The 72,089-nt window shown below is 41.2% G+C and overlaps 4 protein-coding genes across 4 annotated transcripts; all 4 read left to right on the top strand.

Annotated features, from left to right (window-relative positions):
• The first annotated feature begins 10,567 nt into the window (after window positions 1-10,567).
• LOC129149711 (olfactory receptor 6C2-like) lies at window positions 10,568-11,551 on the top strand. The gene has a single exon (XM_054718596.1). It carries the CDS (start codon window positions 10,568-10,570, stop codon window positions 11,549-11,551), a length of 984 nt encoding a protein of 327 aa, XP_054574571.1.
• Window positions 11,552-28,636: 17,085 nt separating this feature from the next.
• LOC103292387 (olfactory receptor 6C2-like) lies at window positions 28,637-29,584 on the top strand. The gene has a single exon (XM_008148583.3). The coding sequence runs from the start codon at window positions 28,637-28,639 to the stop codon at window positions 29,582-29,584; it is 948 nt and encodes a 315-aa protein (XP_008146805.3).
• A 14,836-nt stretch (window positions 29,585-44,420) lies between these two features.
• On the top strand, window positions 44,421-45,359 carry LOC103292388 (olfactory receptor 6C2-like). The gene has a single exon (XM_008148584.3). The coding sequence runs from the start codon at window positions 44,421-44,423 to the stop codon at window positions 45,357-45,359; it is 939 nt and encodes a 312-aa protein (XP_008146806.3).
• A 5,506-nt stretch (window positions 45,360-50,865) lies between these two features.
• On the top strand, window positions 50,866-51,810 carry LOC103292389 (olfactory receptor 6C2-like). The gene has a single exon (XM_008148585.2). It carries the CDS (start codon window positions 50,866-50,868, stop codon window positions 51,808-51,810), a length of 945 nt encoding a protein of 314 aa, XP_008146807.2.
• The last annotated feature ends 20,279 nt before the right edge of the window (window positions 51,811-72,089 follow it).

Below are 72,089 nucleotides of genomic sequence, written 5' to 3'. Positions count from 1 at the left end.
TGTCAGCTGATTTCTCAACAGAAACTATGCAGGCCAGAAGGGAGTGGCAAGAAATATTCAAAGTGATGAATAGCAAGAACCTACAACCAAGATTACTCTACACAGAAAAGCTATCATTTAGAATTGAAGGTCAGATAAAGAGCTTCACAGATAAGAACAAACTAAAGGAATTCATTACTGCCAAACCAGTATTATATGAAATGCTGAAGAGTATTCTTTAAGAGGAGGAAGAAGAAGAAAAAGGTAAAGATAATAATTATGAACAACAAAGTGATAACAAATACATATCTATCAATAAGTGAATCAAAAAATCAAGTGAATAAAAAATATGATGAACAGAATAAACTGCTGAATATAATAGAATCAGGGGCATAGAAAGAAAGTGGACTGACAATTCTCAGGGGGAAAAGGATGTGGGGGTGTGGGAAGAGACTGGACAAAAATCAAACACATATGGATAAGGACAGTAGGGGGTGAGGATGAGGACAGAGGTTGGGGTGGGAATTGGGTTGAGGGGATCTATGGGGGGAAAAAGAGGAACAACTGTAATAATCTGAACAATAAAGATTTATTTTTTAAAAATACTAGCAAGAGCTATCTCTATACTATGTATGATTTTACATGTATTTTCTTTTTTATTATCAGATTTATTTTTTTACAACTATGTATTTATAAAAATTGATAAAAAAGGAAAATCACTCCTATTAATTTTAAAAGACTTATGGTGATGTGGTTTGCATAACTTCTGTTTCTGATGCTCATGTCTACATCTGTCCCAAGAACACAGTCCCCACTGCTGCCTTTAGGACATTTCATACACCCACAGTTATTTAGAAACTAAATTTACTGGTGAGTTTTGAATCAGAGTCACCAAGGATATGAGTATTTATTTACTTATTTACAAACTGAGTACATTTTTTTAAAATGTGCTAGTGTGCCAAAGACATCATATCTTCAAGTACTCTAAAAACCAAAAAGAGGTCTTACACACACTACCTTTTTTATCCCGTGTTTCTTTTCATTTTTTATTTAAATTTATTGGGGTGACAGTGATTAATAAAATTTTATATGTTACAAGTGTACATTTCTATAAAACATGATCTGTATGCTGCATTGTGTGCACATCACCCAAAACCAAATCATCTCCCATCACCATATATTTGTCCCTTTATTACCCCACCACCACCTCCTTCCCCGAGTAACCAACATACTATTGTGGTGTCCATGAGTTCTTGTTTGTTTGTCTGGTTTGTTCACTTGTTGCTTTCAGTTTTATAACCCCCATATGAGTGAAATCTTATGGTACTTGACTCTGTCTGATTTATTTTGCTTAGCATGGTATTCTCAAGATCCATTCATGTTGTCACAAATGGCAGTATTTTATCTTTCCCTATGCCTGAGTAGTAATCCATTGTGTATATGTACCACATCATCTTTATCCAATCATCTGTCAAAAAAATACTTTGGTTGTTTCCATGTCTTGGCCATCGTGAATAATGCTGCAATGAACATGGGGGTGCATATGTCTTTGCAAACAAATGCTTTCAAGTTTTTGGAGTAGATATCCAGAAGAAGAAATTCTGGATCATATGGTAACTCTACCCTCAATTTTTTAGAAAATGCACTTTTTTCCATTGTGGCTATACCAGTTTACATTCAGCAATGAACAAAGGTTCCTTTTTCTCCACAACCTCACCAACACTTGTTATTACTTGCCTTGTTGATAATAACCATTCTAACAGATGGCTATTATGTGAGTTGGTATCTCATTGTAGTTTTGATTTGCATTTCTCTTATAACTAGTGAAGTTGAGCATCTTTTCATATATCTGTTGGCCATTTGTATGTCTTCTTAGGAGAAGTGTCTGTCAGCTCTTCTGTCCACTTTATAATTGGACTATTTGTTTGCTTCTTTGTTTAGCATTTTACTTAAAGGGAGTACAAGAAAATATTGCTTTATAAAGTGAGATCAAGATATTATTGATAAAGTCTCCAATTGATTTTAGAGATAGAGAAATCCTGCCTGTATGTTTCAGTAAGGCTTCAAAAAAGTATGTGACTGGCCGTGCACCTACCTATCTCCGCTGACACATTCTGGTCAGTTTTTGTCACCCTGAGGAATTTGGGGATTAAGTGACTATCTGAGACTATAATTGTCAGAAAGGTAAGTATTTTCTTTGTTGTTTATTACCTACATAAATTATACAATGATGTTTTGCTTCTGAAATCTAAGATGATGTTATATTTTGTTTAAAATTCCTTAATAAATTAAGGCAAATAATTGTTGTTATTATTGTTATTAATTCCCTCCTGTGAATATTGCTTTTCAAAGAAATTAGGAGGAAATACAGAAGGTCAAGAGACATATGAAAATATGCTCAAAGTCACTAATCATCTGAGAGATGTAAATCTAAACAACAATGAGGTACCATCTCTCACCTGTCAGAATGGCTATCATCAACAAATGAACAAATGACAAGCGCTGGCGACGATGCGGAGAAAAAGAAACCATCGTGCACAGCTGCTGGGAATGGAGACTGGTGCAGCCACTGTGGAGAACAGTATGGAGTTTCCACAAAAAACTAAAAATGGAACTCCCATTTGACCCAGTGCTCCCAATCCTAGGAATATATCCCAAAAAATCAGAAATATCAATCAGAAAGAATATATGCACCCCTATGTTCATAGCAGCACAATTTACAATAGCTAAGATTTGGAAACAGCCTAAGTGCCCATCAGCAAATGAGTGGATTAGAAAACTATGGTACATCTACACCATGGAATACTACACTGCTATAAAAAGGAAGGAACTCCTGCCATTTGCAACAGCATGGATGGGCCTGGAGAGCATTATGCTAAGCAAAATAAGTCAGTTCGAGAATGTTAATATCACATGATCTCACTCATTTGTGGAATATAATGAACAACATAAACTGATGAACAAAAACAGATCCAGAGACAGAGAAGCACCTTTCAGACCATCAAACCTCAGAGGGAAGGCAGGGGAGGGTGGGGGTAATGGGGAGAGATCAACCAAAGGACTTGTATGCATGCATATAAGCCTAACCAATGGACACAGAAAACAGGGGGGTGAGGGCATGAGTGGGTGGGTTGGGGGCTATAGGGAGATAAGGACACATATGTAATACCTTAATCAATAAAATAAAATGAAAATTTATAGATTTTTTTTAAAAGATGACATATGTAATATTTTAAACAGATAATCAAATAAATAAATAAATAATAAATAAATAAATAAATAAAATGACCATAATACACAAATCAATCTATACATTCAGTGCAATCCCCATTAAAATACTAATGGCATATTTCACAGATCTGGAAGAAATACTCCAAAAATGTATATGGAACCAAAAAAGACCCCAAATAGCTGCAGCCATCTTGAGAAAGAAGGACAAAGTTAGGGGAATCACAATACCAAATATCATGTTATACCACAAAGATATGATACTCAAAATAGCCTGGTATTGGCACAAGAACTGGCATATAGATCAATGGAACAGAGCAGAGAAAACAGAAGTTGACACAAGCCATTATGCTCAATTAATATCTGACAAAGGAGGCAAAAGCATACAATAAAGACAATCTCTTCAATAAATGATATTGGAAAAATTGGGCAGGTACATGCGACTTACACCGTAAACAAGAATAAACTCAAAATGCAAAAAAAACTTAAATAAAAATCTGAAACCATAAAAATCCTGGAAGAAACCATAGCCAGCATAATCTCAGACATCTCTCCTAGCAATAGGTTTCCAGATATATCTCCAAGGCAAGAGAAACAGAGGAAAAATTAAACAGGACTACATCAAAACAAAAAGTTCCGACACAGCAATAGAAACCACAACAAAATGAAAAGGGAGCCCACTGCATAGGAGAATATATTTACAAATTAGATATCTTATAAGGGGTTAATTTCCAAAATATATAAGGAACTCATACAACTTCACATCAGGAAGACAAACATTCCAATTTAAAAATGGGCAAAGAACATAAATAGACACTTCTCCAAAGTAGACATACAGATGGCAAGGAAACATATGAAAAAATGCTCAAAGTCACTAATCATCAGATAGATGCAAATTAAAACTACAACGAGGTACCGCCTCACACGTGTCAGAATGGCTACCATCAACAAGTCAACAAATAACAACTGCTGCCAAGGTTATGGGGAAAAGCAAACCCTAGTACACTGCTGGTGGGAATGCAGACTGGTGCAGCCATTATGGAAAACAGTATGGAGTTTCCTCAAAAAATTAAAAATGCAATTGCCATTTGAGCCAGTGAACCCACTTCTAGGAACATATCCTAAGAAACCCAAAACACCAATCAGAAAGAATATATGCACCCCTATGTTCATAGCAGTACAACCTACAATAGCTAAAATCTAGAAACAGCCCATGTGCCCATTAGTAGACAAGTGGATTAAAAATGGTGTACATATACACCATGGAATATTATGAAGGTGGAAAAAAAGAAGGATCTCTTACACTTTAAGACAGCATGAAGGGACCTGGAGATTATTGTGCTATGTGAAATAAGCCAATCACAGAAAGACAAATGTCACATGATCTCACTCATATGTGGAATCTAATGAACACAATAAACAGATGAAACATATAGATCCAGAGATATAGAAGTACAGAACAGAGGGGAAGGTATATAAGTTCTTTGGTTTAACACTCCTCCCCTCCCCACTGCCTTCAGAGAGAAGTTAGGGGATATTGTGGGGAGGGGAGGAATGATAAACCAAAGAACTTATATGCATACTAGAGGCCCAGTGCAAGAAATTCATGCACCCACTGCACCCACTCCAATCTGGGACCCCTAAAGGGATGTCCGACAGCCTTCTCACAATCCAGGACTGTTGGCTCCCAACTGCTCACCTGCCTGCCTTCCTGATTGCCCCTAATCGTTTCTGCCTGCCATCCTGATCACCTCCTAACCACTCTCCTGCCAGCCTGATTGTTGCCTAACTGCTCCCCTGCCAGCCTGTTTGCCCCTAACTGCCCTCACCTGCAGGCCTGGTCACCCCTAACTGCCCTCCCCTGCAGGGCTGGTTCCCCCCAACTGCTCTCTCCTGCAGGCCTGAGTCCCCCCCAACTTCCCTTCCCTGCAAGCCTGGTCACCCCCAAATTCCCTCCTTTGCCAGCCTAGTCACCCTTAACTGCCCTCCCCTGCAGGCTTAATCACCCACAACAAATCTCCCTTGCAGGCCTGGTCCCTCCCAACTGCCTTCTCCTGCTGGCCATCTTGTGGTGGCCATCTTGTGTCCACATGGGGGCAGGATCTTTTACCACATGGGGGCAGGATCTTGTGTCCACATGGGGGCAGCCATCTTGTGTGTTGGAGTGATGGTCAATCTGCATATTACTCTTTTATTAGATAGGATTGAGGCCTGGTGCTGGGGTGGAGGAAGCTGTTTTGCCCTGAAGGGTGTCCTGGATCAGTGTGGGGGCTCCCTTGGGGCATGGGGAGGCCTGGGCGAGGGGCCTGTGGTGGTTTTTGCAGACCAGCCATGCCCCCTGGAGACCCAAGCAAAAGCCCTGGTATCTGGGATTTAATTATATTCTACAATTGAAACTTCGTAGCCTGGAGCAGAGCCTTCTGCTCGCTCCGTGATGGCAGCCATTTCTGTTGGGATTTATTTATCTTCTATCATTGAAACTTTGTAGTATTGAGTAGAGGCCTGGGCCAGCAAGGGCAGGTGGAAAGCTTGGCTTGCTCCATTGCCGGGAAACCCAAGCCTCCCTCCTGCTCTCTCTGGCCACAGCCATTTTGGTTGGGTTTATTTGCATATTCGCTCCTGATTGGCTGGTGGGTGTGGCTTGTGAGTGTAGCTTAGGTATGGTCAATTTGCATATTACTCTTTTATTAGATAGGTTATGCATAATCCATGGACACAGGCAATAGTGTGATGAAGGCTTGAAGGGTGGGCTGGGCTAGGTAGAGGGGATCAATGGGGAAAAAGAAGGGGACATCGATAACCCTTTCAATAATAAAGATAAATTTTTTAAAATAGAAGCCTGCTGTTCAGTATCTGATAGATATTGAACTGCTTATATCCAATAGTGCCCTAAAACTATGATCTTTAGGGTATGTTTTCTACTGAACACAAACCTTTCTACAGATAGATAGATGTCTGACTATTCAAATTCATGAAACAAGAGTCTGACCCAAGTGGTGGGGTAGAGTTGGGTTTCTATAACTGTCTATCTGAGAGATATAGCTAAGTCAGGAGGTTCTTATCAGGATGTTCAAAGCCACGTTTTAAATATTTCTATCTGTAATGAATTGGTATTTTAATCTCCATTTACTTGCTTACTTTTTGCTCTCTTATTGACTCAAAATTCAAGCAAGGAATAAGTGTGAAATTCCCTCAGATCCCACAGTGCCAATAGTGACAGAGAGAGACCCAAACATGGTGTGTATATCATTCAGAATTATACATTGGAAGCAAAAGGTGGCAATACACTTCAAAATTCTAATATGTAAGTGGGTTTTACATCAGAAATTCTTCTTGTGATGATTGAAACAGAAAAAAAAATGATGTTTATTAAAAATGAGATTTTTAATATATAAATTTTAATAATGAAATTTGGGAAGCTTTATTAGATAATGGCTTACACATAAAAAGAGTACAATACATAAAAATATGATACAAACATACATTTTTACCCTGGGAAACTATGTACAGTTGTTGGATTAGAAATTGTGTCTATATTACTTTCAAGATTTTTTTTTATAGAAAAGGCAGACAAAGCAATTTTGTTGTCTTTTGTTAATACTTTGTTATCTATGGGTTGAAGAGAAGCCAGAAATCTTTTCATCATACAATTATTGTTCTGCACTTGGAATGTGTCTCTTAAAATTGTTGCATCTTATTGTCTCCAAGGACACTATTCCCACTGCTCCCTCTAGGTATTTTGCCAAAATTCAGTGCATATCAAAATCATTAGTCATGTTTGACCTTGGTCACGAAGGGCCCTTTACTTATCCACACAGAGGGCCCCTGTACATCGGTAAGAGTCTGAGATTATAAAAGTCATCACAATCTTTATTCACTGTGTAAAAATCTTTCCCAGAGAAATCAGAAATCATCTCTTTCAAAATCTTCTTTAAAAATTACCTTATATTTCTCAGACATTTAAAATACATGATTTTTGTTTCAGCTTTCCTTTTTAAGAAATTGTTCTCTAGGTTTAAAGTGAAATAAAATCTTTAGTGAGAGTCTTTTGACACTTTCTACCAAAAAACAATTATCGATGAATATGTGTGTCTTCATGAGAGGAACATTTGGGCATGTTAACTGACCCCACTTATACTTTCAGTTTCACCTTCGGGAAAACCAGGATTACACAGTCAACTGAAGCCAGGATTACCTTCCATAAGAGTAAGTATGTTCTTGTTTGGCAATTTCAGTTTCTTTGGTCATTCAAAGCTCTAGTTCCTTAGTCCTAGAAAATATGACTAATCTGCTTAAAAATTAGATATGGCAATATTGGGTATTTCTGAAATATAAAATTTATTTCTAATGTTAATTTTTATTATAAAAAAGAAATCTAAAGGGATTATGCTTATTTGAAATATTTATTACATGCATCACAAGAGAGCGGTCAGTACCTGCTCACTCTTTACCTTTAATATCTGTAGCACTACCTGTCATATCATAGATTCTCAATAAATACCTTCTGAATGAATGCCTGAGTATTCATAGCAACATTATACACATTATTATCAGAAATGTTGTTATTAGAGATCAATGATTTCATCATATTTGAAAATATTCATTTAAATATAATAAATAGAAAATTCACCTGAATGAAAGTCATCTACTAGAACATTCACTTAAATATTGGTATCACATGAGGTAAGTATTGGTTATTGGAAAGGGAGGAGAGTTTAGGAATGTGGAACAACGCTCTGAGTTAAAATGCCACAATGAAGTATTGAGAGCTTAAGAATTTTCTCTGTTTGGTTCAAAAGGTCAATTCCTATATGACCATATCTAAAAGGTACCTGATTAACAGCTAATTATGTCTCCCCCTCAGCCTAGATTATTGCTCCTTTTCTGCAGAGATGCCTGTAAACCCTAGGTAATTATCTGTCTCCAATACTCTAATGCTGTTATTTGTTACTGCCTTGATTGAAACAACTTGCCTCAATTCACCAGACCTCAGGAAAACACACCTGTAGCTTTCTTATGGGGTAGAGATTGCTAGAAATAAGGGAAGCCATTAATATACCAAACTAATTGAATTTCTCAAGGAAAATTCTTTTCTCTTTGAAATGCAGAGAAAACAATAGAAATAGACACTTTACAGCTATTTACAAACGGAAATAGCTGCCCATGTGATTAAGTGTTAATGGGGGTTGAGAAAGAAATGTGAAGTACCTATTGCCTCATGTTCAAAATTGCAGTCTCTAAGCTCTGCCCTTAGTATTTCTTCACAGGGCATTGAACAGGTATAAGAGGCACCAAAATTCACAAGCTTTATAAAGATTGCAGGAACTCTCATAGTCGTTGTTGCTCAGCTGATAGAGTGAAGGGTCTGGGGTTTGATTCCTGGTGAAGGGGTGGTATCTGGGTTGCAGGTTCTTCCCAGGCTTTAGACAGGGCACATGACAGAGGCAACCAATGCATGTGTCTCTCTCACTCACTTCCCACCCGTCCCTCACTTCCACTCTCTCTACAAATCAATGGAAAACATAGTCTATGGTGAGGATTAACAAACAAACAAAAGGATGCAGAAAAAACAATAGTGTGGTGGCCACTGATTAGTGAATTCACACATTAGCATAAATATTACAGCAGGTTTTGGGGGAGGAAGGGGAGGAGGAGGAAGTGACAGGAGAAGAGCTTTAACTTACTATCTGCCAGGGACTTTGCCTGGACTATAGCAATCACAATCACAAGGGTTCCATGAACTAAATGTTATGGAGGAAACTGAACCCGAAGAGGAAAAGGGAAATGAGAACTCCACAGTCTTGTTCCAGAGACTAAAATACCATTAAAACACATTTTAAAAATATTAAGGCAAATATGATAGTCATTCTTTCTTTGTTTCCGCAAACTTTTAAGGAACTCTTACTTTGCCCCTAGAGATAAGCTGGCAACTTGGGACGAAACAATGTCAAAATAAAATTTGTTTATACAGTTTGACAATTTAGTCATCAGAGAATAATAAATAATAATCATAGGCTACAATGGCAAGAGTAGGAAGAAAAGATACATCTATCTTAAAAAGTTATAGATTCCTGGTGGAATTAATGCCTAAACCAAAACTTAAAATAGGGATAGAGCAGTTAGATACTACAAGTGCAGAGATCTTTAAAAACACAAGGACCAGCATCTGAGAATCTCCACAGGTAATTTTAAGCATCACCTTTAATGGAAACCACTAGTAGATAAGTCTAGGGAAGCAAATTGAATCAGGAGAGATGACACCAGCAGCCCGACTCTATAGGTCATACTCTTAATCACTATGATATAGTGTCTCTTGCTGGTATATGGTATGAGCCAATGCAAATACCCTAGTAGGAAAAAATAAGAAATGAGGGAAATTTTGTGGACTGATAGCAGAAATATTAGAAAGCTCTCCATATGCTAACTAAGAAGCTTAATTTTTATAATGAGGACAAAAAAAGTGATTGAAAGAATTAAAATTAATGTTTCAGTTACAAAACTCCATTTCACTCTAAAAAATGTATTTTTTTTATTAACATAATATCAGTCTTCCCTTCCTACCAAACTACACCACCTCACTCTAGGGAATCATCTTCATGCCTCCCTCAACCCAGGTTCAGCTTGGTTCTGGAGCAATTACATCATTTCAATGTGATAAGAAGCAAAGGTGTCAGTATCCATCCTCAGTTCTGGTCCTCAAACATCTATTCATGTGCATCACAGCCTGGGACCTTTTGTTTCCCTTGCCCATATTACTCTTAAGACCTAGTAGTTCTCTGTATAAGATATCAGACACCGATAGTATTACTGTGGCAAATTGCAGTGCAGGAAATTTGTCAAGTATCTAAGGTTTGTCTTTAGTTTCACGTCACACTAGACAGGAGAACACCCTTTTGCTAATTCCATACCAATCTTTGGAATGGGAAGACTGTGTGACTTTCTAAGGCTTTTTTGCCTGAGTTCAAGGAGCAACTTAATTATTGATCCCCTTAGATCTCTAAAAAAAGAAGAAATTGTAGAAAGCAACTTCTAGGAAGTAGGGAGAAGTAAGAATAGTAGATACAAAAGCCATTTTTAGGACTTGCTTTCATTGATGTTTATAATATAATATGTCAAACGAAAACCAATTACAGTTAAATTGTAATTAAAAGCCATAGTGCGAATATGTGATTTAAATATGAACAGTCAGTTTATGTAACAAAAAGAGATAATCAAACATTGGAATGTATGATATGCTTACTTTCCCACTGATCTAGTAATCACTCACTGATTTACTTCTTTTGAGATTAGAAGATGACCAGGACTCTTGAGTTCCTCATATAGAGTCTTATTTGAAGCAGAATGGGCAAAATAATCAAGGATGAAAAACCAAACTACACTAACAACCTTCATCTTGCTGGGACTGACCGATGACACTCCACTGAAAATATTGCTTTTTATCTTTCTGTTTCTTTCCTACATGTTGAGTCTATCTGGAAACCTAACCATCATCACCCTCACTCTGATTGATTCCCACCTAAAAACACCTATGTATCTGTTCCTTCAAAATTTCTCCTTCTTAGAAATTTCTTTCACTACTGCCTGTGTTCCCAGATTCCTATATAGCCTATTATCTGGGGACAAGTCCATTACCTATAATGCTTGTTTCAGTCAACTCTTGTTTACAGACCTCTTTGCAGTAACGGAATTTTTTCTTCTGGCTGCCATGTCCTATGATCGCTACGTGGCCATCTGCAAACCCCTGCATTACACCACCATCATGAACAGCAGAGTCTGCAAGAACATCATTTTCTCCTGTTGGGTAGCAGCACTGATGATCGTTCTCCCACCACTCAGTCTGGGTTTGGGCCTGGAATTCTGCGATTCAAACGTCATTGATCATTTTTGCTGTGATGCATCTCCTATGCTGAAGATCTCTTGCTCAGACACCTGGTTGATAGAACAGATGGTTGTCGTGTGTGCCGTGTTGACATTCATCATGACCCTCATATGTGTGGTTCTTTCCTACATTTATATCATCAGGACTATTCTAAGGTTTCCCTCTGCCCAGCAAAGGAAAAAGGCCTTTTCCACGTGTTCTTCCCACATGATTGTGGTTTCCATTACTTATGGAAGCTGCATCTTCATTTATGTCAAACCTTCAGCCAAGGACGAGGTAGCTATAAATAAAGGGATTTCACTCCTTATTACTTCCATTTCACCCATGTTGAACCCCTTTATTTACACACTGAGAAACAAGCAAGTAAAACAAGCTTTCCATGACTCAATTAAAAAGATGGCATTCCTCTTAAAGATGCAGAGGAAAAAGGAGTCAGTGAATCCAATTAAAAGGAAGGATAAATAGGCTGAAAATCCCAAGCTTCTAATAATATTTGTCTCTGCATGACTTATTCTATAGTCATATCGGCATTCTCACTTTGTTGTTAGACTTGTTTACTGTGAATCCTGACTATTCAAATTTTTACTCCCCATTAAAACTAAATTCTAAGGTATTTATGCTTACTATCTGGCAGAAATTTCTCTTTTTGCCAACCATTTTGGTTGCTATCCCTGGAAACACAGTAGAACACATTTTTCTGCCATATCTGTACATTGTAAGATGTGACTATGTAGCCTATATTATAGCTAACAGGATGGGTGTGGAAGCGATGTGCACTGTTACTAGACCTGCGCTATGCCAATATTCAATAGGTGATCCCACACCCCTTTTCCCCACCTACTGGCCATTGTAAGCTTCATGTTGGTAATGAATGAGCTTGATCTTCTCTCTCTGGTATAGTTTTCACCCAAAGGACAGGCTATCACAGCAAGTTTGATAAAGCTTCTCCTCTACTTCAACTCCAGTCAGCTACCATCTGATTTGACAGGTAAAGTATCACAGAGCTATGCTTACCATTACTAAGGGAGAAATATTCAGAATTAGTTCTAGTACGATTATAACCCACCCTCAAGTATTGTTAGAAATACATTCTGTTAACATTTTTTAATATGCTTTTATTTTTATTTTTTAATTTTATTGATTTCAGAAATAGGAAAGAATTGCAGAGATAAACGTCAATGATGAGAGAGAATCATTGATCAGGTGCCTCTTGTATACCTCCCACTAGGGATGGAGCCCATAACCCAGGCATGTGCCCTGACCAGGAATGAAACTGTGACCTCCTGACTCATGGGTCAATGCTCAACCACTTAGCAATTCTGCCAAGGACATACTGTTAAATTTTATGGTATAGACATTATGTCTTGACTATTGACATACTCCTACTCTGTCAGCCATAAAAAACTGTCCCAGGACAATCATATAAGGGAAATTTGCATTAAAAAATAATATATACAAGTTTGTAATACCACCCACCCTTCTTCAAATCCCCTGTCTTATAAACCTTTCCAGTGAAGTTCCTCTGTTACTTCCTCCCATATCCACTGAGGTAGAAATTAGCTAAATAAAATTTTAGCTATTTAATATTTCTTAAATATATATATATATAAATATATATATATATATATATATATATATATTTTAGTGAGGAAGGGAGAAGGAGAGAGAGATAGAAACATCAATGATGAGAAAGAATCATTGATAGGCTGCCTCCTACACTCCCCCTACTGGGGATCGAACCCACAACCAGGCATGTGCCCTCGAACAGAATCAAACCCGGGATCCATCTGTCAGCAGGCCAATGCTCTATCAACTGAGCCAAACCAGCTAGGGCTAGCTATTTAATATTTTTCAATCACTATTAAAAATAACCCGTGTTTACATTACCCTATTCACTTTCTGATGAGTCTATCGCTTCGAGAACATTATGGGGAGGAAATGGCTATATAATATTTTGTTTTTCTTGACATTTTATGTACATTGGTAAAAGTAAAGTATGGGACTTTATCAGAAGAAGTATATTCAAGATACCCCACAAAGGTTTGTTCATAAAATATTTTTCCCTCTGTCAATCTCTTTCAGATTCCATGAGCTTAACTGAAGGAGTATTTTTAGCCCCCGTGTACAAATATTTGCTATTTTATATCGCAATACCCAATACATCTGAATCCTTACAGGCTAAGATAAATGGAATAAATCTGAAAATGTGTATGTGGAGCTAAAGTAGCTTTCTCACACCCAACAATTGATATTTCACTATTAATTCTTTGGTAACATCCTAATAAATAATTTATTTTCATATTATTCTGAACAAGTGTGTTTCTGTGGAGGTCTTTCAAATACAAAAGTTCAAATAAATACTTTGCAGCCATTTTAATGAAGAGTTTTTATAAAATAAAAAAACATAAATTATTTTAAAAAGTAATGAATCATTCATAAATTAAGAGCTATACCCAGGAATTTTTATGCTAAAGCTTATGTTTAGTTCCCTGTGTTTATAAAGCTATAATATAGAATTTTATGTTTTACTTTATAAATTGCTCCTAGATTTTAAATATGCTTAATAAATGCGTTCATGGATATACAAAATGTGTGGATGTACATATTCAAAATACTAGCAAGAGCTATCTCTATATTATGTATGATTTTACATGTATTTCCTTTTTATTATCAGATTTATTTTTTTACAACTAAAACTATGTATTTATAAAAATTGATAAATAAGGAAAATCACTCCCTATTAATTTTAAAAGACCTATGGTGATGTGGTTTGCATACCTTCTGTTTCTGATGCTCAAGTTTACATCTGTCCCAAGATCACAGTCCCACTGCTGCCTTTAGGACATTTCTTACGCCCACAGTTATTTACAAACTAGATTTATTGGTGAGTTTTGAATCAGAGTCACCAAGGATATGAGTATTTATTTACTTATTTACATACTGAGTACTTTTTTATTTAATGTGCTAGTGTGCCAAGGGCATCATATCTTCAAATTCTCTAAAAACCAAAAAGAGGTCCTACACACACTACCTTTCTTATCCCTTTTTTCTTTTCATTTTTTAATTAAATTTATTGTGGTGACATTAGTTAATAAGATTGTATAGGTTTCAAATGTATATTTCTATAAAACGTGATCTGTATGCTGCATTGTGTGCCTACCACCCAAAACCAAATCATCTTCCATCACCATATATTTGTCCCTTTATTACCCCACCACCACCTCCTTCCCCTGGTAACCACCGTCTATGAGTTTTGTTTGTTTGTCCGGTTTGTACACTTGTTGCTTTCAGTTTTATATCCCACATATGAGTGAAATCTTTTGGTACTTGACTCTGTCTGACTTATTTTGCTTAGCATGATGTTCTCAAGGTCCATTCATGTTGTCACAAATGGCAGTATTTTATCTTCCCCTATGCCTGAGTAGTAATCCATTGTGTATATGTACCACACCATCTTTATCCAATCATCTGTCAAAAAATACTTTGGTTGTTTCCATGTCTTGGCCATCGTGAATAATGCTGCAATGAACATGGGGGTGCATATGTCTTTGCAAACAAATGCTTTCAAGTTTTTGGAGTAGATATCCAGAAAAAGAAATTCTGGATCATATGGTAACTCTACCCTTAATTTTTTTTAGAAAATGCACTGTTTTTCCATTGTGGTTATACCAGTTTACATTCAGCAATGAGCAAAGGTTCCTTTTTCTCCACAACCTCACCACTTGTTATTACTTGCCTTGTTGATAATAACCATTTTAACAGATGGCTCTTATGTGAGCTGGTATCTCATTGTAGTTTTGATTTGCATTTCTCTGATAATTAGTGAAGTTGAAAATCTTTTCATATATCTGTTGGCCATTTGTATGTCTTCTTAGGAGAAGTGTCTGTCAGGTTCTCTGCCCATGTTATAATTGGATTATTTGTTTGCTTGTTTGTTTAGCCTTTTACTTAAAGGGAGTACAAGAAAATATTGCTTTATAAAGTGAGATCAAGATCTTATTGATAAAGTCTCTAAAAGATTTTAGAGATAGAGAAATCCTGCCTGTCAGGTTCAGTAAGGCTTCAAAAAAATACATGACTGGCCATGCACCTATACCTATCTCCGCTAACACATTCTGGTCAGTTTTTGTCACCCTGAGGAATTTGGGGATTAAGTGACTATCTGAGACTATGATTATCAGAAGAGTATTTTCTTTGTTGTTTATTATCTACATAAATTATACAATGATGTTTTGCCTCTGAAATCTAAGGTGATGTGATATTTTGTTTAAAATTCCTTAATAAATTAAGACAAGTAATTGTTGTTGTTATTGTTGTTAATTCCATCCTGTGACATTCCTTTTCAAAGAGATTATAAGGAGGACATACAGGAGAAACCAAGATGGCGCCATAGGTTAAACACCTAACCCGCAGCCGGGCACAACAATTTCAAAAATACAACTAGAGGTCAGAACGGTCATTGTCCAGAACCACAGGAAAGCTGGCGGACTGAAATGCCCACAGCTGGGGAGAAGGAGAAGGCCACGGGGACAGTCGGGGGAGCCGCAAAAGCCTGAGGTATGGAGAAACTGGCGGAGACACGAGCACGCACGCCTGCGGGGAGGATGGAGCCGGAGAGGAAGGGGCGGCTGACGGCCTGGCCGGCGTTCACTGGCAGGAAGGAGATAAAGGCTCCGGATTGCGCTGAGCGCCGGCTCCGACTGCACTGAACCCCGTTCCGGGCGAAACCCTGGGAAGCCAGGCGCAGGCTGGGGGAATGAATCTGGGCTGTGGGGCGCAGGCACAGAGGAGCGGCGGAAGGCAGAGCTCCAGAGGCGCGCGCAGGAAGGGGCGCAAAGGACGGACTGTTGCCTGCGCCACTGAACTGCCCTAGCGGGAAGGAGACAAGGGCCCCGGACCGCGCTGAACCCCAGTTCCGACTGCACTGAACCCCAGTTCCGGGAGAAACCCTGGGAAGCCAGGCACATGCTGGGGGAATGAATTTGGCCTGTGGGGCAGAGGCACAGAGGAGCGGCGGCTCCAGAGGCGCACACGGGAGGGCGCGCAGAGGAGGGACTGTTGCCTGCGCCACTGAATGGCCCTGCTGGGAAGGAGACAAAGGCGCCAGACTGCGCTGAGACCCAGTTCCAACTGCACTGAAACCCAGTTCCAGGCAGCGGGCGAAACTCCAGGGCGCGTTTCTCTCAGAGGTGTTTGCAAGGAATACAGAGGGACACAGACACAGGAGCCTCATGTCTCCTGCACAGCAACTCTTCCTATATAGACAAAGAGGGTCCTCATGGACAATTGGCCTGGAGGACAATTCCTCCTAGTGACACCAACAACAATCAAGACTTAACTGTAGATACTCAATCAGTTTCGCAACTGCGCCGCCCCCGCAGGCCGCCCGGCCCGGGGCACTGGGGACGCCGCGGCGGCAGCGGCGCCCGGAGCCCGGCGGCCGCCCAGCGCCCATCCCCGCCGCGAGGCCCCCGCGCGCCTGGTTCCGCGGGCCGCGCGCCCCGCACACCGGACGGAGGCCCAGGCGCCCTCTCCGTGCACCTCACGGCGCCACTAGACCTCAGTAGAGTTGACTGAATTCAAGGGATTAAGAAGAACAAATTGGGGAATTCGAAAAAGATGACGGCGGAGGTGAAGGCTGATGTGTTGCCTCACATGACAGTTTCGGAAATACAACTGGAACATGGACTAGTGAGGGTGGCGACTGCTGCTCGCGTCTCCCCAGACCGGGTGGCTGCTCCTCTCAGTCAGCACCGCAGCCGGGGCCATGGGCTCGTGGGCGCCGCAGCAGCTGCTGTGGCGGCGGCCGCGGACTCAGCGCAGCGGCTCTCTGTGAAGGAAGAGACCATCTTTCTGCAGGAGGGGCGCATCCGCGCCACCGACCTGGCCGAACTGCGCAGTGAGATCCTCGAGGCCCCGGAGGCCACCAACACCGATTTGGAGGATTCTTAGGAGTTCTCATCTTACATTCAAGCCCTTTAAGCCATTTTGACAGAGGAGAATCAAGAAGGCGGCTAAGTTAAACAAAGGAACTGCGAACTCCACCGCGCACAGCAATTTCAGGGGCACGAATGGAGGACAGAGCCTCTGCCATCCAGAACTACAGGAGAGATGGCTGAATGGTAGATTTATAGCTAAGAGGGAAGAGGAAACCAGCGAAATCGGAGGGGATGAGGTGTGGAGGCGCATGGGTCTGGTTGGTGGCGGGGGAAAGGGGCTTTTGTTCCAAACCTAGGGGAGATTAGCTCTCCATCACACTGAAATCCAGCTTCTGGGGACCCGTGGGAGACCCAGATGCCTGCGGGGAGAGGCGGGACTCTTGCGGAGGTGCCAAGCGCCCCTGGGTCTGGGGGGGGCCGCGCTCCCCTGGGTCCGAGTGAGGCCAGGGGTCCATAGATCCAGGTGAGGCCTCGCGCATCTAGGCCCGGGTGAGCCCAAGTGGCCCTGGGTCTGGGAGAGGCCAAACATCCCTGGGTCCAGGTGAGACCATGTGTCCCTGGATCGGGTGAGGCCTCGTGAACCTAGGCCCGGGTGAGCCCAAGTGGCCCTGGGTCTGGGAGAGGCCAAGCGTCCCTGGGTCCGGGTGAGACCATGTGTCCCTGGATCCGGGTGAGGCCTCGTGCACCTAGGCCCGGGTGAGCCCAAGTGGCCCTGGGTCTGGGAGAGGCCAAGCGTCCCTGGGTCCGGGTGAGACCATGTGTCCCTGGATCCGGGTGAGGCCTCGAGCACCTAGGCCCGGGTGAGGCCACGTGCCCCTGGGTCTGGAAAATACCAAGCGCCCCTGGGTCCAGGTGAGACCATGTGTCCCTGGATCCGGGTGAGGCCTCGTGCACCTAGGCCCGGGTGAGCCCAAGTGGCCCTGGGTCTGGGAGAGGCCAAGCGTCCCTGGGTCCGGGTGAGACCATGCGTCCCTGGATCCGGATGAGGCCTCGTGCACCTAGGCCCGGGTGAGCCCAAGTGGCCCTGGGTCTGGGAGAGGCCAAGCGTCCCTGGGTCCGGGTGAGACCATGTGTCCCTGGATCCAGATGAGGCCTCGTGCACCTAGGCCCGGGTGAGCCCAAGTGGCCCTGGGTCTGGGAGAGGCCAAGCGTCCCTGGGTCCGGGTGCGACCATGTGTCCCTGGATCCGGATGAGGCCTCGTGCACCTAGGTCCGGGTGAGCCCAAGTGGCCCTGGGTCTGGGAGAGGCCAAGCGTCCCTGGGTCCGGGTGCGACCATGTGTCCCTGGATCCAGATGAGGCCTCGTGCACCTAGGTCCGGGTGAGCCCAAGTGGCCCTGGGTCTGGGAGAGGCCAAGCGTCCCTGTGTCCGGGTGAGACCATGTGTCCCTGGATCCGGGTGAGGCATCGTGCACCTAGGCCCGGGTGAGCCCAAGTGGCCCTGGGTCTGGGAGAGGCCAAGCGTCCCTGGGTCCGGGTGCGACCATGTGTCCCTGGATCCAGATGAGGCCTCGTGCACCTAGGTCCGGGTGAGCCCAAGTGGCCCTGGGTCTGGGAGAGGCCAAGCGTCCCTGGGTCCGGGTGAGACCATGTGTTCCTGGATCCAGATGAGGCCTCGTGCACCTAGGCCCGGGTGAGCCCAAGTGGCCCTGGGTCTGGGAGAGGCCAAGCGTCCCTGGGTCCGGGTGCGACCATGTGTCCCTGGATCCGGATGAGGCCTCGTGCACCTAGGCCCGGGTGAGCCCAAGTGGCCCTGGGTCTGGGAGAGGCCAAGCGTCCCTGGGTCCGGGTGAGACCATGTGTTCCTGGATCCAGATGAGGCCTCGTGCACCTAGGCCCGGGTGAGCCCAAGTGGCCCTGGGTCTGGGAGAGGCCAAGCGTCCCTGGGTCCGGGTGCGACCATGTGTCCCTGGATCCGGATGAGGCCTCGTGCACCTAGGCCCGGGTGAGCCCAAGTGGCCCTGGGTCTGGGAGAGGCCAAGCGTCCCTGTGTCCGGGTGAGACCATGTGTCCCTGGATCCGGGTGAGGCCTCGTGCACCTAGGCCCGGGTGAGCCCAAGTGGCCCTGGGTCTGGGAGAGGCCAAGCGTCCCTGGGTCCGAGTGCGACCATGTGTCCCTGGATCCAGATGAGGCCTCGTGCACCTAGGTCCGGGTGAGCCCAAGTGGCCCTGGGTCTGGGAGAGGCCAAGCGTCCCTGTGTCCGGGTGCGACCATGTGTCCCTGGATCCAGATGAGGCCTAATGCACCTAGGCCCGGGTGAGCCCAAGTGGCCCTGGGTCTGGGAGAGGCCAAGTGTCCCTGGGTCCGGGTGAAGCCAGAGCCTGGGTCCGGGTGAGGCCGTGTGCCCCTGGATCCATCCGGGTGAGGCTGGGTCCCAGGCCCGGGTGAGACCACGCGCCCCTTGGGTATGGGTGAGGCCACGTGCCCCTTAGTCCGGGTGACGCCGTGCCCCTGGGTTCGGCCGAGACCAAACCAGAGGGAGTCGGACCTCCGTTACCGCCATTTGTCCACCATCCAGAGCTGGGGGGTCAGTGCTGACATGTACACATAAGGAACTACTGGACATTGAAATTGAGTCTCAAAAGAACTGTTGGTCCAGGGGGAAGCTCGCTACAGACTGATTCATTTGCCTGTCAGCATAACTATTATTGCTCGTCTCACATTCAGTGCTTATTAGTGTATATCTAGTGACATATGATCTCGCTCATCTAGGGGAAATGATGAACAACATAGACTGAGGAACAAGAACAGAACCAGAAGCAAGGAGGCATCGATCGGACTATCGGGCCTCAGAGGGAGGATAGGGGAGGGTAGGGGGAGGGTGGGGGGAGGGGGAGAGTTCAACCAAAGGACCTGTATGCATGCATATAAGCCTATCCAACGGTTAAGTTCAACAGGGGATTGGGGCATCCGTGGGGAGAGGGGTGGGATGGGAATGGGGGGATGAGGACAAATATGTGACACCTTAATCAATAAAGAAATTTAAAAAAAAAAAAAAAAAAGGAGGACATACAGAAGGCCAAGAGACATATGAAAACATGTGCAAAGTCACTAATCATCCAAGAGAAGCAAATCAAAACAACAATGAGGTACCATCTCACACCTTTCAGAATGGCTATTATCAACAAACTAGAGGCCAGGTGCATGATATTCATGCATGGGTGGGGTCCCTAGCGGCTGCTGGCTGCCAGCCAGGGCCTCCCTTCATTCCATGCTGCCCCCTGGTGGTCAGTGCACATCACAGCAAGCAATCAAACTCCCGGTTCACTTAGCGGGGAGAGGGTGTCCCTCAACCCAGCCTGCACTCTCTCGAATCTGGGACATCCCACTTACAATCTGGGACTGCTGGCTCCCAACCACTCACCTCCCTGCCTGCCTGATTGCCCCTCATCTCTTCTGCCTGCCATCCTGATCACACCCTAACTACTTACCTGCCAGCCTGATTGATGCCTAACTGCTCCCCCGCTGGCCTGATCACCCCCTACTGCCCTCCCCTGCCAGCATGGTCCCCCCCAACTGCCTTCCCCTACCTGCCCTGACACCCCCAACTTCCCTCCCCTGCTGGCCTGGTCACCCCTAACTGCCTTCTCCTACAGGCCTGGTCGCCCCCAACTGCCCTCCCCTACCGGCCATCTTGTGCCCACATGGGGGTGGCCATCTTGTGAGTGTGTGACAGTCACTTTGCATATTATCTCTTTATTATATAGAATGACAAGTGCTGGTGAGGATGTGGAGAAAAAGGCACCCTCGTGTGCTGCTGGTGGGAATGCAGACTGGTTCATCCACTGTGGAGAACAGTATGGAGTTTCCTCAAAAAACTAAAAATGGAACTCCCATTTGACCCAGTGCTCCCACTTCTAGAAATATATCCTAAGAAATCAGAAACTCCAATCAGAAAGGACATATGCACCCCTATGTTCATAGCAGCACACTTTACCATAGCTAAGATTTGGAAACAGCCTAAGTGCCCAAAGCAGATGAGTGGATTAGAAAACTGTGGTGAATCTACACTGTGGAATACTACGCTGCTGTAAAAAGGAAGGAACTCCTGCCATTTGCAACAGCATGGATGGGCCTGGAGAGCATTATGCTAAGTGAAATAAGTCAGTTGGAAAAAGATAAATATCACATGATCTCACTCATTTGTGGAATATAATGAACAACATAAACTGATGAACAAAAACAGATCCAGAGACAGAGAAGCACCAATCAGACCATCAAACCTCAGAGGGAAGGCAGGGGAGGGTGGGGGTAAGGGGGAGAGATCAACCAAAGGACTTATATGCATGCATATGAGCATAACCAATGGACACAGATACTAGGGGGGTGAGGGCATGTGCGGGGAGAGGGGGGTAATGGGGAGAAAAGGACACATATGTAATACTTTAATCAATAAAGAAAATAATAAATAAATAAATAAATAAATAAATAAATTAGAAGGGAGGGAAGGAGAGAAATTGGGAGAGAGAGAAAGAGAGAGAAACATCAATGAGAGAGAGAGGCATATAGACTGGTTGCCTCCCACACATACCCTGATCAGGGATGGGGACAGAACCTGAAACCCAGGTAAGTGCCCTTGACCAGGAATGGAACCAGGGACCCTTCGGTGCGGGCCAACATTCTAACCAGTGAGCCACACCATGCTGACAAGTAATATTTAAGTAATTAAATATATATATATTAAAATTTATTGACACCTGCTGATGGATTAGTAAAATTTAAAGATATCTCAATGTAGCATGGTTTTTTAACATCCAGAAGCAACCTGTGTCAAAATGTTATTCATACCTGAAAACATGTATCTAAAAAGGGAAACACATAATTGTAGTTGTGTGTATACATGTGTGTACACAAACATAGACATACACTTTCCTCAATAAAAGGACATATTTGTTCATGTCCCAATAGTTTCTTCCCCTACTCACTTGTAAATTTAACAAGAATCATCTCTGCAAGAGAGATAGGCATGGAGCCCTTACACTTGACTATCAACTAGTTTGTCGAAGTTGGTCTCTTTGTATCTAGGCAAGGAATAAACATGGCTCAAAGACAAAATATTTTTGCAATTAGGAACGCTGTTCAGCAGTGTGCCTATAGAGGAGAGTGAGTTAAGAAGAGATGAACTGAGAAGAGGTTACCAGGCTTCAGATATATTTCATTTCTATAACTCAGTATGAGCTACTGTGGTTGGTTTTTCCCTGTGGTCTTAAAATACTGCCTCTCAGCCGGGCTGGCATGGCTCAGTAGTTGAATGTTGGCCTATGAATCAGGAGGTCATGGGTTCCCAGTCAGCGCACATGCCTGGGTTACAGGCTCCATCCCCAGTATGGGGTGTCAGAGAGGCAGCCTGGTGACTCCCTCTCAAAAAATACTGGCTCTCAGGAATTAACTTGGTTCTGTTTCCTTAACATGGTGTTTTAAATATTAGAGGCTGAACAGTGGAAGCTGGGCACTAAGTGGGGGGAAGTTCCTGCCTTCACTTTAGTAGGTAAAAATAAAAATATGCCCTAGCCAGTTTGGAAGAGTCCCAGGTTCATTTCCAGGCAAGGGCACATACCTTGGTTTCAGGATTCTTCCTGGCCTGGGACCTGGTCAGGGCTCGTGCAAGAGGCAACATCAATGTTTCTCTCTGTCTTCCCTCTCTCTTCCACTCTCTCTAAAATCAATGGAAAAATATACTCAGGTGAGGATTTTAAAAAGTAATAATAAATAAAAGGAACTAAGTGAAACTATTTATAAGGCCTCCACTAGATGCTTTATTAATAAGCAATTTAGGAAAATTACAACCCTTGAGATACATACCAATTGCAGATACAGAATATTTGAGTATTCAAGAGTGAGTGATTAGTTATATGTTAGGATCAAATAGGAAACAGCTAGTAAGGAAAACAGAATTGCAAATCCTTGGCTTCTGCTTTAATATCTCAATGAGGTGTTTTGAGAAGATATGTGGCATCTTGAAAAAGAGAAAAATAAAAAATTAGAAAGAGGAAGGGAGCTATCTCTTTGGTCATCAGAAGGAGCTCTCAGCATCAATGGGTCATTGCATAATATAATTGCTAAAGGTTTAGTGATAACTCCTCCACCAAAGCAAAACTATATCAATAGCTGTCATGTTCAGTCAAGGACATGGAAAACTTTTGCTAAAGATATTTTAAAAAGGTAGTGCCAATTGCATTGAGGGAGAAAGCTAGTGATTTGGAGGTCAGTAGGTTAAACATGCAAGTCACATATTGTAGGGTAAAATTTTTTTGAGTATTTGATTGTAAGTCTGGAATTTTGCTAAGAGTGTGATATAATTTGAATAAATCATAGTCCCAAATCTCAACAAAGTACTTCTTCCTGCTGAATGCTAACAGAGTAATAACCAGTGTTCCAATATGAAGAAAAAGAGGGGTACTTAACCCAGACAAGTGGCTCAAGAGAGTTTTTCAAAGGAAGTGATCCCTAAGTCACTGAAGTATATTATCAGTGTTAGCAGTTGGCGACAGTGATTGAATGTTAGATATTATTGTTACTATTCCCTAAATTGGATATTCTCCCATCTAATTCAGAACTGGATTAACTTAGAGCATGTTTCCCTTTCAGGGAATCTCATCTTTAAAGATGATTTTTCCTTGTCTTCTAGCTTGCATTTATTCTGGTGAGGAATCTGTGATCATTCTATGTCTGTCCCAGTAGCTGCTTTTTGAAGGTTTTTTAATCACTTGTTCTTAGGAATTTCATTTTTATTATCGTTGGTGTGATTCTTTTGTGTTTCTTCTTCTTGATGATTATCAAACTTTTTGTTATCAAATTTGTACAGTTTCATTCATTTTCTTTAATTTCTTTGAATATTTTTGTCATCCCTGCCCAGCCCTGTAGTCTTTCTTTATTCTCACTCCAGTTACATGTGCATTAGATCAGTTAATATTGTCTTACAGGCTTTAAATCTATTTATATTTTCAGTATCTTCCCCTCTCTGTTTCAGTGTATCAGATTTTAGTTGCTCTACGTAAAAGTTCTTTTCTTTTGCATTATCTATAAGACTATTAATATCATCCAGTAAATTCTTCATTTCAGGTATTGTATTTCTGAAAAATAAGTTCTCTCCTAGAATATGTTAACTAGAGTACAAAAATATTTTTAGTAAAACTATAATAGAGAATCTTCTTTAAAACTTATAAAAATGGCCCTAGCTGGTCGGCTCAGTTGATAGAGCATCAGCCTGCGGACTGAAGCGCCCTGGGTTTGATTCCAGTCAAGGGCACATGCCCGTGTTGTGAGCTTGATCCCCAGGAGAGAGTGTGCAGGGGGCAGCTGATCAATGATTCTCTCTCATCACTGATGTTTCTATCTCTCTCTCCCTCTCCCTTCCTCTCTGAAGTAAATAAAATATATATTTTTTTAAAAATTATAAAAGTTGAATACATAATTTTGTTTTATTTGATGAAAATAATTATATTCCTATCTATATATATAATAGACTTATATGCTAAGTGTCCCTCCGACCATCCGACCAGTCGCTATGACAAGCACTGATCACCAGGGGGCAGACGCTCAATGTAGGAGCTGCCATGAAGTGCACTGGCCATTTACAAAGAAATGGCACCACGGACCTGGTGCCCACAAAGCAACACTGGGCTTCCCCTAAGTGGAGCACAGGCCCCACCACCACCCTGGAGTGACAGCCCACCAAATGGCAGCCAATGCTGCTGAGACCCCATGGCACAAATGCGGCACACAGCCCAGTCCCTCCCAAAAACAGTCACTATGGGGATTGGGTAATGATGTCACATAGCAATGCCCAGATTCCTCTTCCTAGTGACAACTGGCCTCCTTGCAATTTCTTCAGCCCAGGAACACGTCTTGCTTTATAGCCAGGTGCAAACATTTCACACTTTAACTAGATGTCTGTGAAGCGTTTTCCCGTGCCTCATCTCATTTGATCCTCATAGAAGTCCTGGAATAAATAGATAGGAGACTCAGTGGAATCCTATTTTCTGTTCAGCAGTGGGAAAACAGAGATTTAGAAAGTTTAGACACTTGACCTGACTGAAAAGAAGTAAAAAATGGTGGACCTTGAAAATGACTTCAGGTTTTCTAACTGCCAAGAATATAGCCCAACACTGCTGCAGTTAAATATTTTACCCTTTGTTCTCCCTCCGTGATCTACAATAATAATGTGCTTCGTGTTGATATTTATTGCTGTGTTGCTGACAGTTACCTGAAAGAGAAGTTGGGGTGCTTCACTGGGCTGGAAAAGGTTTAGCTAAATCAGAAAGCAGGTCTAATTAAGCAAGTTTATATATATATATATATATATATATATATATATATATATATATATAGCTCTCGCTGGTGCCAATTGCATGTGTGTAAAAGGAATGAGAGAGGTGATATAACTATAGTTTTTATACATATTAAGAAAAGCATAAGGGATTGTTATTAAAAGTGCATATCATAAGCTGACAACTTAGGTAAAATTTATATTATGTAATAAGATGTTTAAATACATAAACATGTATGTTTCTTATTGTAGTAAAATATGCATAACACAGAATTTACTATTTTGACCATTTTTAAGTAAGATTCAGTGGCACTTAGTATATTTATATTGTTGTGCAACTATAAAAATATGTATTGTCTCCAGTTATAAGATATGGTTGCAAATTTTATACATTTGTGAATAATGCAGTCAGTGTGTTTGGAGAAAGAAAAATCTGGAAGGATAAGATCTATCTGTAAGCATTAGCCTTATACAGGGAGGAGCAAAAGTATGTTTACAGTTGTTCATATGGAAAATATACCTGGCCAGTGTTACTCAGTGATTGAGCATGGACCTATGAACCAGGAATCCACAATTCAATTCCCAGTCAAAGCACATGCTCAGGTTTTGGGCTCAATCCCCAGCATGGGGGATGCAGGAGTAGTCAATCCATGTTTATCTTGTATCAATGTTTCTATCTCTTTATCCCTCTCCTTTCCTCTCTCTCTAAAAAAAAAAAAAAGAAAAACAATCAGTTAAGAAATGAACTGTGTAATTTAAATGACACAGTTGTCCTGCCATTTTTCAAAGCAATGCTATTTACAATAGCTAAGTGCTGGAAGACAATTCCAGCATGTCAGCAGGGCTGAATCATCTGGAATTGCTAAGGGCATTTCCCCAAACCTGAAAAGGATGTATTAAATGATTGCTTGCTGTTCAGCAGTGGGATATTTCAGACAGCTGTTCAGACAGCTAAGGGCATATTAATCTACTGGCCAAACACCTGAACAGCCGTAGGCAATTTTCCCCAATCTAACAATGGATTCTGTAAGAAACCCTACCCATTGATGTGTATATCTCCACCTTGCCTTAGGACAAATTGTGTTAATAAAAAGCAAGGGGTCCTGAGAGAAGGAGAACTTAGTTCCTTTAGCTAAGTCTTCTCTGACTCCCCATGATGCCTTTCAAAATTATGTTTCGTCTCTGGACTCTTGATTAATTTATGCACATTGCCTTCTCCAGGTTCCTGAACCCTTCTAGATGACGGATCAAGACCACTGGCAGCTAAGATCTGGAAACAGCCCAAGTGCTCATCAGTAGGTGAGCAGATAAAAAAGCTGTGGGACTTTTACACCATGAAATACTATGCAGCAGTAAAAAATAAGGATGTCTTACCCTTTGAGACAGCATGGAGGGACCTGGAGAGTATCGTGCTAAGCGAAATAAGCCAGTCAGAGAAGGACAAGTATCACATGATCTCACTTATATGTGACATCTAATGAACAAAATACACTGAGGAGCAAAATAGATCCAGAGAATGGAAGCATGAAACAGAATGATGAAGCTCAGAGGTAAGTGGAGAGTGGGGGGTGAAGGGTGGCAGGAAGTGAGTAACAAAAGAACTTATATGCATAACCCATTGACACAGACAATATGCAGTGAAGGATTGGGGAGGGGACAGGAGCAAGTTGGAGGAGGTTAATGGGGGGAAAGGGGAACATCTGTAATACTTTCAAAAATAAAGATACATTTTTTAAAAATAAAATAAATTCTCCTGCAACATCTTCATATCTCCAAGGAGACAGTCCCACTGAAGCCTGCTTCATTGTGTATTTACCAAACTTCATTTCTCATAAAATTAATTAACAATTCTTGATTGTAGGTCACGAAGGACCATTTGCTGTTTTCACTTAATGACTTTTTCTGCAAATTAAAAAGAAAAGTCACATTTGATATCATAAAAGCATTTCACTCTGTCTTGATTATTTACATTATTATCACTTCCACCAGTGGAGAGAGTTCTCAGCATTTAGAGTAATTTTTTTTTCAATGATGGAGACTATAGTCTTAATATTGCTATGTTTAAATAGCCAACAGAAGTTCTGATTTACTAACAGAAAAGTAAGTATGATAGTTTGTCTCTTTGATTTTAGGATCTAGATTATAATTTCCTCTGACAAGTAAATGGATTTATATGATAGTGGTAGTTTATATACTCCTAATGTGTTTAAGATATATTTATTAAATTCTTTTTTTGAGAATGAATTTCCTTCATGTGAATAAATGTCATTGTCTGGGAGGTTCATGCATAAGACACATAAACAAACCTGTGTCTTGCTTAATGTGAGAAATATTCAGGGTAACTTTGTATAGACTATTCAACCACAAATTAAAAATAATAAAGTATCTTTCTATAGAAATATACAAGCATGCCCTTTGCATTCCTCTTTCCACCCCAAAAAGAATAACAAAATGACTGAAGTCATAGCATCTCATTACAGATTCCTGTGTCCATTTTGAGCATTTCTTTGGAAGATAAAATAAACATAAATCAATTAGTTACATGTTCTGGTCAGTCTGTTTATTGACTTCTATTATAAAATAAATTGCAAAATCATGGAGAAAACATATTTTCAGCATTGAATAATGTTCAAAATCTGAAGGACAAGTCAGATTTCACAGTGGCACACAAATGTGAGAGTGTAGGAGAAAAGATGGAAGGTAGGTGAGCTGCAAAAATAAAAAATATGTACATATATATCATTTCTACATCTCAATTTAATATAAGTACTTGATAGTTGTTGAATGAGTGACTAAATTTCCTAAATGGATTCTGACTATTGAGTAACCCATGATCCTCAGTTAGTGATTTTTCTTTATATTGGAAGTTTTGTGAACTGGATGGTCACTATAATTCTGCCCCAACATCCACAGGAACAGAACACAATAAGATAAACAATAAAGTGGGCATTCTCATAAAACAAGTAAACTAGATACACAAGAAGAACATATTTTTTATTAATTAATGTCAGAAAAATGTCAATATTTGACACATTGATTGAATAGTAGGAACATTTGAGTCCCTGCTTAGTGTAGTATACTGAAGATAATTCATTGACTACAAGGTGAGGGAGGGAAGAGAAGATAATCATCATTTGTGTCAGCAACAAAGGTAACACACATAGTCAGGTAATGCACATAATCAAGGGGGGAAATAGAGGGAGTGTGTAATGGGGAATAGGGGCCAGCCACAGTGCTTAAGGTTGGTCATAAAAATTAAGTTTTAGAACAGTTAAAATAAGCTATAATCTATCAGAAAATTTCTCTGAATATCACATACAGATTGAAACAAGTCGGAAGTCCATGATGAGAAACGCTACAGTGACAACATTCATCCTGCTGGGACTGACAGATGACCCTCAGCTGAAGGTTCTGATTTTTATCTTTCTATTTCTCACCTACACCCTGAGTGTAACTGGAAACCTGACCATCATCACACTAACCTCTGTGGATTCTCACCTAAAAACACCTATGTACTTTTTCTTAAAAAATTTCTCCTTTTTGGAGATCTCATTCACATCTGCCTGTATTCCCAGGTACATGTATAGTATTGCAGCAGGTGACAAGGTCATTACCTACAATGATTGTTTCATCCAAGTGTTTTTTACTGACCTCTGTGGAGTGACAGAATTTTTTCTTCTGGCTGCCATGTCCTATGACCGCTATGTGGCCATCTGCAAGCCCCTGCATTATACGACCATCATGAGCAGCAAGGTCTGCCAGACTCTTATCCTTAGCTGTTGGATGTCTGGTTTATGTGTCATAATGCCACCACTTAGCCTGGGTTTAACTCTAAAATTTTGTGACTCTAACATGATTGATCATTTTACCTGTGATGCATTTCCCTTAGTGAAAATCTCATGCTCAGACACATGGCTCATCGAACAGACAGTCATAATCTGTGCTGTCCTGACCCTGAATATGACTCTTACTTGTGTTGTTCTGTCATATGCTTCCATTATCAAGACAATTTTGAGATTCCCTTCTGTTCAGCAAAGGAAAAAGGCCTTTTCCACCTGTTCTTCCCACATGATTGTGGTTTCCATCACCTATGGTACATGCATTTTCATCTATATGAATCCTGCAGCAAAGGAGCAAGTGACCATTAATAAAGTAGTTTCACTGCTCATTTCTTCTATTTCACCTATGTTAAACCCATTTATTTATACACTGAGAAACAATCAAGTTAAGAAAGCCTTCAAGGATTCCATCAAAAGAATTGTTTTGCTCTCTTCTAATAAAAGGAAATAATATTTTCAGACATCTCAAAAACAAGGATACATTGTATTTTTGAAGTTTGTAATCTCATATGTTTTTTAACAATATATACATGAGTTGCATTAATTTTCTCAACATTTCTTCAACCAAACTTCCATTGAGCCCTGTTCAAGCCATTTTTGTATCTTCATTTTTTCAAACTAATATATGATAGTTTTCTATGTCAATTTATTTAAATTTTTAAAAATAAATTAACTTCCTGCCGAAACCGGTTTGGCTCAGTGAATAGAGCATCAGCCTGCGGACTCAAGGGTCCCAGGTTCAATTCTGGTCAAGGGCATGTACCTTGGTTGCGGGCACATCCCCAGTAGGGGGTGTGCAAGAGGCAGCTGATCGATGTTTCTCTCTCATCGATGTTTCTAACTCTCTATCCCTCTCTCTTCCTCTCTGTAAAAAATCAATAAATATATATTTTTTAAATAAATAATTAATTAATTAATTAACTTCCAAATACTATTTTAATATATATAAAAGTCATTTCTTGGGAAAATATAGGGTGAAATGCTTTGTAGCTGTACTTGAAATGCACACAATAGTGATACCTAAACACATGTAAAAGAGTAATTTTGTGTATAATGTCTAAAACAGATGAAAAGTCACAAGTTAAAATACATGTGAAATATTTATAGCACATTTAATATTGAGAAAACAGAAGAAAATATTATTACCATGAACACAGAAATACTGGATAAAAATGAATAAATATTCATTGGAATCTATAGCTAAAATCATTGCAAACTCATAATAGGAGATGTCAGAATTATTCAACTCTTAGTAGAGCAATAATGTGTAAAATGACTTGTGGGTGCTCAGAAGATTATAGACTGGGGATGGGAATAGGAGATTGCATTATGGATCACAAAGGTTTAGGTTTAAAGTCTCAGGATTAGTGGAGCACTTGAAATGACACAATAGCTGCGCATGCAATGAAAGTCTGAATTAGAAAACCATGCTAGAGTAAGTATAAAAATTCTTGGTTTATTTCTTCTTATCCACCCATCCCCACATCAAGGTATGCCAGTCTGTTCCATGCCTCCATGCTTCAGGTCTTATTTTGCTGGTCAATCCATTTTGTTCATTAGATTCCATAAATAAGTGAGATCATGTGGTATTTGTCTTTCTCAGATTGGCTTATTTCACTTTACATAATAGTCTCCAGGTCCATCCACGCTGTTCCAAAGGGTAAGAGATCCGTCTTTTTTACAGCTGCCTAGTATTCCATTTAGTAAAAGTCCCAAACTGTTTTATTCATTCATCTACTGATGGGTATTTGGGTTGTTTCCAAATCTTAGCTATTGTAAGTAACACTGCTGTGAACATAGGGATGCGTATATTATTCCTGATTGGTGTTTCAGGCTTTTTAGGACATATTCCCAGAAGTGGGATGGCTGGGTCAAACGGAGGTTCCATTTTTAAATTTTGAGGAAACTCCATACTTCTTTTCATAGTGGCGACACCAATCTGCATTCCCACCAGCAGTGCACGAGGGTTTCCTTTCTCCACATACTCACCAGCACTAGTTGTTGTTTTTAATAGTGATACACAGCTTAATTGTATTTCTTACAATTCATGCTGTCTTCAAAATGATGAAATTTGGTATATCTGTTTTTTATCCAGAGGACATATTTACATATCCTGAAAACTCAAGAACTCTAATAGAAAATTAGTGGAATTAATAAGGGAATTTGATGTTTTAACTGAAAAAAGTTAATAAATATTTTTAAATCAGTGGACTTGAATAACAATAAACAACAGGAAATCAATCAGCAAATATTATTTCAGTCACACAGTCATAAAAACGTAATTACCGCCCTAGCTAGTTTGGCTCAGTGGATAGAGCGTCGACCTGCAAACTGAAAGGTCCCAGGTAAGATTCTGGTTAAGGGCACATGCCCGGGTTGTGGGCTCGATCCCCAGTGCAGGGTGTGCAGAAGGTAGCCAATAAATGGTTCTGTATCATCATTGATGTTTCTATCTCTCTCTCCTCCCTTCCTCCCTTCCTCTCTGAAATCAATAAAAATATATATTTTTTAAAACTTAATTACCAAGAGAATAAATTTAACAAAAAGTACAGTGTACATATAAATAAAGTATAATATCTATTCAAAAATATGAAATGTGATTAAAACAAAAAAGAGCAATCAATATTCTTGGTTGGAAAATTTAAATATGAGCATGTATATGTGTGTATGTATATATTATTTAGGTATGGTAGGAACATTTATTTATTTATTTGTATGTAGTAACTAAGCACATAGAATATTAAAGGAAGGCAAATTTTAATGCAGGTTATCTGAAGCAGAAACTAAGAGATACAATCAGAAAGACAAAAGGGAAAAAATCAAGCATGATTCACAGTGGCCAACACATGGAAACAACCAAAGTGTCCTTCAATAGATGATTGGAAAAAGATGTTGTGGTACATATATACAATGGAATACTACTCAGCCACAAGAAAAGATTAAATACTGCCATTTACAATAATATGGATTGACCTTGAGAACATTATGCTAAGAAAAATAAGTCAATCAGAAAAAGCTAAGAACCATGTGATCTCCCTCATATGTGGGATATAAAACAGAAACTCATAGACACAGACAGCAGTTTGGTGGTTACCAGAGGGGAGGGGACTGGGGAAGTAGTAAAGGGTAAAGAGGGCCAAATATATGGTGATATAATGTGATTTGACTTTGGGTGGTGAACACACAATGCAATATATAGATGATGTATCATAGAAATGTACACTTGAAACCTATATAACCTTATTAACCAATGTCATCCAAATACATTGACTTTAAAAATAAGTAAGCCCTAGCCAGTTTGGCTCAGTAGATAGATCATCAGCCTGTGGACCATAGGGTCCTGGGTTTGATTCCAGTCAAGGGCAAGTAATTTGGTTGCAGGCTCCTCCCCGCCCAGGCCCTGATTGGGGCGCATGTAGGAAGCAACCAATCTATGTATTTCTCTCACATCACTATTTCTCTCTGTCTTTCCCTCGCCCACTCTCTCTAAAAATCGATGGGAAAATATCCTTGGGTGAGAATTTTTAAAAAATAATAATAAAAAAAAGAAAGGAAGGAAGAAAGGAAGGAAGGAAGGAAGGAAGGAAGGAAGGAAGGAAGGAAGGAAGGAAGGAGGTATAATCCCAGTTATATACATTTTTTTCTTTTCAAATAGATTTCCATCTACACAATGATAGAATATCAAACATCTGTTACCAAGGAAAAAAGATATGCTGTAATTTATTTTGTTAACACTAATTCAGTATAAATACATTTAAAATGTAAAAAATAAAAGTCCTTTGAACATGTAAATGTTACATAGTATACAGTGGAATATTATTCGACCATAAAGAGAAAAAAAATATGCCATTTGCCACAACATGGATGGATCTTGAGAATATCATGCTAAGAGGAAACCAAGATGGCGGCATAGGTGAAACACCTAACCTGCAGCCGGGCACAACAATTTCAAAGGCACAACTAGAGGTCAGAACGGACATCGTCCAGAACCACAGGAGAGCTGGCGGACTGAAATGCCCACAGCTGGGGGGAAGGAGAGGGCCACGGGGACAATCGGGGGAGCCGTAAAAGCCTGAGGTATGGAGAAACTGGCTGAGACACGAGCGCGCGCGCCTGCGGGGAGGATGGAGCCGGAGAGGAGGGGGCGGCTGACGGCCTGGCCGGCGTTCACTGGCAGGAAGGAGATAAAGGCTCCGGAGTGCGCTAAGCGCCGGCTCCGACTGCACTGAGCGCCAGTTCCGGGCGAAACCCTGGGAAGCCAGGCGCAGGCTGGGGGAATGAATCTGGGCTGTGGGGCGCAGGCACAGAGGAGCGGGGGAAGGCAGAGCTCCAGAGGCGCGCACGGGAAGGGGCGCAAAGGACGGACTGTTGCCTGCGCCACTGAACTGCCCTAGCGGGAAGGAGACATAAGCTCAGGACCGTGCTGAACCCCAGTTCCGACTGCACTGAACCCCAGTTCCGGGCGAAACCCTGGGAAGCCAGGCGCACGCTGGGGGAATGAATTTGGGCTGTGGTGGCGGAGGCACAGAGAAGCGGCGGCTCCAGACGCGCGCACTGGAAAGTGCGCAGAGGACGGACTTTTGCCTGCGTCACTGGGTGGCCCTGCTGGGAAGGAGACAGGGACGCCAGACTGCGCTGAGACCCAGTTCCAACTGCACTGAAACCCAGTTCCAGGCGAGAATCTGGGAGTCCAGATTCATTAGGGGAGGGACTGGACTGTTTGGCAGTGGGCGAAATTCCAGGGCGCGTTTCTCTCAGAGGTGTTTGCAAGGAATACAGAGGGACACAGACACAGGAGCCTCATAGGGCGGGGCTGACAGGAAGCCAAGGTTGTAGGCTCCACCCTGTAGCTCCGCCCCAGCCAAGCTGAGCAGAAGCTTTTTCCTGCTGAGTGCCTCAGGTAGTGGCTGACCCACACTGCATTGGAGACCCAGAAACGAGGGCATCTAGTGGTTGGTGGGAGATGACACCAGATTTCAATCACTTGCATAAGGGAGGCATTCTAGAGGCAGACTCAGTGAGCGCCAAGGCATTGCTGCATCAAGACCCGGCCCACAAACATGTCTCCTGCACAGCAACTCTTCCTATATGGACAAAGAGGGTCCTCACGGCCAATTGGCCTGGACGACAATTCCTCCCAGTGACACCAACAACAATCAAGACTTAACTGTACAAAGGAGGACCAAGATGGAGACATAGGGCGGCAGCCTGATCGTTGCCTACCACAACAATATTGAGACTACGACGGGAGAGCAGAGCAGACACCAGCCAGAAAGACCGGGGGGCTGGCTGAGCAGATGCTCTACAACTAGAATAAAAGAGAGGGGTACGCAGGATGATGCTGATGCCGGTGACCCAAAGTCCACACTTTAAGAACTATGGCTCAGGCGACACAATGGTGGCCTGGAACGTGCTCGGCGCAGTTCCCCCGGCGGTCTCCGGCTGAGGGGACGGCTCCACTCGCTGCCGAGCACGGACAGACGAGCCCCTGGGAGACATGGGGTGGGAGACTCCGTGCTTGCTGACCTCCGAGTCCTTCAAGAATCTCAATGCCCCGAAGTGGCCAGGTGCGCACGCTCAGCGACTGGCCACCGTTGCAGACCCAAGGGCCGACGCAGCGACACCGGACCAGCCCACCGCCGGGCACCGGGCACACCGGAGCCTTGCCGAGCCCGCCGCCCAACGAGTTCTGCGGCAGCCGCCCTGGAGCTCTGAGAAAATGACCGAATGAATTGCTGAGAGGGAATTGACCAACAGGAATTGGGATCAAGAAGACGAAACCCCGCTGAGACCCGAGTCCAGGCGAGCCTGCGAGCCTCTGGGCTCAGATGTGGTCACACGCCTCTGGGTCTAGGTGAGGCCTCACGCCCCTGGGTTTGGGTGAGGCCACACGCCCCTGGGTCCAGGTGAAGCTGGATTCCGGGTTCGGGTGAGGCCATGTGCCCCTGGGTCCGGGCGAATCTGAACCCTGGGTCCGGGTGAGGCCGTGGGCCCCTGGATCCGGGTAAGGCTGGGTCCCGAGTACGGGTGAGGCCGTGAGCCCCTGGATCCGGGTGAGACCACGCGACCAGGGGTCTGAGAGAGGTAACGCGCCCCTGGGTCCGGGTGGCTTCGTGCACCTAGGTCCAGGTGAGGCCACGTGCCCCTGGGTCTGAGAGAGGCCACGCACCCCTAGGTCCGGGCGAGACCATGTGTCCCTGGATCCGGGTGGGGCCTCGTGCACCTAGGCCCGGGTGGGGCCGCGTGCCCCTGGGTCTGGGGGAGGCCAGGCGTCCCTGGGTCCGGGTGAGACCGTGTGTCCCTGGATCCGGGTGAGACCTCGTGCACCTAGGCATGGGTGAGGTCACGTGCCCCGGGGTCTGAGAGGCCAAGCGTCCCTGGGTCCGGGTGAGACCATGTGTCCCTGGATCCGGGTGAGGCCGCGTGCACCTAGACCCGGGTGAGCCCAAGTGGCCCTGGGTCTGGGAGAGGCCAAGCGTCCCTGGGTCCGGGTGCGACCATGTGTCCCTGGAGCCGGATGAGGCCTCGTGCACCTAGGCCCGGGTGAGGCCACGTGCCCCTGGGTCTGGGAGAGGCCAAGCGTCCCTGGGTCCGGGTGAGACCATGTGTCCCTGGATCCGGGTGAGGCCTCGTGCACCTAGGCCCGGGTGAGCCCAAGTGGCCCTGGGTCTGGGAGAGGCCAAGCGTCCCTGGGTCCGGGTGAGACCATGTGTCCCTGGATCCGGGTGAGGCCTCGTGCACCTAGGCCCGGGTGAGGCCACGTGCCCCTGGGTCTGGGAGAGGCCAAGCGTCCCTGGGTCCGGGTGAGACCATGCGTCCCTGGATCCGGATGAGGCCTCGTGCACCTAGGCCCGGGTGAGCCCAAGTGGCCCTGGGTCTGGGAGAGGCCAAGCGTCCCTGGGTCCGGGTGAGACCATGTGTCCCTGGATCCGGGTGAGGCCTCGTGCACCTAGGCCCGGGTGAGCCCAAGTGGCCCTGGGTCTGGGAGAGGCCAAGCGTCCCTGGGTCCGGGTGAGACCATGTGTCCCAGGATCCGGGTGAGGCCTTGTGCACCTAGGCCCGGGTGAGCCCAAGTGGCCCTGGGTCTGGGAGAGGCCAAGCGTCCCTCGGTCCGGGTGAGACCATGTGTCCCTGGATCCGGGTGAGGCCTCGTGCACCTAGGCCCGGGTGAGCCCAAGTGGCCCTGGGTCTGGGAGAGGCCAAGCGTCCCTGGGTCCGGGTGCGACCATGTGTCCCTGGATCCGGATGAGGCCTCGTGCACCTAGGCCCGGGTGAGCCCAAGTGGCCCTGGGTCTGGGAGAGGCCAAGCGTCCCTGGGTCCGGGTGAGACCATGTGTCCCTGGATCCGGGTGAGGCCGCGTGCACCTAGGCCCGGGTGAGCCCAAGTGGCCCTGGGTCTGGGAGAGGCCAAGCGTCCCTGGGTCCGGGTGAGACCATGTGTCCCTGGATCCGGGTGAGGCCGCGTGCACCTAGGCCCGGGTGAGCCCAAGTGGCCCTGGGTCTGGGAGAGGCCAAGCGTCCCTGGGTCCGGGTGAGACCATGTGTCCCTGGATCCGGGTGAGGCCTCGTGCACCTAGGCCCGGGTGAGCCCAAGTGGCCCTGGGTCTGGGAGAGGCCAAGCGTCCCTGGGTCCGGGTGAGACCATGTGTCCCTGGATCCGGGTGAGGCCTTGTGCACCTAGGCCCGGGTGAGCCCAAGTGGCCCTGGGTCTGGGAGAGGCCAAGCGTCCCTGGGTCCAGGTGAGACCATGTGTCCCTGGATCCGGGTGAGGCCTCGTACACCTAGGCCCGGGTGAGCCCAAGAGGCCCTGGGTCTGGGAGAGGCCAAACGTCCCTGGGTCCGGGTGCGACCATGTGTCCCTGGATCCGGATGAGGCCTCGTGCACCTAGGCCCGGGTGAGGCCACGTGCCCCTGGGTCTGGGAGAGGCCAAGCGTCCCTGGGTACGGGTGAAGCCAGATCCTGGGTCCGGGTGAGGCCGTGCGCCCCTGGATCCATCCGGGTGAGGCTGGGTCCCAGGCCCGGGTGAGACCACGCGCCTCTTGGGTATGGGTGAGGCCACGTGCCCCTTAGTCCGGGTGACGCCGTGCCCCTGGGTTCGGCCGAGACCAAACCAGAGGGAGTCGGACCTCCATTACCACCATTTGTCCACCATCCAGAGCTGAGGGGTCAGTGCTGACATGTACACATAAGGAACTACTGGACAGTGAAATTGGGTCTCAAAAGAACTGTTGGTCCAGGGGGAAGCTCGCTACAGATTGATTCATTTGCCTGTCAGCATAACTATTATTGCTCGTCTCACATTCAGTTCTTATTAGTATATATCTAGTGACATATGAACTCGCTCATCTAGGGGAAATGATGAACAACATAGACTGAGGAACAAGAACAGAACCAGAAGCAAGGAGGCATCGATCGGACTATCGGGCCTCAGAGGGAGGATAGGGGAGGGTAGGGGGAGGGTGGGGGGAGGGGGAGAGTTCAACCAAAGGACCTGTATGCATGCATATAAGCCTATCCAGCGGTTAAGTTCAACAGGGGATTGGGGCATGCGTGGGGAGAGGGGTGGGATGGGAATGGGGGGATGAGGACAAATATGTGACACCTTAATCAATAAAGAAATTAAAAAAAAAAAAAAAAAAGAATATCATGCTAAGAAAAATATGTCAGAGAAAGTTAAGGATCATATGATCTCATTCATAATCAGGATATAAAACAGGAAGAAAATCTGACTTTGGGTGGTGGGCACACAATGCAATATACAGATGATGTATCATAGAATTGTACACTTGTAATCTTATGAACCAATGTCATCCCAATAAATTTAAATTTTAAAAAATTGATGCCAGGCTCAAAAACATACATATGGTTTAATTCAACTATATAAAACTCTATAAAACCCAATATACTTTGTATTACTGAATCTATAATTACAGAAAGTAGGTGGCTAGTTGCCTGGTGCTGAAGATGGGGTAAATGATAAGAAAGGACATAAAATTGATGGGGAAAGATGGAATTATTTGGCTTTATTGTGATTCTGGTTGTAGAGACATATGCATTTGTCAAAACTCATCAAACTGTACAATTAAAATTAGTGCATTTTATTCTATGTAAATTACATCTCAAAAAAAGTCTGAAACCCAACCTTGATCTTGACCAGTTCTTGGTTAAAATGAGGTAATAATCCTTATATTCTATAAAGGAAAATGGTAATTAATAATATAAATATATATCCAAAAGTACTCTGATATTCTTAATTTGAAAGAATATCCTAATTACTTTATTAGCCATCCAATTCATTGAAGAAATGTTGCTTCTAGTGATTATTCTGACATTATTCTGAAAAATATAAATTGTACAAGTAGATCTTTCTTGTAGATCTTTCTATAATTGTGAAAAGTAGAAAAGAATTTACAATAGTTCAGAAGGGACTAAAGTGGTGGATAACTCTAGAACTACATTTTTTTTTAAATTCTGAAACATTGTAAAGAGCATATATTCAAAGTTTGACTTAAGCTCTGATGCTACACTTGTAGGGTGCACTGAAATTAAATGGAATTAAAATGATGCATGGCAATTATTATTAAGTTAAAACTAGATTCATATATATCTAAGTATAATGCAATTTACAATGTATCAAAGAATTATACACTCAAAATCTATATAATCTTATTAATGTTGCCCCAATCAATTTAATTAAAACTAAACAAATAAAATAGCATGCGGCAAACTATACACTGAGTGGCCAGATTATTATGATCTCTGAACGCATAATAATCTGGTCACTCAGTAAATATATCCTTCTGTCTAATAAAAAAGTAATATGCAAATTGATCATCACTCCAAGACACAAGATGGCCACCCCATGTGGTCAAAGATGGCTGCCCCTATGTGGACACAAGATGGATGCCACAAGATGGCCTGCAGGTGAGGGCTATTGTGGGCAGTTAGGAGTGACCAGGCCAGCAGATGAGTGCAGTTGGGAGTGACCAGGCCAGAAAGGGAGGGCAGTTAGGGAAGACCTAGGTCTGCAGGGGAGGGCATTTGGAGGGGAACAGGCCTGCAGGGGAGGGCAGTTGAGGGGGACCAGGCCTGCAGGAGAGGGCAGTTGTGGGCAATCAGGCCAGCAGGGGAGGGCAGTTGGGTGGGACCAGGCCTGCAGGGGAGGATATTTGTGCGGTACCAGGCCTGCAGGGAGGGCAGTTAGGGGTGACCAGGCCAGCAGGGGAGGGCAGTTAAGGGTGACCAGGCCAGCAGGGGAGGGCAGTTAGGGGTGACCAGGCTGGCAGGGGAGGGCAGTTGGGAGCGACCTGGCCTGCAGGGGAGGTCAGTTAGGGGTGACCAGGCTGGCAGGGGAGGGCAGTTGGGAGCGACCCGGCCTGCAGGGGAGGTCAGTTAGGGGTGACCAGGCAGGCAGGGGAGGGCAGTTAGGGGCAATCGGGCCAGCTGTGGAGCAATTAGGCATCGATCAGGCTGACAGGGGAGTGGTTAGGGTGTGATCAGGCTGGCAAGCAGAAGCAGTTAGGGGCAATCAGGCAGAGGCAGGCGAGCAGTTGGGAGCCAGCAATTCTGGATTGTGAGAGGGATGTCCAACTGCCCGTTTAGGCCCAATCCCAGATTGGATAGGGTGCAGGCTGGGCTGAGGGACACCACTCCAATGCATGATTTTTGTGCACCAGGCTTCTAGTATATATACACATTATATTAGAGGTCCAGTATATGAATTCATGAATGGGTGGGGTCCGGCCAGCCTGGCCAGGGGGAGGGGACATGGGCAGTTGGCTGGCCTGCTAGCTGGTCAAACTCCTGATTTAGGGAACAATTTGCATATTAGCCTTTTATTGTATAGGATGTACACTGAGTGGCCAGCTTATTATGCATTCAGAGATCATAATAATCTGGTCACTCAGTGTATATCTCAATTTTATATGTTTTAATTAATGTTCACACATTTGCAAATATGATATGTCATATGTATGGACATATTTGCAGGAGGAAATTTATGGAAGGTTATGCTCCAAAATATTAGCTTTTGTTATCTTTTTTTTTTTTTTTTAGTTATTTTCCTTGTACTTTTGCCTAGCATTTTTCCTTATTTTATCAAATGTCTTAGGAATATACTCATTTCATAAATATTAGTAAAGGAAAAAATGAATTTCTATGACCTTTTAACTACCTTACATGACAAAGATTAATTTTAAAAAAGAGAACTAATTTTTTTATTAGATTCGTATTATTTTCCTACCAGTCTCATTTAAATGATTCTGTTGCTTTTGCCTGTCCCTAAAGACTGTGTTGTTTGATTTTTTTTTCCCAAAAGTTTATTACACAAATGATTCATTAGTGATTTTTGAACTTGGTCACCAAGGGCCCGTCACCAAGGGCCCTTTTGTTAAACAACTTTGCTGCAGACTTGGCAAATTAACAAATATTAAGCTTGAAATTGGAAAAACCTCTCTCCAAGAGAAGATAGTTCAGAACATCAACCTTCCAAAACTACTGGAGCTTTCTCTGTACTGGCATTTCTTTTTACCAATCAAGACTAAAAGAAAATATTTTTAGGGCTATGCAGCACATCTGTTGTGAAGAAATGTATGCAATTGATTGAAGATGGGAACGCAAGTCATTCCAGACTTCTGTAACTGTGGGCCTGGATTCAGTCAGTAGTGAGCAGAAACTCTCATGCAAGTTTTCAACATTACATTCATTTTCAAATTTGTATCTGTAAGAATAATAATGGTAGTTAAACATCTCATAAAAAAAGAGTCTATGACTAACTGTTAGAAGTATAAATATGCTATTTTCTATCTTTTCAGTTATATTCTCTCTGGATGAGATTGGGTCATATTTGTCTCTAAGAAATAGATTTTCTCTTACTGTATAAAACTGAAAGATGTGAGTTTTAATGAAATGTTATTTTTAGAAAGCATTATTCTTGGATAATTTGTATTAATTGGTGTGACCAGTTTTTAACTTTATTGTTGATGCTATTACAGATGTCCTCATTTTCTCCCCTTTGCCCATCTCCACCCAAGCCCTGCGCCCCTTTCCTCTAGCCATCACCACACTGTTGTCTGTGTCTATGGGTCATACATATATGTTCTTTGACTAATCCCTTTACCTTCTTTCATCCAGTCCCCTCTTCCCCCTTCCCCTCCAAAAGCTCAGTCTGTTCCATGTATCCATGACTCTGTTTCTATCTTGTTCGTCAGTTTATTTTGTTCATCAGATTCCATAAATGGTGTGACCATGTTTATGCCACAACAAGTAGGACATCATCTAAAGGTAGTATAACTTGAGGGACATGAAGAAGCAATACTCCCCCCAAAAAAAAAAAATCAATTGACAAATTGGCTCACATTGCATCATCTCATTAGAAATAAAAAAAATTTAAGTTCTTTAACTATAATAGAAACAATAACCAGGCAATAATAATCTAAATAAAACATTACTTAACACCTGCATTATAATAGAGTTCTCATGGAGGGGAAAAACGTTTTAGAGACTAGAAGAAAAAGTGATATTATAACGAAATACTATTCAAAGTCAGTTGGGCTGCATTAGTTGCCTCGGAGAAGCAAAGGAAGCGAGGATCCTTCAGTGCGTCTCAAAATGATCTGTTGTAAATTTCAGGTGTGGAGCGACATTCCCCGGGAGCATCCTAGGGCTGAAGCAAACCATGAGCAAGTCCACGCCCCTTCTCTGTGATAGTGACTTCCATTACTGGGATTTAACTCCAGAACTTACACACATGGTCAAAGTTGACATTTTCCCTGCTCCATATGGGGGGAATATCATAAAGTAATACAGCAAAACTTTTCACATAATCAACCAATCAGTGGCTCCAGCACAAATTGTAGGCAGCTTTTTCTTTTGACTCAATTTTTTAAATATTTTAGAAGCTGATACAGTATTCAGTCTGTGCTAGTTGAGAAAAAAAAACTGTAGGCAACATACTGCCACAAATTTAGAACGTCAAAGTCCTCAACTTCCGGTTTTAACACTCTACTGGGAGCTGCATCAGGAAAGTGAAAGCAGGGTCAACGAATATACAGCTATTCCTCTGACTGGCAGAAAAGGCAAGGAGGGGAAGACAATTATCGCTTTTTTTTTCAGGAATAAAGGTAATGGATTTGATCTGATAAGATCAAATGATAAGAATTACTACACTAGCCAGGAGGGAAAAAAAACTTCAAAAAAGTCTAAATGTTAGACTCAAATTATAGCAAATTAAATAAGTAAATTCACCTCAAATATGAATAATGTAGTTTCAGGTGGAAATTTTTACTTAAATTTTTACCAGTAATGATTTTAGGCATTGAATATATATGGAAATGTGTTACTTATAGGTGCTGTTCTAGTTAAAAAGCACCAGTTAAATCTCAAAGCAATGTACATCCACAGAGTAGTATTAAAATTGGAGTAAGAATTGATTGCTATGGATGACACCCAACCTGTTTCAGAGTTTCATTAAACTCCAGAAAGAATAGATACTTAAACAAACAACAACAACAACAAAACAAAAAAATAATGACCAAAACATTTGTATCTCAAGTGGAACTGGGTTTTGGGGAACAGAGGTAAGTGAAGAAAAAATTACTCCAGATAGGCAAACCATGTAAAGTGATTACTTTGATGCACAGCCAAATGTATTAGATTAATTATAAGAAACTCAAGGACACATATGTAATACCTTAATCAATAAAGAAATTTTTTTTTTGGAAAAAGAAACTCAAGGAAAGAAACAGGAGGGAAGTGTGGACATTCTTATGTTTGAGGTTTATTTGACTACATTCCTGACATTCTAAAGAGCAATTATTTTTGGCGATCAAGCAACAAGCATTCAAGAGAATATCCACTAACTGTACTTGTTAAAGGAACTAAAAGAAGAGACTGAAAACATGAACATAATAGAGACAAGAAAGAAGAAAAATATCCAGAAATTAGAAATTTAAAAGTGGGGGGAAAGGTGGATGTTAAGATAAATTATAGCCAAAGAACATATATGCTTAACCCAAGGACCCAGACAACAGTGTGGTTATGGCCTGAGGGAGGAGTGTGGGGGCCGGGTGAAGGTGGGTAAAGCTGTGGGGGGTGGGGGGAGCAATGGGAGACATCTGTAATAGTATCAACAATAAATAAATGAAAATTCTCACCATCTGAAGGGGAAAAAAGATAAATTAAGAGAATGTTATGAATAGTGTGGTCAAAAGTACTCATTCCACATAGAAGCCTATAACTATTTTATACAAAAAAAAAATAGGTATTTGATCAACTTTAGCAAAAATCATATCATTAGAATGGTGGCAGCAAAAGTGTGATTACAATATGGTGAAAAATGAATGATTGGTGAATAACAAAAGGAAAATAACTCAGAACCAGGATGTGGAAATAGTGAGAATATATTTATTAGTTATTATGAGTTAGGCACTTTTCTAAATTTCAGATAAATTTAATTTCTTTAAACAGCATTTAAAGTGGGGAATGTGACTAGTATTTATACCTGATTTTTTTGTACTTTAGTAACATTTGTACCAAGATGTTGGAATGTATACATCTTAGCTAAATAGATGAAAGATTAAAAAACAGTGGTGATGATGTCAAGTCTCACCCAACATAGCTTAACATTCTAAACAATATATTTCTCACCAGAATACTATGTTCTGTGCATAGACAGTGACTATAAATCTTAAAAAAAGAAAGTCTAAGAGAGAGGGAGAGACCAGAATAAATGAATGTTGAAAATGTTGCTTAGAGATTAAAACATGAGTTTAAAAAATTATAATAATGCTAAACAAAACCTTAAGCAATGGGCTGGAAAGCCCGTACAGTAAGCCCCAAACTATTTGTATTATATTTGCACTTTATCAATATTCAACTACAAAGAAAAACATTGAAGTGTAAGATTTGGCTTCAGGGTTTAACTTTAGTTAGCAGTAAAATATAACTATGTCATTCCAAACCAGTGTGCAGATAAAAATAAAACATAAATTAGGAATAAAAAGTGGAAAGGGACTCATAATTCATGATTTTTTTGGAATGTGGTATACAGAAAGTAATCTGATATTTTAAAATATTCCTTGAAATTATCAAAACATACACTGTGGAACCTAATAATAATAAAGATAATAATATTGTAAAATTATAACCAAAAGTTTTTAAATTTCATGTCAGATGGTTTTGAATCGGTTGTTGAGCAACTAATTCTTGCTATGTGATGTTAACATCATTCTCCTCATACCAAGTATCTCTGAATTATAAATGCAGATTGAATAGAAATCAGGACTCAATGATGAGAAACCACACAGTAACAACTTTTGTCCTCCTGGGACTGACTGACAACCCACACCTGAAGACTGTGATTTTCATCTTTCTATTTCTCACCTACATGCTGAGTGTAACTGGGAATCTGACAATCATCTCCCTAACCTTCATAGATTCTCACCTTAAAACTGCAATGTACTTTTTTCTACAAAATTTTTCCTTCTTAGAAATCTCATTTACATCTGCTTGTATTCCCAAATATTTGTACAACTTATCAGCAGGTGACAAGACAATCACGTATGACAGTTGTGTCATTCAAATATTTTTTACAGACCTCTTTGGGGCTACAGAGTTTTTTCTTCTTGCCACCATGTCCTACGACCGATATGTAGCCATCTGCAAACCCCTGCATTATGTGACCATCATGAACAACAGAGTCTGTAGAAGACTCATCCTTTGGTGCTGGACAGCTGGCTTGTTGATCATGATCCCACCACTTAGCCTGGGCCTAAATCTGGAATTCTGTGACTCTAATGTTATTGATCATTTTGTCTGTGATGTATTCCCCCTCCTAAAGATCTCATGCTCAGAAACATGGCTCATTGAGCAGGTGATCACAGTGTGTGCTGTGTTGACCTTTATCATGACCCTGGTATGTATAATTCTATCCTATATGTGCATCATCAAGACTATTTTACAATTCCCTTCTGCTCAGCAAAGAAAAAAGGCATTTTCTACCTGTTCTTCCCACATGATTGTCATTTCCATCACCTATGGAAGCTGTATTTTTATCTATGTTAAACCTTCATCAAAGGAATCAGTGGCTATTAATAAGGGTGTGGCAGTTCTCACGGCTTCCATCGCTCCTATGCTGAACCCCTTCATTTACACCTTGAGAAACAAGCAGGTAAAACAAGCTGTCAATGACTCCATCAAAAGAATATCATTGTTCTTTAAAAAATAAAGGAACTGCTAATGTGGAAGAATCAAGTTTTTATTTAAAAAAAATCAGAAATCCATAAGCTTTATCTTTACACTTTTAATCCTTTCCTTCCTCACAATGAAGCTTTATTGGGATTACATTTCTCAATAAGAAAACATAATGCATTTCCAAGAAACAAAAGAATAACTTCACATGTAACCAAGCCTTAATAAAACAACAAACAGTACAAAGCAAACAGAAACAAGGAATTCACCTTAATATTTTGGATTTAGTAATTGTGCCAGTGTTTTATTTATTTCTGAGATCCCAGAAATAAATCCATGTATATAGGCATATAATTTTCAGCAAAGGAGCAAAAAACATACAATGGAGAAAAGAAAGCTTCTTCCATAATTGGTGCTAGGAAAATTAGAAAACCACATGCAAAAGAATGGTTCTAGATTACTGTTTGTCCCTATGTACAAAAATTAACTCAAAATGGATCAAAGACCTAACTATAAGACCTGAAACAATGACTTAATAGGAGAAAACATAGGTACTAAAATTATGGACCTTATTCATAGGATTTTATGAATTTGACCCCAAAGGCAAGGGAAGTAAGGGCAAAAATAAATGAATGGGACCACATCCAATTAAAAAGCTTATGCACAGCAAAAGACACCACCAACAAAACTGGCAACCAACCAAATGGGAGAAGGTATTTGCAAACTACAGCTCTGACAAGAGATTAATATCCAAAATATATGAGTTTTTAAATTGTAAAATATTATTTGTTTGCACCCTCGAGAGCTTCCAATATGAAATCTGAAACAGACCCCCATACATGGAGGGAAAAGAGAAACCTAAGAGAGAGGTGCACCACTCCAGATGAGTAGGTAGCAAGTTTATAAGCAAGGGAATTTACGTACAAGGCTTGTCTTGGGAGGCCACAAGAGGAGATACTCACACCTGCCCACTAGAACCTTAAATGTTTATATAGAGGCCTTAACTGCATTCAGTCACATGTACCATTCAGATGGTCTCAACAACACATTGCTCTCTCAATTGTGTCCTTGAGACAGTGGTCAGGATGCTTATTCCAAGGACAGGGGAGCAGGTGAGGAGCTTCCAATTGCCCGGAGACCAGCTCACCATCAATTGACAGTCACATCCTCTCAATGACCTTCTCCAAAAAGCTGGACATAAAGAGGACTTTGTTTTAGTCATTAGTTAATCCGTGATAAACATTTCAAGAGCATTTATTTTTTATTTTAAATTATTCTTTTCAGCTTTACTGAGGTATAATTGAAAAACAAAATTATAAAATATTTAAAGTGTACATCATAATGATTTGCTAAATGCATATATTATGAAAGGGCACTTTCCATCTTCATAATTAATACATCCATCACTATATAGATAACATTAAAATTTTACTGTCTTAGCAAATTTTAATTTTACAATACAGTGTTATCAGCTATAGTCATTACATTAAACATTAGATTCTTTTGTCTTGCAGCTGAAGGATTGTACTATTTTACCAACTCCTCCCTATATCTCCCACTCCCTTGTTCCTGGAAACAAATTTTCTACTATCTGTTTTTTACTTTTACTTTTTGTTTATATTCTACATAATATAAATAGAGAGTAGGCAGAAAGCAGTAGGGGGGAGGCAGAGAGGATTAGAAAAAAAGTGTGGTGATTGTCAGGGGATGTGGAGCTAAAGGAGGGTATAGTGGAATTATTAGTGATGGAAATACTAAATTTATTAAATTAAAAGCTTGATATTATAAAAATAAAAGTAATATTGGGTATTTATCTTTCTCTCTGTGTCTTACTTATCTTACTTAGCATAATGCCCTCAAGTTCCATCTTTGTGGTCACAATGGCAGGATTTCATTCTTTCTGAAGGCTTGAATATTCACATGTTGCATTTTGTGCCTGTGGCAATCCAGTTTTCCCAACACCACTTATTGAAGAGACCGTCTATCCTTATTGTATATTTTGGCTCCTTTGTCATAAATTAATTTACCATAGTATGGTGGAAAATTTTAAATAACATGGGTATATTGTATATTGAATTTTAGATCAGATGGAACTTCAAGATATTGAACATAAATACAGTGACATGTCTAGAAGTTTAATAATATTAATGTATATGTCCAGTTATACAAATTGTGTTGTCATTTTTAAATAGTATCTATAGATATATTGATATATCTGAAGAGAAAAGTCTGAATGTTTGATTACTATAATTAAGCACTATGGGTTATATTTTACATATATTTCCTTTTTCGTCTCTTAGTTAAACTTCCCAAGTGCAATGTTATTCATATAACAAACCAGTAATTGATAAGTGTGATGTCTTTATGATACTCCCATATGGTATGTCTCAGCTTATGTTACATAATAGCAAAAAGGAGCTGAAGTTGCATTTTATAACCAGATTCTTTGGTTGTCCTACTGGCCTTTATTTGCTGCTGCATCCTCCAATCTCCAAGGACACTGTCTCGGAAGAAGCCATAGTTAACATACTTTTTTACCCTTATTTTATTACTCAGAGGATTCATTAGTGGCTTTGTTCTAGGGTCACCAGGGACTCTTTGTTTATTCATTCAGCTGAATTTTTATCAAATAAAGACAATGCCAAACTAGATATAGTAAATGTGCTCCCAGCCCTGAGCCCATAATAGCCCATAATAACAACTTTCCTAAAAATGGAGAAGATTTCTGACATTACACAATTCTCATTTTAGATTGTTATTGTTATTTGATAATTTTTATATTTTTAGTAGGTTTAAAATAATACAAGAAGGATATCCATGTGATTGGTAAAGATGGATTCTTCTGCGGGGTCTACGCATCTTAGAACTTCTGTGACTATAACAGTGGATTTGTAAGCAAAAGTGACCAGACTACCATTTTCAATTTAGGAGTTTTAAGATTTCATGTGCTTCAACAACCAGCAGAAACTATGATTGACAATCATAATAGTAAGTGAGATAAAATTTATCATTATAATTATACTTACCTTTGTGTGGTTTTTATCATGAGTTTCATCATGCTTGGGAAAACATAATTTACCTTTTGTTTTAAAATTGGAAATGTAAATGATAATTTTTATATTGGTGAAGCATACATGTTTTTATTTTTTTAGAATGCAGTTTCTTTGCCATTTACTTGGAGATTTTTATGCACACAAAAAAATATAAAAGGATTAAAATTGGATATTTATCAAGAAATATATTATCTATATCATCAACCTCACATTTAAAAATAAGATATATATTCATCTATTTGTATAGTCATTCTTTGACTCCCAAAAGAATGACAGGGCTGAAAGATTACTCAGGAAGATGATGCCTGAGAGATTAGAAAGAGGGGAAGAAAGACAGTAGATGCCAGCAGAAATATTTCTCCAATCTCCAGTTGATCTAATACAGTCATTGAATGTATCTCCTGTTCCCTTGGTGTGTTCTGTCAGGAAACCATTAGCCTAGTTTAGTTCTTCTTCCTTACGTTGGTACTGTATCCCTGAGGCCTTAACTGCATTCTCTACTAGATAATCAGAGCTGACCCTGTCTCACATCGGTAGAGCAACACATTAGTATTCACAATAAAGTGAGTCTACATACAAATAAATTGGGGTCTCCAAGGAAAGCTTTTCATAATTCACTGTTGTAGTGATATTCTAACCTGAAGACTTATTTTAGAATAAAAATATTTGAGTCCCTGCTAATGTAATTGCCAATGCCTTAAAATAATCTATTAAAAAGTTATTAACACAAACTCAGAATAAAAAAAGACCATGTCCTCTGGATTTATTGTCTTCCACATAGGTGCTCTCCATGCAAAAATTGCATCAACAGAATTTTGCTGGTAGGTAGAGCAGAGAACACAGTTTATCTTCATCTGCTGAAGATGATAAACAAAAGCAGAAAAGTTGATCCTTTTTGAAAGCAAAAGAAAACATTCAGCAACAGATTCTAACATAGAAAAAAAATTTTGAAATCCAATAATTCATTTAATCAAAATTTCACATTTTTAAGATTTAAAAAGTGAACATCCTGGTTATACAGCCTCAGGTTTCAGGACAAAATGAGCTCTTTTTAAAATAACCTTTATTGGAGTGACATTGGTTAATAAAATTATATAGGTTTTGAGTGTACAATTCTATGATACAGCATCTGTATATTGCACTATGTGCCCCAAGATTAATAGCAAAGAGCTTTGAATTATAAATCCAAACAGAAAGTAAAATAGCTTCATAGGTGTCTTGAAAACATGCATAGATAAATTCATTTGGAAACATTTATTGGACAGTTGATAACATATCTGGGGCTGGGTTAGTTGTATGTGAAAATGACACACATTTAATGATCCCCACAAATTAGTATTTCTTCTTATGTGTTAAAATAGTAGCAAGCGTTGTTTTCCATGGAAACCCAGTGACAAAGATTACAGCTAACAGTTACCAGACCTGTAGGAAACTTTCCAGAGGATTTAAAGAGGAAGTTGAAAACCAATGGAAGTATAGAAGTTATTCAGAACATATGTTCTGTGAGAAATGTTTACTAAAATACCTGTCACATAAAATGGGCTTCATAAATATAGCTATTACTTTTATTGAAAGAAACATATTAAGAAGAAGAGGAGGAAGAGGGAAAGAGAAGATCATCGGTTTTATTTGTGACAATGGATTTGACGTCCATGTGTAATGTTCAAATAGGTATGTCAGGTAGCATCTGAAAATCAGGAAGGACTATTACAAAATAAAGATACTGATTTAGTAATAATCACCTGAAAGATGATATTTCAAAACATAGGAATTGATGAAAATACAGAAAAATATCAGTATGGTGAGTAGTGAAAAGAGATGAAGAAAACACTAACAGACATAAAATGGTCAAGAGAAATATACCATCTGTAGTAATATCTTTGAAATTTATCAGAGCACTTCATAAAAGTATAAACGCATACTGTGCATAAGTATAAATATGTTGTGCATTAAGATAGTTTGTATCTTGCACCACTGTGAATTATAAAGGATTACTTAGGGACAGAGAAACTATAGAGAGAAGCAGTCAGGAGAAGAGCTGAAAAAATGTGTGTGTGTGTGTGTGTGTGTGTGTGTGTGTGTGTGTGTGTGTGTGCGCGCCCTCAGGCATGATAGAGTTTAGAGGTGTTCAGGAGAAAAACACACACGTATGTAAAAAACAAAAATGGAAAACAAATTTCTTTAATCGTAGAACTGGAACAGAGACTTAGAGTGACTACAGAGAGTTCATAGAGAACAAAGGGTATCTCACATATATTAATATTTTAAAAAGCAAAATGTCAAGACATTCTGCTCCTATTTAAGGACAGACCCATAGGCAAGAAAAGCAGCCCTTTACAAAGCAGCATTTAAATTGTAAATATGCGTTTTTGTAAATATGTTTAAATAATGGATTTTTAAAACCTGAATATGATAGATTTCATACTTTTTAAATAATCTATAAGATGTCTCAATGTTACATGCAGATATAACTGAAGTCAAGAATCAGCTATGGGAAACCGTACCATAACAACATTCATTCTGCTGGGCCTGACAAATGACCTTCAGCTGCAGACTCTGATTTTTGTCTTTTTCTTTCTCACCTACATGCTGAGCATAACTGGGAACCTGATTATCATCTCCCTCATCTTACTGGATTCTCATCTTAAGACAGCCATGTATTATTTCCTACAAAATTTCTCCTTCTTGGAGATCTCATTCACATCTGCTTGCATTCCCAGATACTTGTATAACATAGCAACAGGTGACAAGCTCATTACCTACAATGCCTGTGCCAGCCAAGTGTTTTTTACTGACCTCTTTGGTGTAACTGAATTTTTCCTCCTGGCGGCCATGTCCTATGACCGCTACGTGGCCATCTGCAAGCCCCTGCATTATGTGACCATCATGAGCAGCACAGCCTGCAGAAGACTTGTCTTCTGTTGTTGGGTAGCTGGTCTGTTCATTATAATCCCCCCACTTAGTCTAGGCCTAAACCTGGAATTCTGCGATTCTAATGTCATTGATCATTTTATCTGTGATGCAGCTCCCCTCCTGAAAATTTCTTGTTCAAATACTTGGTTCATGGAACAGACTGTTATGATTTGTGCTGTGCTGACCCTTCTTATGACACTCATGTGTGTAGTACTGTCCTACATTTATATCATCAAGACAATTTTGAGATTCCCTTCTGTTCAGCAAAGGAAAAAGGCCTTTTCCACCTGTTCTTCCCACATGATTGTGGTCTCCATCACCTATGGCAGCTGCATCTTCATCTATATCAAACCATCAGCGAAGGAATCAGTGGCTATTAACAAGGGTGTGACAGTACTCACTACATCCATTGCTCCACTGCTCAATCCTTTCATTTACACCTTGAGAAACAAGCAAGTAAAACAAGCCTTCAATAACTCAGTCAAAAGAATTGTGATATTTTCAAGAAATAAGAGAATGTGAAGCCAAATACACTAAATACCTATATAGCGAACTTAAAAATTCTATACTCAGGTTCACTTATTCAAAACACTTATTCATCCTGATCTAGTGCCATCTTCCTCACAACTTTCTTTTGAGACCCTTCTATACACAGGCATATTAATAGCGTCTTTATCTTTATTGTTGAAACTATTACAGAATTCCCCTTCCCCCACCACCGTTGGCCCCCTCCACCCCACTTCCGCCCGCTCCCCAGGGTCCCCAAGCCTCCTCCACACTATTGTTCATCCATGGTCTATGCACATATGTATATAAATTATTTGTTTAATCTCATCCTGCACCACCACCCCCAAACAGGGGATTCTGTTTCATGTTTCAATGTCTCTGAAATCTGTTTTGTTTATCAGTTTATTTTCTTTAAAATTAAATCCTGATTTTGCCTCCAAATTAGGAATACCAAAATAAAATAAAACAGAAGTATATCTCCAAATTAGAAATATAAAAAGAGAAATACATAGGTTAGTAAAGATTTCCATTTTCCAGCAAGAGAGTATGTAACAGTGGCCATTGTTTCATCCAATCCAAAACTTTCAAATGATTTATTCACTGATTCACTTAACAAATATGTATTGGGTACTGTCTTTGAAACAGCTACTGTTTTAAGCACTAAAAACAGAGAAGGGTCAACCAACCAGCAAAAACTTATTCCCCTATACCCTCAGGGATAAACAAAACCAATTCTTTCTTTTTTTTTCTATGTTAAATAAAGCAAAATGGTTAACTTGCACTCAATAAATGTTTTTTCACAGAAGGGGATATAAATCTCATAATGATGGGGAAACATCTGAAGTACTAAAGCTTAAAAATTATAAGATTTGTGTCAATATCAAATTGCTAATAACCAAAACGTTTAACTGTTATACCCTTTCCTCAAAAAATCCATAAACTTAAAGGAAAGATAGTAAAACAATAGATAATTACTATTTTGAGAAATTTAAATATTTTGGTATTACAAAAACTCTGCCAGATGTAGACACATATACTGAATTGGCAACACAGAATGTCACTAAAAACGAACAGTTTTCAAAAGGAATATGGAAAGCTGTAATTAAGTAATTACGGTATTACATCTTTCATGATATGAAAAGTTATACATGGGAAGAACACAAACTCTTTACCACATTTCCTCCAAAAAAATTGAAGCTCATAGTTCATCATCTGTAGCTATTTCTCCCATCCCACTACACTTAAGACTCCAAAAATTTGAACCGACATTGTCCTCTGCTTTCATGTCAAGTCTTTTTCATATGCTATTTCTATGTCAAAATATTTTCTTCATTCTTTGTTGACTCAGGTTTCTCCTTAATTTTCTTTAATTTTTTATTGTTGAAAGTATTACATATGTCTCCTTTTTCCCCCATTGACCTCTCCCCACCCACTCCCACCCGTTCCCACACCCTAGCACAGGCCCTCATACCCCTACTGTCTGTGTCCATTGGTTATGCTTATGTACATGCATACAAGTCCTTTGGTTGATCTCTTACCCCACCTCTCCCACCCACTTTTCCCTTCCTTCTGAGGTTTGACAATCTGTTTGATGCTTCTATGTCTCTGGATCAATTTTTGTTCATCAGTTTTATGTTGTTCATTATATTCCACAGATGAGTAGATCATGTGATATTTATCTTTCTCAGACTGGCTTATTTCACTTAGCACAGTGGTTGGCAAACTCAGTCAACAGAGCCAAATATCAACAGTACAACGATTGAAATTTCTTTTGAGAGCCAAATTTTTAAAACTTCTAACGCCACTTCTTCAAAATAGACTTGCCCAGGCCATGGTATTTTGTGGAAGAGCTACACTCAAGGGGCCAAAGAGCCGCATGTGGCTCTCGAGCCGCAGTTTGCCGACCACGGGCTTAGCATAATGCTCTCCAGGTCCACCCATGTTCTTGCAAAACTGGGGTTCCTCAGTCCAGCCTCCACTGTCTCCAATCTGGGACCCCTCGAGGGATGTCCAACTGCCGGTTTAGGGATCAGACCTAACTGGCAGTCAGACATCCCTCTCACAATCTGGGACTTCTGGCTCCTAACTGCTCACCTGCCTGCCTGATTGCCTCTAAACCTTCTGCCTGTGGGCCTGATCGCCCCTACCTTGCCCTCCTGCTGGCTTGATCCCCCCTGCCTTGACCCCTGCCTACCTGATCAACCTTAACTTTCCTCCCCCGCTAGCCTGATCACCCCTAACTTGCCCCACTGCCAGCCTCATCACCTCTAACTATCTCTGCCTCAGCCCCCAGCCTGGCCTCCCTCTGCAGGAGGCAACCTGGTGGATCAAGGGAAGGCACTGCCCCCATTATGCCGCTGCTGCTGTCACTGCCAGCCTGAGCCTCAGCCCTTTGCAGCCCTTCGCAGCCGCTGTGGCTTTGTATGGAAGGACATCCAGAAGACATCCACTCTAATTAGCATATTACCCTTTTATTAGTATAGATTTGGGTACCATTACAACCATGTAGAACTTAAAGAAAACACATGGCCCTGGCCGGTTTGGCTTAATGGAGAGAGCATCAGCCTGTGGACTGAAGGGACCCAGGTTTTATTCTGGTCAGGGGCACATGCCTATGTTGCGGGCTTGATCCCCAGTAGGGGGCCTGCGGGAGGCAGCTGATCAGTGATTCTTATCATTTATGTCTCTCTCTCTCTCTCTCTCTCTCTCTCTCTCTCTCTCTCTCTCTCTCTCTTCCTCTCTCCCTCTCTCCCTCTCCCTTTCTCTCTGAAATCAATAAAAATTTTTTTTTAAAGAAAACACACGATCTTCACTTTGGGCTTTGTCATTTTGCAATATGCAATATCCTTTGTGCAGAATTTTAACTTCCTTCAACTTTCCTTTACCCACACTTAAAATACAATCTATTTTGGGGAAGATGATCAGGAAAGTGGTTCTAGTGGGTAGAAGTTTTTTTTGGAAGGGATGGGGTCGTGAAAATATTTAAAAATTGAGCATGGTGATGGTGGTACCACTCTAAATTTACTTTAAAAAACCAGTTCATTGTACACTTTAGGTGTCATGTACAATATATTAATTATATCTCAATAAAGCTGTTCTTTTATTTCTTTTTAAATAAATACCAGTCTTATAATCAATTGCAGATGTTTTCAGAGCTTCCCCCCCCCCCCACCCCCACCCCAGGATTTGCTTACCATGTCCCAAACCATGGCTGCAACTCCCAGTTGCCTCCAGTCCTGGTGGATCTGGATGGTGTGGTTTGTGAAGGAAAAGGTGGCAAGAGGCTTGTGGAATTTCTGCAACCCCATTCCCCCGGTCTCCTCATAGGGCACCAGGGCCATTCCCACTGTGCCAGCTCTCTACTTCCTTCAACCTTTTGTTGGGCAAAAGAATCCTGCATGCTCTGGCCAGAAAATGCATTCTCTCTTAGGTGGCCTGAATGCTTTTTTTTTTTAAGATCGTTTTATGGGTTCAAAAGAATAAACAGAGATGTGGAAAGCTTTTGTCAAATTCCTTTTACATGGTTCTTCCTGTCTTGTGGGAAGTGATATATGGCTCTGAATTCATCCCAAAGGGTGTCTTTGGGCAAAAGAAGCCAGAATGGCAGAATTCCTGCAGGATGCCCTACACACTTTGCTGTCAGGACTCAGGGGGGCTTGAGGGCTAGGGGCTGCCCGTGGTTTGAATGCTGGCCATACCCCCAATCCAGGCAGGGGTCCCCTCATAGTGACTGCTCGTCCCTCTCCCTCAGCTCCCTAGCCTGCTATGTGGTCTTCCATCTGGTAGATTTGGTCGTTATGGCCCCTGGCATTTTATATATTAGGATAGATGCACGAAATTTGTGCACGGGGAGGGGGGGGTTGTCCCTCAGCCCAGCCTGTACCCTCTCCAATATGGTACCCCTCAAGGGATGTCCAGTGGGATCAGGCCTAAATGGGCAGTCGGACATCCCTCTCACAATCCAGGACTGCTGGCTCCCAACTGCTTGCCTGCCTGCCTTCCTGATTGCCCCACTTCTGCCTGCCAGCCTGATCACTCCCTAACCACTCTGCTGTCAGCCTGTTTGCCCCCAACCTCCCTCCTCTGCCAGCCTGGTCACCCCTAACTGCCCTCTCCTGCAGGGTTGATCACCTCCAACTACCCTCCCTTGCAGGCTTGGTCCCTTTCAACTGCCCTCCCTTGCAGGCTGGGTGCCTCCCAACTGCCCTCTCCTGCTGGCCATCTTGTGTCCACATGGGGGCAGGATCTTTGACCATATGGGGGCAGACATATTGTGTGTTGGAGTGATGGTCAATATGCATATTACTCTTTTATTAGATAGGATAGAGGCCTGGTACAGGGGTGGGGGCCAGTTGGTTTGCCCTGAAGGGCATCCCAGATCAGGTGGGGTTCCCTTGGGGTGTGGGGCAGCCTGAGCGAGGGGCCTGTGGTGGTTTGCAGGCCGGCCACACCCCCTGGCAACCCAAGCAGAGGCTCTGGTATCTGGAATTTATTTTCCTTCTACAATTGAAACTTTGTAGCCTGGAGCAGAGCCAAGCCTGGGGCTCCCTCCGAGGCCGGCCGGCAGCCATTTGTGTTGGGGTTATAATTGAAACTTTGTTTCCTTAAGCGGGTGGGCCCGGCCAGGGTGTGCGAAAAGCTTTGCTTCCCCTTTTGCCGGCGACAACCCTGGCCTGCACTCTCAAGCTCCATTCTTCCGCCATTTGTTTGAATTTGTTTACCTTCCTTGATGACATGATATTACCTTCTATAATTGAAACTTTGTAGCTTGAGTGGAGGCTTAGGCCTGGCTAGGGCAGGCAGAAAGCTTGGCTTCCTCTGTTATCTAGGAAACCTTGCTCTCTGTGGCTGTAGCCATCTTGGTTTGGGTTAATTTGCATACTCACTCTGATTGGATGGTGGGCATGGCTTGTGGGCATGGTTTGTGGGTGTGTTGGAGGTATGGTCAATTTGCATATTTACCTACTATTAGAGAGGATAGTATTCCATTGTGCAGATGTACCACTGTTTTTTAATACACTCATCTACTGATAGGCACTTAGGCTGTTTCCAAATCTTAGCTATTGTAAATTGTGCTGCTATGAACATAGGGGTGCATATATTCTTTATGATTGGTGTTTCTGATTTCTTGGGATATATTTCTAGAAATGGGGTTACTGGATAAAATCGGAGTAATTTAATTTTTTTTTTTTTTTTTTTAGGAAACTCCATACTGTTTTCCACAGTGGCTGCACCAGTCTGCATTCCCATCAGCACTGTATGAGGGTTCCCTTTTCTCCACATCCTTACCAGCACTTGTAATTTGTTGATTTGTTGATAATAGCCATTCTGACAGGTGTGTGGTAGTACCTCATTGTTGTTTTGATTTTCATCTCTCGGATGATTGGTGACTTTGAGCATTTTTTCATATGCCTCTTGGCCTTCTGTTTGTCTGCTTTTGAGAAGTATCTATTTAGGTCCATTGCCCATTTTTTTATTGGATTGTTAAACTTCCTTTTGTTAAGTTGTATGAGTTCCCTATTAATTTGGGAGATTAGACCCATATCAGATGTCACATTAGCAAATATGTTCTCCCATGAAGTGGGATTTATTGTTGTTTTGTTTATTGTTTCTTTTGCTGTGCAGAAGCTTTTTATTTTGCTGTAGTCCCATTTGTTTATTTTCTCCATAGTTTCTATTATTCTAGGAGCTGTATCAGTAAAGATATTGCTACAACATATGTCTGATGTTTTGCTGCCTATGATTCTTCTAAGATTTTTATGGTTTCCCATCTTACATTAAAGTCTTTTACCCATTTTGAGTTTATTTTTAAGTATGGTTTAAGTTGGTGGTCTAGTTTCATTTTTTGCATGTATCTGTCCAATTTTCCCAACACCATTTATTGAAGAGACTGTCTTGACTCTTGCCTCCTTTGTCAAATATTAATTGGGCATAATGGTTTGGGTCAATTTCTGGGTTCTCTGTTCTGTTCCATTGATCTATATGTCTGTTCTTGTGCCAGTACCAAGATGTTTTGAGAACAGTGGCTTTGTAATATAGCTTGATATCTGGTATTTTGATCCCTCCAACTTTGTTCTTTTCCCTCAATGTTGCTGCAGCTATTTGAGGTCTTTTTTTATTCCATATAAATTTTTAGAGAGTTTGTTCTAGGTCTGTGAAATATGCCGTTGGTATTTTAATGGTGATTGCATTGAATTTATAGATTGCTTTTGGTAGTATGAACATTTTAATGATGTTGATTCTTCCAATCAATGAACATGATATATTCTTCCACTTGTTTATATCTTCCTCTATCTCTTTTTTCAACATCCTGTAGTTTTCAGAGTACAGGTCTTTTACCTCCTTAATTAAGTTTTTCCTAGGTATCTTAATTTTTTATTGTTGTTGCAATGGTAAATGGGATTATTTTTTAGTATCTCTTTCTGTGGGTTCATTATCCTATATAATAAAAACTAGCAACCATAATGGCATAACAACAGAGCAACCACTTGATCAGTCTCTATGTGGTGCATTGACCATCTCTCTGTCCCTCTCCTCCACCCCCGGCCCGCAGGCTTCGATTGCTGGATGGCGAATGGGGAACCACAGGGAACTGGGATGGGTTGTGGCAGGGTGAGACTGGGAACTGACAAGCAGGCAGAAGATGGCCCTGATCACAGGCAAGGCCAAGGGACCCTACATGTGCACAATTTTGGGTGCTGGGCCTCTAGTTGGTAAATGAAAATGCCATAAATTTCTGGGTGTTAATTTTGTATCCTGTTACATTGCTAAATTTATTCATTAAATCAAGTAGTTTTTTTTTTATGGAGTCTTTAGGGTTTTCTATGTATAATATCATGTCATCAACGAATAATGACAGTTTTACTTCCTTCTTTCCAATTTTGATGCCTTTTATTTCTTCTTCTTGTCTGATTGCTGTGGCTAGGACTTCTAGTACTATATTGAATAAGAGTGGTGAAAGCGGTCATCCCTCTCTTGTTCCTATTCCTAGGGAAATGGTTTTAGTTTTGCCCATTTAGTATGATGTTCACAGTAGGTTTGTCATTTAAGGCTTTTGTGATGTTGAGGTATGAGCCCTCTATTCCCACTTTTCTAAGAGTTTTTATCAAAAAATGGTGTTGGATTTTGTCAAATGCTTTTTCTGCATCAATTGATATGATCATATGGTTTTTGTCTTGCAATCTGTTTATGTACTTTATCATGTTTATTGATTTACAGATATTTGTACCAACCTTATATCCCTGGGATAAATCCCCCTTGGTCATGATATATGATCTTTTTAATGTATGGCTGGATATGGATTGATAAAATGTTGTTGAGGATTTTAGTGTCTATGTTCACCAGGGATATTGGCTTGTAGTTCTCTTTCTTTGTAGCGTTTTTATCTGGTTTTGGGATTAGGGTAATGCTGGCTTCATATAATGAGCTTGAAAGTTTGCTTTCCTCTTTGATTTTTTTTGAATAGTCTGAGGAGAGTAGGTTTTAGTTCTTTGAATGTTTGGTAAAACTCCCCTGTGAAGCCGTCAGGACTAGGGCTTTTGTTTGCTGGGAGAACTTTAATTTTATCAGTAGTTATCAGCCTATTCAGATTTTCTGGTTCTATCTGATTGAGTTTGGGAAGATTATATTTTTCTAGGAATATGTTCATTTTCTCTAGGTTGTTCCATTTGTTGGAATAGAGTTGTTCATAGTATTTTTAATAATCCTTTGTACTTCTGTGGTGTCCCTTGTTATTTCAGCTCTTTCATTTCTGGTTTTGTTTATTTCGGTCCTCTCTCTTTGCTTCTGAGTGAGCCTGATTGAGGATTATCAATATTGTTTGTCCTATCAAAAAAACCAGCTCTCAGGTCTATTGATCTTTTGTATTCCTTTTTTTTTTTCTCTACGTCATTTATTTCTGCTCTGATCTTTATTATTTTCCTTCTACTTACTCTGGGCATTTCTTGTTGTTCTCTTTCTAATTCTTTAAGTTGTAGGTTAGATAATTTATTACCAGTTTTTCTTATTTTTTGAGGTAGGCCTGTAGTGCAATGAACTTCCCTCTCAGGACTGCTTTCACTGTATACCATAGATTTTTGGATTGTTATGTTTTCATTGTTATTTGTTTACACAATGTTTTTTATTTCTTCTTTGATCTCTTTGGTAGCCCAATTATTATTTAATAGCATGCTATTTAGCTTCCAAGTATTTGATTTTTTTCTTATTGTTTTTATTGTAGTTGATTTCTAATTTTATGCCTTTGTGATCTGAGAAGATGCTTGATATGATTTCAATCTTATTGAATTTAAAGAGATAGCCTGTGTCCTAATGTGAGGTCTATCTTTGAAAATGTCCCATGTGCACTTGAGAAGAATGTATATTCTGTTGCTTTCGGGTGAAATGTTCTGAAGATGTCAATTAGTTCCACCTGATCTAATGAGTTGTTTAGGCTTGATGTTTCTTTGTTGATGTTTTGTCTAGAAGATTTATTCAGTGATATCAATGGGTATTAAAGTTTCCTACTATGATTGTATTGCTGTTGATCTCTCCCTTGAAATCTTCCAGAAGTTTTTCATATATTTGGGTGCTCCTGTATTGGGTGCATATATGTTTACCAGAGTTATATCCTCTTGTTGTATTGATTCCTTTAGTATTATAAAGTGGCCTTCCTTGTTTCTTACTATAGCCTTTACTTTGAGGTCTAATTTGCCAGATATAAGTATTGTTTCCCCAGCTTTTTTTTTTTTTCCTTTCCATTTGCCTGAAAGATATTTTTCCATCACTTCACTTTCAGTCTGTGTGAGTCCCTTGTTCTGAGGTGGGTCTCTTGTTGACAGCATTTATATGGCTCATGTTTTCTTATCTATTTAGCCACCCTATGATTTTTTGATTGGGGCCATTAATCCATTTATGTTTAAGATTATTATTGACTAGAGGCCCAGTGCACAAAATTCGTGTACCAGGGGAGTGTCCCTCAGCCCAGCCTGCACCCTCTCCAATATGAGACCCCTTGAGGAATGTCTGACTGCAATCGAACATCCCTCTCACAATCCAGAACTGCTGGCTCATAACTGCTCGCCTGCCTGCCTGCCTGCCTGCCTGCCTGCCTGATTGTGACTAACCACTTCTGCCTGCCAGCCTCATCACCCCCTAACCACACCCCTGCCCACCTGATCAATGCCTAACTGCTCCCCTGCCAGCCCAATGCCCCTAAGTGCCCTCCCCTGCCTGCCTGGTCACTCCTAACTGTCCTCCCCTGACAGCCTTGTTGTTCTCAACTGCCCTCCCCTGCTGGCCCGATCACCCCTAACTGCCCTCCCCTGCTGGCCTGATCACCCCTAACTGCCCTCCCCTGCAGGCCCGGTCACCCCAACTGCCCTCCTCTGCAGGCCTGGTTTCCCCTCAACTGCCCTACTCTGTTGGCGCAGTCACCCCTAACTGCCCTCCCCTGTAGGCCTGATCACCCCAACTGCCTTCCCTTGCAGGCCTGGTCCCTCCCAACTACCTGCCCTGCTGACCTGTTCACCCACAATTGCCCTCCCCTGCTGGCCATCTTGTGGTGGCCATCTTGTGTCCACATGGTGGTGGCCATCTTTGACCACAGGGTAGCGGCCATCTTGTGTGTTGGAGTGATGGTCAATTTGCATATTACCTCTTTATTATATAGGATTATATAGGATAGGTACTTGTTTTTGCCATTTTTATTCTTCATGCCTGTGTTTCTTGTTCCCTTCCTATTTCTTCTTTTTACAACAGTCCTTTTAGCATTTCTTGCATTGCTGACTTGGTGGTATTAAACTCTTTTAGCCTTTTTTCTCTGAAAAGCTTCTGATTTCACCATCAATTTTGAATGATACGCTTGCTGGGAGAGTATTATTGGGTCCAGTCCCTTGCTTTGCATAACTTTGTATACTTCATTCCATTCTCTTTGTGCTGATGAGCTTCTGTTCTGAAATCATTTGATAGTCTAATGGGAAATCCCTTGTAGGTAACTTTCTGTTTCTCTCTTGCAGCCCTTAAGATTCTTTCTTTGTCGTTAACATTTGTCATTGTAATTATGACATGTCTTAGTGTGGTTCTTTTTGGGTTGATCTTGTTTGGGACTCTCTGTGCTTATGTCACTTTTTCTTTCCTAAGTCAGGGAAGTTTTCCGTCATTATTTCTTCAAATAAGTTTTATATTCCTTGCTCCTCTTCTGGTCTTTCTAGCACCTCTATTATGTTTATTTTGCTTTGTTTCATGTTGTCTCAAAACTCCCTTAAAATCTCCTCCTGCTTTTTAATTTTTTTCCAGTTTGCTGTTCACCTTGGGTGTTTTTTTCCTACCCTGTCTTCTAATTCGCTGATATGTTTCTCAGCTTCTTTGGGTTGAATGTTGGAACATTCCATTGTGTTCTTATTACAGCTACATCTTTCTTCATTCTGTCTTGATTCTTACATATGTTGGTAAATTTCCCATCCAGACAGTTGAGCATCTTTGTAACCATTACTCTGAATTCTTTCTCTGTCACATTGCTTGACTCCATTTTGTTTTGTTCCTTTTCTGGTGATTCTTCCTTTTCTTTCCCTTGGGAATTGTTTCTTTGATTCCCCATTTTTCTGTCTCTTTCTGGCCCTGAGCAGCCTGCTTGGGGTCCAAGAGGCAGAAGCCCCTAGTGGTCATATGGTCCAGGACTCACTAGCTTGCAGACCTGGTCTGCCTTGAGTCTCCTGCCTTTATTGATTCTACTCTGAGTTGTACCCCCTTCTCCCATGGATGTGGTCCCTCCATTGTCTACTTCAGATGTTCTAGGTCAGCAGGGGTGTGTGCACAGATCCTCTGGTGTGCAACTCACTCTGAGGACCCAGAGCTCTCTAGCCTGCAATTCACTGTGCAGCCTTGCTAGGACACCACCAAGTTCCTGGGCCCAGGGCAGGCATGCACTGGGTAGCTCCAGGTAACATGAGCAGCACTGTCCTGAAGTCAGGGTTGGGCAGTTTTTAGGCAGCTCCCAGTCACTGCAGCCACACTGACCTGGGGCTAGAATTGGGGCAGTGGCTGGTGGCTCCTGGTTGCTATGGCAGCACTGTCCTGGGGCCAGGGATGGGGCAGTTGCAGTCATAGGGGCATCCTGGGATGCTGGGTCCATGCATGTTGGCAAGGAGGCACCAACGGGAGGTCTCTCTGGCGAGTACTCACTACAGACATCTAGGAGCTCACAGGGAGGTATTGGGAGCCTCACTGCAGGGGTACAGTGGTGGTCTTATGGGGGTTATGTCTGACAAGTGGCTACCTGCAGGGGTCCAGCATGGCCTCCACTGCTCCCTTCTACAACATGGCATGGGCTCAGTACCAAAAAGTCTTGCCCAGCCTGGGAGTGCCTCTGGTGGTAGCAGGAGCTCACTATCTAGGAGAGCCCAATCTGCCAGTCCCTGAGACTCCTGTGAGATCTAACTGTATCTCACTCACCCACATACACACACACACACACACACACACCCACACACACACACACCACAAGTCTACACACACCCCACTCGCTCTTTTACTCACACTTTCTCCCTCCTTGCTGTCCTGCTGGCTGCCATGTAGCACACTCACATTTAGTCTCTGTTGAAAACAAAAATTTGATCACACAAAATATTTAGAGAAGGATATTTACTATTCAATACTCTGTAAATTTATCCCATCTGTTCAACCAGAACCAGGACTAGAACAAGCTCTACCTAAAGTAGCTATATAACTTGACTCTGTCTTTCCTGAATAATCCTACTCATGAGCAGTATGCTGAATAACCACAACCCCAAAGATGCCCTAATTCTCTGAACCTGTGACTATTATCTTACATGGCAAAAGGGACTTTATAGATGTCATAAAGTTATGGATCTTAAAATGAGAAAAAAAATGAAATTATCCTGGATTATTCAAGAGTCCCCCATGTAATCACAAGGAATCAGGAAAATCAAACCATTAGTAGGAGATGTGACAATGAAAACAAGAGGTTGGAATAATACAAGGAAGGGACCAGGAGCCAAAGAATGCAAGCAGCCTCTAGAAGCTAAAAAACATATTTTAAAAAAAAATTTTTTAAAGCAAAGAAACAGTTTCTCTCCTAAAGCCTCCAGGAGAAATGTACCCCTACCCATAACTTGGTTTTAGACTTCTGACCTGCAGACCTATAAGAGAACTCATTTGTGTTGTTTTAACCTTTTGCACTCGGATGTCGAGTGTGACGGTTATTGAATGTATCAATAATTTGAAATATAAAAAACTCCAAATAAATAAGTTTGTATGAAAAGGAACTCCAGTTTTTTATTCTACTACCGTGCTTTGTAAAATCTGGGGTATTTAAAAAATTAAATCCCGAGTAGAATAAAGGAATCGAGAAAAAAGCAAGCGAGTGCAAAAGGTTAAGCCACTAAATTTGTGGTAATTTGTTTCAGCAATAGGAAACCTCTAATACATTAAGAAATAAATGGATAGGACCAAAAAAATGGCAGCAGAATAGACAGATGAGTCCCGAGCCTTGTCCCAGAGCAGAAAGAAAGAACAGCTGAGGATCACACAGGGAGTGTTTGTTGGCAAGTTAAGGGACAGCTATACTCCAGGAGAAGGTGGGGGACTGCTGGATGGGGTTCCCCTGACTAGGCATCCCCCACTGCTGCTGGGTTCCCTCCCAGAGCCACCGGCTTGGAGGCGGAGAACGCACCATCTTAAAGGGGAAAGTGGATGCTATCGGAAGCTTTAAAATCTACAACTGCAGCACCCAACGAACAGCTGCAAACCCCAGAACACCAGTCCCCAATTGGCGCAAACACACAGATTCAGAGGAGCTCTACATTCCACCAAGAAAAGGTCAGATTTCCCCTGGGATAAGGTGAGATCTCTGGTCCCGGCAGGAGAAAGAAACGTGTGCACTACGGGAGCTGGAGGACTGGGGGAAATTTACACCTAGAAAAATCTGTGGCTGTTGGGGCTGGCATGATCCATGAATGTGGAAGGGGGTCCTCAGAGCTGCTAACAGAAGGGCTCTCTAAAAAGCAACCCATTTTGATCTGACACAAAAGGACAGCCTAAAAATTTTTAAAGTGTGCTGGCTGCTTAAACCCAAGGGGGGAAAGGGGACTGCGCAGACTTGCCTGCAGCCCCGTTGTTCGCACACTTGGGCTTTTTCCTCTTCAAATCCTTGCTCCTGATTACTAAGCCCAATACATAGGATCACCCAGTTGGGGACACACTGGGAGACTGCAGGGGAAAGTTGTTTTTCTGGAACCTGGGGATCAGAGTGGGGAGTGACCATCAAAGAGCCAACTCTGGGGAAGCCCACTCCCACAAACCATTATTGAGTGCCACAGGGAAAGCAGGATCTAATTACAGGCTAGAGAAGACCTATAGACCCGGAGGTCAATCCAGGAACACTGCCACCCAGGGTCTGAATCACAAATTGACTCTTGTGTAATCACAAATAAAAGAATACAAGAAATTAAGACACTGCCTGCTTAAAAATTAGGACTGGCTTACAACACTGAGGAGCAGTAGAATGCAGGGAACTGCAATACTGTCCTGGCTGGGAAACATGCATGCCAAACAGAACAATAGAGGAAGTGAATGACCTTCACTGCTGCACATTTTATATATTTTTATTATTCTTTTTTTCATCTTTTACTTAAGAAACTAATTTTTTTATTTGTTCCTCACTTGATTTTACCTTTTTAATTATTACATTTTTATTTTAAATCAGTATTATTACTACTACTATTTTACCTTTTTTTTTAAAAAAAGTGTCATTTATTTTCTCTTTATTTTACTTAGGGATTAGTGTTCTACATTCTATTTTCATTTTTCCTTTAACATCGTATTACGCTATCTCAACTCTATATTTATGCCATTACACTCTTCATAACTTTTCCCCTTTTGGTGTCCTGTTTCTCTTACCCTATTCCCGCTTTAGATTTTCCCTATTCTTTCTTTTTACCCCCTGTTAAAATTTCACCCCACTTATATATCTAATTTCCAATCCCCTGCTCCAAGTCCATACAATCCTCTCTCTTCTCTGTCTTAACTATTAAAAAATTGTTTTTCTCTCTGTCTTTTTGTTGTTGTTTGCTTGAATGTTGATTATATTGATTTTTTATGCTTTTTTGTGAGATTGTTTTGCTTACTCTTTTTTTGTTTTGTTTTTTTGTTTGCAATGTTTTTGTTTGTTTTTTGCTTCTGTTTTCCCTCACCTTGCTTGATATTAGTTGTTGTTTGTAGTTTGTATTAATCTCCAGATACTTGTTGCTGGCATTTGCTGGGATTGGTGGCTGTTCTATTGGAGTTTTCTTCCCATACATATAGTTTGTTCCCCTTCTCTTTTTTATTCTCTTTATTTTCTCTCTTACTTTTTTTTTCTTTTCCCAATTTCATTTTGGCACTCGTTTTTTGTTTGTTTGTTTGTTTGTTTGTTTGTTTGTTTTTCCTCTTCTTCTTTCTCTCCTATCCACTAATTTGCCTTTCTCTGGTGGTCACCTTTATTTGGGGTTATTAATATCATGAATAAATTTCTGTTCAGTGCCTGTGTGTTGTACCTGGTTGTGTTGTATTTTGTGCCTTTAAATCAATTCAGAAGAGAGAGAACTACATAACCAGACATCTGGAGAAGAGAGACCATGGGGAGACAAAGAAACAGCCCATATATGAAAGAAAAGCAGGCATCACCAGAAAAGGAAGTAAACGAAATAGAGGCAAGCAACCTGTCAGAGAAAGAATTCAGAGAAGTGGTCATAAGTGGCTGAAAAGAATGGAAAACAAATTCGACAATATGAGTAAGAACCAAAAGGAAATGAAGAAGAACCAAGAAGAAATGAAAAATGACATCGCTGCTGTAAAGAACTCAATAGAAAGCATCAACAGTAGACTAGAAGAAGCAGAGGACCGCATCAGTGAGCTAGAAGACAAGGTGGGAAAAAATACCCAAGTAAGAGCAGCTTCTAGAAAAAAAAATTAAAAAGCAGGAGGAGAGCCTAAGGGAACTTTGTGATAACACAAAAGAAAATAATATCCGCATAATAGGGGTTCCAGAAGGAGAGGAAACTGAGCAAGGAATAGAAAACCTATTTGAAGAAATAATGACAGAAAACTTCCCTGATATAGGGAAGAAAAAACCCACACAAATCCAAGAAGCTCACAGAGTCCCAAGCAAAATGAACCCCAAAGTCCGATGCAAAGGCACATTATAATTAAATTGTCAAACACCAACGACAAAGTAAAAATCTTAAAAACTGCCAGAGAGAGACAGAAAGTTACATACAATGGAACCCCCATCAGACTAGCAACTGATTTCTCAACAGAAACTCATCAGGCCAGAAGGGAATGGAATGAAATATACAAAGTCATGCAAAGGAAGGGTCTGAATCCAAGAATACTGTACCCAGCAAGGCTATTAATCAAAATTGAAGGTGAAATCAGGAGCTTCACAGACAAAAAAGGACTAAGGGAATTTATCACCACCAAACCAGCAATGCAAGAAATGCTAAAGGGTCTGCTGTAAAAAAAAAAAAAAAAAAAAAAGAAGGAAAAGAAAGAAATAGGAAGCGAAGAAGGAACACAGGAGTAAAGAAAAAAAATGATGACAAAAAAGTACCTATCAATAATAACTTTAAATGTAAATGGATTAAATGCCCCAATCAAAAGACATAGGGTAATGGATTGGATAAGAAAACAAGACCCATATATCTGCTGTCTACAAGAAATCCACCTCAGAAAAAAAGACGCTCACAGACTGAGGGTGAAGGGATGGAAAAAAGTTTTTCAGGTGAATGGAAATGAAAAAAAAGCTGGGGTAGCAATACTTATTTCTGACAAATTAGATCTCAAAGTGAAGGACATAAAAAGAGATAAGGAAGGCCACTTCATAATACTAAAGGGAGCAATCCAACAAGAAGAAATAACTCAGGTAAACATATATGCACCCAATACAGGAGCACCCAAACATATGAAAAAAGCTCCTGGAGGATATCAAGGGAGAGATTGACAGCAATACAATCATAGTAGGAGACTTTAATACCCCACTAGCAACATTGGACAAATCCTCTAAACAAAAAATCAGCAAAGGAACATCAATCCTAAATGACTAACTAGACCAGATGGAACTGACATCTTCAGAACATTTCACCCCAACGCTACAGAATATACATTCTTCTCAAGTGCACATGGGTCATTTTCAAAGATAGGTCACATGTTGGGACATACGCAAAGTCTCTCCAAATTCAAGAAGATAGAAATCCTAACAAGCATCTTCTCAGATCACAGTGGCATAAAACTGGAATTCAACTATAATAAAAACAATCCAAAGAAATCAAACACATTGAGACTAAACAGCATGCTATTAAACAATGGCTGGGTTACCAGAGAGATCAAGGAAGAAATAAAAAACATCATGGCAACAAATGACAATGAAAACACAACAATCCAAAATCTATGAGACACAACGAAAGCAGTCTTGAGAGGGAATTTCATAGCTCTACAAGCCTACTGCAAAAAACAAAAAACAATGGTAATAAACTACCTAACCCTACAACTCAAAGAGTTAGAAAGAGAGCAACAAGAAAAGCCCAGTGTAAGCAGAAGGAAGGAAATAATAAAGATCAGAGTGGAGAAAAAGGACATGGGAGACCAAAGAAACAAAACAAAAGATCAATAAAACCAAGAGCTGGTTCTTTGAAAGGATAAACAAGATTGATGGACCTCTAGCCAGGCTCACCAAGAAGCAAAGAGAGAGGACCGAAATAAACAAAATCAGAAATGAAAGAGGTGAAATAACAACAGACCCCACAGAAATACAAAGGACTGTTACAAAATACTATGAAGAACTCTATTCCAACAAACTGGACAACCTGGAGGAAATGGACATATTCTTAGAAAAATATAACCTTCCAAAACTCAATCAAGAAAAATCTAAACATCTCGATAGGCCAACAACTATGGAAGAACTGGAAGCAGTCATCAAAAGCTTCTGGCAAACAAAAGCCCGGGGCCAAATGGCTTCACAGGGGAGTCTTACCAAACATTCAAGAAAGAACTAAAACCTATCCTCCTCAGAGTATTTCAAAAAATTCAAGAGGAAGAAACACTTCCAAGCTCATTCTATGAAGCCAGCATCACCCTAATATCAAAACCAGTTAAAGATAACACAATGAAAGAGAATTACAGGCCAATATCCCTCATGAACATAGATGCCAAAATCCTCAACAAAATTCTAGCAAATCAGATCCAGCAGTACATCAGAAAAATCATACACCATGACCAAGTCAGATTTATCCCAGAAATGCAAGGATGGTACAATATCCGCAAATCAATAAACATGATACATCACATAAACAAATTGAGAGATAAAAATCACATACTCATATCAATTGATGCAGAAAAAGCATTTGACAAAATCCAACACCCTTTCTTGATAAAAACTCTCAACAAGGTGGGAAGAGAAGGATCATACCTCAACATAATAAAAGCTATATATGATAAACCCACAGCTAACATCATACTCAATGGGCAAAAACTAAAACCATTTCCCCTAAGAACAGGAACAAGACAGTGATGCCCACTCTCACCACTTCTGTTCGACATAGTACTGGAAGTATTAGCCATTGCAATTAGACAAGAAGAAGAAATAAAAGGCATCTAAATTGGAAAAGAAGTAAAGCTGTCCTTATTTGCAGATGACATGATATTGTATATAAAAAACCTGAAAGACTCCATCAAAAAACTAACAGATTTAATAAATGAATTCAGCAATGTAGCAGGATACAAAATTAATACCAAGAAATCTATGGTATTTCTATATACCAATAGTGAACTTACAGAAAGAGAGACTAAAAAGGCAATCCCATTTACCATCGCACCAAAAAAATTAAGATACCTAGGAATAAACTTAACTAAGGAGGTAAAAGACCTATACGCAGAAAACTACAGGACGCTGAAAAAAGAGATAGAGGAAGATGTAAACAGATGAAAGAACATACCATGTTCATGGATTGGTAGAATCAACATCATTAAAATGTCCATACTACCCAAAGCAATCTACACATTCAATGCACGCCCCACTAAAATACCAATGGCGTATTTCACAGACCTATAACGAACTTTCCAAAAATTCATCTGGAATAAAAAAAAGACCCCAAATAGCTTCAGCAATCCTGAGAAAGAAGAATAAAGTAGGAGGGCTCTCAATACCAGATTTCAAGCTGTATTACAAAGCCACTGTTCTCAAAACTGCCTGGTACTGGCACAAGAACAGACATATAGACCAATGGAATAGAATAGAGAATCCAGATATCAACCCAATCCACTATGCTCAATTAATATTTGACAAAGGAGGCATGAACATACAATGGAGTCAAGACAGTCTCTTCAACAAACGGTGTTGGGAAAATTGGACAGATACATGCAAAAAATGAAACTAGACCACCAATTTACACCATATACAAAAATAAACTCAAAATGGATACAGGACTTAAACATAAGATGGGAAACCATAAAAATACTAGAGGAACCCACAGGCAGAGAAATCTCAGATATATTCTGAAAGAACTTCTTCACTGATACTGCTCCTAGGGCAATGGAAGCTAAAGAGAAAATAAACAAATGGGACTACATCAAAATAAAAAGCTTTTGCACAGCAAAAGAAACCATCAACAAAACAACAAGAAAGCCCACTCTATGGGAGAACATATTTGCAAATGTTATCACTGATAAAGTTTTAATCTCCAACATCTACAGGCAACTTATACAACTTAATAAAAGGAAGATAAATGATCCAAGAAAAAAATGGGCAATGGTCCTAAATAGAATCTTTTTGAAAGAAGACAGAAGGAAGGCCAAGAGACACATGAAAACATGCTCAATGTCACTAATTATCCGAGAGATGCAAATCAAAACGACAATGAGGTACCATCTCACCTGTCAGAATGGCTATCATCAACAAATCAACAAACGACAAGAGTTGGTGAGGATGCAGAGAAAAGCAACTGTCGTGCACTGCTGGTGGGAATGCAGACTGGTGCAGCCACTATGGAGAACAGTATGGAGTTTCCTCCAAAAACTAAAAATGGAACTCTCATTTGACCCAGTGATCCCACTCCTAGGAATATATCCTAAGAAACTAGAAACACCAATCAGAAAGGATATATGCACCCCTATGTTCATAGCAGCGCAATTCACAATAGCTAAGATTTGGAAACAGCCTAGGTGCCCGTCAGCAGATGACTGGATCAGAAAACTATGGTACATCTACACAATGGAATACTATGCTGCCATAAAAAAGAAGGAATTCTTACCATTTGCAGCAACCTGGATGGAATTGTAGAACATTATGCTAAGTGATATAAGCCAGTCAATGAAAGAAAAATACCACATGATCTCACTCATTTGTGGATAATAAAGAACATTATAAACTGATGAACAAAAAGATAGATACAGAGGCAGTAAAGCATCAAACAGACTGTCAAATTACAGCGGGAAGGTTAGGGAGAGGTGGGGGAGGTAAGAGATCAACCAAAGGACTTGTATGCATGCATATAAGCATAACCAATGGATGCAAAACACTGGGGGGTGAGGGCATGTATGGGAGTGTGGTGGAGGGGCAATGGTAAGATATGTACACATATAATACCTTAATAAAAAAAATGGGGAAAAAAAAGAAATAAATAAAAAGAAGCATTTCTTCCAAACAGTTATGTAAACACATCCAGACTGGCTTTTGCTAGATTTATTTAATTAGATGGTCTGGGCAGTGGTCGACAAACCATGGCTCGCAAGCCACATGCGGCTCTTTGGCCCCTTGAGTGTGGCTCTTCCACAAAATACCACAGCCCGGGTGAGTCTATTTTGAAGAAGTGGCATTAGGAGAAGTTTAACTTTAAAAAATTTGGCTCTGAAAAGAAATTTCAATCGTTGTACTGTTGATATTTGCTTCTGTTGACTAATGAGTTTGCCGACAACTGGACTAGGGTGACAATAGTTACTAAAACTATATAGGTTCCAAGTACAATTCTATGATATTCCATTTGTATATTGCATTGTGTGTCCACCACCCAAATTCAGAACTTCTTCTATCACCATATATTTGACCCCTTTACTCTCACTAGTCCCCTCGCCCCGGCTTCCTGCTGATAAGCACAATACCATTGTCTGTCTATGAGTTTTTGTTTGTCTTGTTTATCCATTTGTTGCTTTCAGTTTTATATCCCATATTAATGCCCCGGTGCACAGATTCATGCACATTGAAAGGAAATTCATTAAAAGGTGGCCACTGGGGCGGGATTGGCTGAGACAGGCTGGACACGCCCTGGAGT

The sequence above is a fragment of the Eptesicus fuscus genome, chromosome 7 (assembly GCF_027574615.1).
Source record: "Eptesicus fuscus isolate TK198812 chromosome 7, DD_ASM_mEF_20220401, whole genome shotgun sequence".
In the NCBI taxonomy this organism is placed as follows: Eukaryota; Metazoa; Chordata; class Mammalia; order Chiroptera; family Vespertilionidae; genus Eptesicus; species Eptesicus fuscus.
The sequence above is the reverse complement of the archived record's forward strand: the minus strand, read 5'-3'. Positions and strand labels throughout refer to the sequence as shown.

Coding starts and splice junctions, on each gene's coding strand:
- LOC103292389 (XM_008148585.2), top strand. CDS start 50,866: ATGGGAAACCGTACCATAACAACATTCATTCTGCTGGGCCTGACAAAT.
- LOC129149711 (XM_054718596.1), top strand. CDS start 10,568: ATGAAAAACCAAACTACACTAACAACCTTCATCTTGCTGGGACTGACC.
- LOC103292388 (XM_008148584.3), top strand. CDS start 44,421: ATGATGAGAAACCACACAGTAACAACTTTTGTCCTCCTGGGACTGACT.
- LOC103292387 (XM_008148583.3), top strand. CDS start 28,637: ATGATGAGAAACGCTACAGTGACAACATTCATCCTGCTGGGACTGACA.